Source organism: Aricia agestis, chromosome 1, assembly GCF_905147365.1.
Source record: "Aricia agestis chromosome 1, ilAriAges1.1, whole genome shotgun sequence".
NCBI classification, from domain to species: Eukaryota; Metazoa; Arthropoda; class Insecta; order Lepidoptera; family Lycaenidae; genus Aricia; species Aricia agestis.
Genome location: NC_056406.1, coordinates 3,683,673 through 3,755,761, shown reverse-complemented (window position 1 = coordinate 3,755,761; position 72,089 = coordinate 3,683,673). Strand labels below are relative to the sequence as shown.

Here is a 72,089-nt window from a genome sequence, read left to right as displayed (position 1 = left end):
GCCACTGTGCACCGTGGGGCGTGGACCGTGGTCCGTGCGGTGTGGCGGTCCGGCGCGGGCGGGCCGCGGCCGTCCTAATTTTTCGGATCAGAAATTCGTATAAGTAATGTGTGGCCAGCTTCGGTCGGTTAATAAAACCAAAATAGCATAACAAAGCACAGGCTCTGTTATGCAATTTTATTTTGGTTTTATTAAAAAAATACAATCATTACCACTAATATAAAATAAAATTGTTATCACCGATAAATACAACATTTATGTAACCATATTATACTAACAATAAGCACTCTGATTAGTAATCAATTTTAATATTGTAGGAGCAAAAAATAACCCTTGATTAGTCAAGTAACACAAGCGAGTCTACTTTCGGTTCATCATCTTTCATCTGCAGCCGCAGTTCCGGGTCGATCCTGCCGGGTCGTCGGAGCCGGTACCTTTCCTCGTCAGTCTGATCTGCGAACCGATTCGGCCGGACCTTCTTCGAACCGCTCTCCAAGTTTACCTCGTTTATTCTCTTCAAAGTCGCCAGAAAATTGTAGTAGTGATCGAGATACTCGTTGCGATCTCGGTAGTTCTTTCCGTACATTTTCATGTACGATCTGAAAAGATTCGGGCCGTCTCTTAGATCGTACGACAGTTTGTTGAAATCGTCGGCCGCTGCGAGTATTATCATCGTAGCGAAAAGTAAATACACGATACGAAACTCGATAGCGACGTACATGTAATGTTCGTTTCTTCCGCTGAAATAATTATTGCTCTTGGAATTTTACCTTTGAAGTAATAAAGTTCGATCACGCAAGTAATTGAAAGCGGTTGTGGCGATATTTTTTTCTGCTTCATCGTTTTAAATTTTGGATTTTCAATATCTGCATTTCGAGGACATGTGACCACTAACCATTCATTTCTCTTCTAATCTAATCTTTCGTATGAATTAAGAATATTTTTGAAATATGGTTGTGTTTCGGGCAATGCTAACCAAACCGTATCACGTATCTTGCGAGAGCAATGCGAAAGCAATTATTGCGCGATAATTGCTCCAAAATCGCAATTTCGTATCACGTATCAGCCAAAACAATACGATTGCAATCGATCACCATACTTGACACCATTGTGACATTCATGATACCCAGCAATTACTCGCGTGTCGCGCGATTGTTGCTACAGTTCGACAAGGCTTTAAATGAATATATCAATGATGTCAATGGGCGCTGCTGGTAAAGGAGAATTGTCAAAAATGACGTTTTTGTGTGATAGAAGCGTTAGTTACTTTTCATAAACAGCCTTGTCGAACTATAGTAGATTGTTCATCGCTAATTTTACGTGATAAGGAAGCGGACAGTGTTTCACAGCGGATTCTATAAATACTTATATACATATATGGATATTATAATATTTGTTGTATTATATTACATATTATGTGTCGCCAAATGAAATTTGCTAACGCATTCCTTCATCTCGACTTGTCATCCCACGGCCTAAATTGCATTTATTGTATTAGAATAAACCAAAAGTCATCAAACAGGCAATATTCCGTTAATTAATGGGGCACAAAAACGATCACACTGAAATATATAAAACTAGATAACGCCCGCAACTCCGTTGCGCCAAAATTCGTTTATCGCGCGGAAACCGTACATTTTTTCGGAATAAAAAGTATCATATGTCCTTTCTCGGGACTCAAAATATCTCCATACCGAATTTCAGCTAAATCGGTTCAGCGGTTTGGGCGTGAAGAGGTAACCGACAGACAGACAGACACACTTTCGCATTTATAATATTAGTATGGATGGATGTACGGTACATAATAATAAGCCTCACGTCACAATAGTGTTAAGCTTCGGAGAATGCTCGATGTGCTGATCTAATTTGTTCGAACTTCGAGTACAGTCGTCAACATTACTAAATACTACCCCCCTTACTTATAAACGTTGTATAAGCTTTGAATAGATAAACAGTGTTTTGTTCCTGTCACACAAGTGACATTTTTAATTAGATTGAAGAAGACAAAACACTGTATAACTATTCAAAGCTTATACAGCGTTTATGAGTAAGGGGGTACATACCTACTACGTGAAGTCACTTACTCGCGTGATTTGTCTTACTATGGTTTTGGTAGAAAAAATTAATGAGTAAGTTCTTTACCTTTTTGTCGTAAAAAATATTTTTATTGTCCTAGCAAGCGTAGCATAGCAAACATAAAAAGGTTTTGTTTTAACGAACGAATAGAATAGTGGATCTGAAAAAGATAAAGAAATCTGTAGGATTTACCCATACATCTGTCGGTGTTTCTATTACTTTTTATTTCTGCTGTTGTGGCTATGTGCCCTGTTTGTAAATAAACAAAGTTTTAAACACTGTAAACGTAATTAAAATGTAAAATGTTTTTAAATATGTGGTAAGTGGTAACTGGTACAATTGGCTTGTGTTTAATCCCAGGGCGGATCCAGTTTATCACATAGTCGTTGTCAAGATAATACATAAAAATCTTATATTAGGATATCGCAATTTAAAATAAGGTCAGAAATCGACTGCGGTATGTTCTGACTCTGCTACCACTTCACCATCCACAGCTGATATTTGTTTACAACGACAGAAACTGGAGTATTATCTAGTAACAATGTATAATCGGTTGCTAATTGTTTCACAGTTTCAACTTGATTGATTACTGTATTCGCTTTTTGGCATGAAAACGCTTAGCTGAAACAAATTAAGTATTTCAGGAGACAGACGGTCCTGTAGGTCACTTATTATTGAATCCAGAAGAGGGATGTATATGGCTCTGCGGAAGTACTCTTCAGCAGATTGAGCAGGTTGCTTATTGGCCCTATGTTTGGAAACTATTCTGGGACATTTAATTTCTACATCTAGCTGCTCAGCTAGTTCTTTGGCCTCTTCATAACTTACTTTTAAATTCTAGTAAAACTTAATGTATAAAGTTTACTTTGCCCAATGTTAGGCAAGTCCAAACCAATGTGCTGTTAAATGATGAGAAGATGAATTTGGTAGATAACACTGTATTCCTAGGTACGTGGGTCACACTGAAAGTGTTTAGAACTAGCTAGTTAGAAACATTATTAATGAAAACTTTTTTTAAATTACAATTTTAGAACTCTTTGGTAACATAATCTGGTATATTACATTTATTTGTCATTTGTTTTGGTGAATTGGCAGCAAATCTAAAACTCTTGTTACACGTGAAAATTAACTTAACGCGAGAAAATTATCAGTTAATGATTTTTTATGACTTTCGTTGTGGGCTTACTCAATAACAAAGCTTTGATAGGCTGCTATTACTATTTCATAATGAAGCCCCATCTCGTGTCACTATTTACAATTGGTTTAACGAGTTTAAACGTGGACTATCACTGATGATCCGCGTGAGGGACGTCCTTTAACAGCAACTACTGAAGTTAACATTAGTGTTGTGCGACGCATGATAGAGGGAGATAAAAGAGTGACCTACCAGCAGATACGGACAAGCCTAGGCATTGCTATGAGTCAAGTTCAACAAATATTATATGAACATTTAGGCGTCAGGAAGCTTTGTACCTGATGCATTCCCCATACTTCAATCGACGACCAGAAACGCCTTCGCATGGACTGGTGTCGCCAAATGTTAAATAAGTTTAACGGCGGTGACTCAAATGCTGTATTTGACAACCTCACAGGTGATGAAAGCTGGATATATTGCTACGAACCCGAAACCAAAAGACAATCAGCTCAAGGGGTGTTTCCTTTCGAGGTTTGGCCAACTAAGGTAAAGAAAGGAAGAAGTCAAGGCAAAAAGATGATTGCCTCATTATTTGGTCGGAAATGTAATTTTGCGACAGTTGTGCTAGAAAATGAAAGGACAGTTACTGCAGAATGGTATGTCAATCACTGTGTGCCTGTCGTCTTGGAAATATTTCGACAGCAGCGCCCTCGCAGCAGGACAGTCCTACACCACAACAATGCTTCAGCGCACTCCGTGAGACGGACTGTTGAATATTTGACTATGGCACGTGTTGAGATATTGAGTCATACGCCATATAGTCCTGGCCTGGCGCCCTGCGGCTTTAATTTATTCCCAAGAAATGAAGATAAAATTCGAGGTACTCGCTTTACGAGCCCTGAAGATGCGATGAAAGCGTACGAAAATGCCACAGAAGAGACCCCTAAAGAAGACTGGACCCACTGTTTTTTCGGTGGTTCCATCGAATGTGACGATGTGTAGAGAGGAACGGAGATTACTTCTTAAAACAATAAAAGTATTGGCAACTTTCTACATTAAGCCGTTTTTCATTTTCTAAACATTTTCAGTGTTACCTAGGTATTACACTTGATAGTAAATTACAGTGGGGTGCTCACATTGCTAATTTAGCAGGTAGGCTCAGTTCTGCAGCATATGCAGTCAGAAAAATTAGAGAAATTTCTGACGAAGACACGGCACGATTAGTATATTTTAGTTATTTTCAAAGTAGGATGTCATATGGAATCCTTTTATGGGTAAACGCTGCCGACATTAATACAATATTTGTGCTGCAGAAGCGAGCCATACGTTCTATTTATAAAATGTCTGCTTTAGAATCTCTGAGAGATAAATTTAAAGAAATTGGTATTCTAACTGTTGCTTCGCAATACATTTTGGACAATGTAATATATTGTTACGGTACATGGTATACGGACACGTGGTGCCATCTAGCGACAAACCAGCGAAGCTTACCGAGGGAGCACAGGCAACATAAATCCCCTACTCAATACTAGATGGCATGAGGTGCGTTAGTACATACTCGAACCTTCTAGAAAGGTCCAATGTTTGTTTACGTGTTTACCGTTTATTTGTTTGCGTGTTTACGTGTTACGTGCTATAATTTAGACCTTATGACGGAGTCCATAAGGTCTAAATTAAATTCAACTTACTGCACTTATCGTAAGGACGGCAGTTTTATTGTGGTACATGCTCGAGCCTCCTAGAAAGTTCCCACCGTTGTTTACTTGTTTACGTGAATCGGGAACTTTCTGGAATTCGTCTCGCCATATAAAAAGCCGCAGGTAGGCCCGGCGAGGTCAGTTCGTTTCGAGGTATCATCAAGGTGATTTCGGAGTGACAACAAGTGATCAATAGTGAGTGAACCAGTGAAAGCTGCGACTTGGCTACGACCTAGGACAGTGATAGTGCTTAGTGATTGGACCTAGTGATTAGTGTTTGGACTTAGTGCTAAGTGTTGTGACCTAGTGTTTAGTGCAGTGTTAATAAAGTCTTCAAGAGAGTTACCAGGTCTTTCTCTCCAAATCCTCGAACCCTAGCACGTAACAATATGATATTTAAAGAAAAATAATACAATGGACATGTATATTATATTAAAATCTCTTATGACATAAATAATAACAAAAGTACTTATTTTCTAAATAATCTAATTAAGTATATTATTATTGTATAGTTATTTCAGTTTAAAATTTATTTATAATTATTATTTTTATATAAAGCTTATATATTTCATTAATTGGCAAATTATAGGTATATAATTTTTTTTGTAAGAGAACGTCTAATTAATTAATTAATTTTATATAAGTAAGTTTAATTCAATTACTCGCCATTGTTGTGGCAGAATGTTAAAACTATAAGTATTTAATAAAACATAAATGAATAAAATAAAATATCTTTTTATTCAAAATGGGTATCATGATACACTTTTTGAAAGTCGAACGAAGAAACTACGTTGCCTACCACCGGTTCGGGAACTACCCCGCCGAGAAGAACCGGCGTAAGAAACTCGCACGGGGCCATCTTTTATTAAAAAATGGAAAATTACAAAGTTATGGCTTACAGCTATGTAACAAAAATAAAAGAAAAGTAACCTGCATGGACTATGGAGCCACCCTATTCCCAAGGTGTGCTGTCCTCGATGAAGTCATTGACTTTATAATACGCTTTAGCACACAAACGTTCTTTAACCTTTATATCAACAACATTCTGGCAATAAAGATATTTGAATTTGAAAATAAAAAAATATTTTGTATCACGTAGGTGCTATGGCAACTTTATGCCGATAGGCGCGAGCGGCTATAGCCTGGCCGAATTTTATTTATGATTTGAATAAAAAAAAAACTTCCCAAGTCTATCGTACAACTAAGATTGAATCATTTTACTGTGGGAAAACAACCATTAAAATTTACAAAACAATATTATGGTTATAACTGATTATTTTTGTGCCAACCCCACTTCAAAATTTTTTGCCAGAAAGCAATGAATCATAAAAGTGAGACCAATCGCCAGATGATAAAATGCTAAAAATTCATATCTGGTCATTGGGCCCACTGGGCCTAAAAACCTTGGGACGAAACACCAGAGTATTCATCCGATCGACGTCATCTGACACATAATGTCAGATGCCTGCCGGAACGCACTCTGCTCATATATTTTGTATCTGACGTCCGGTCCGGATGAGTTGTCAGATGCCGTCTATCGGATGGCAGAAATTTTTAATTGCGTTCCGGCGGGCGTCTAACATTATGTGATCGGATGGCAGTTCAATGTTTCTGACGGATCGCGCTCTCTCTTACATTTTGTACTGAGCCGAGTGAGCTCGAACTCGCCGGAAGGAAATTTCGGATATCTAGGTGCGGTGTGGCGGTCCGGCCGATGTTCAAATGTTTCGTTATTCGTATCAGAAATTTCGGACAATGTGCGGCCGGGCTAACGCTAGGTTTTTCTGCCGTATAGGGGAATAGGAGGCGTTCATTGTAGTTTTTAGGGTTCCGTACCCAAAGGGTAAAAACGGGACCCTATTACTAAGACTTCGTTGTCTGTCCGTCTATCTGTCTGTCTCCAGGCTGTAACTCAAGAACGGTAACAGCTAGAGAGTTGAAGTTTTCGCAGATTATGTATGTCTGTTGCCGCTATAACAACAAAAACTAAAAACAAAATAAAATTAATATTTAAGGGGGCTATTTAAGGGGGGGGGATTTATAATCCGATTTTTTTATTTTAACCTTTAAAAGAAAATAAAATAACTTGGTTTAAGCTTTCATTCTGAGTTTCACAATTCATTACCGTCGGCCAGCACTATTTACCTTTACCTGTTAATCCAAAATGGATACAATTCAATTGCTGCTTCCCTTACGGATATCCCTTGACCCTTTGAAACAATGAGTCACCGTCCAAAGCTACGCTCCCTTAGCAAATAAGAGTGTTAAGTTTCTTGGAGCGGAAAGGGTTGGTCTGAGTTAGGTGTCTTTTGAGAAGACTATTTGAGAAGACGCAATCAAGTGTGCTCAACTGCTCATATTGATATGGCCTCACATGCTCGTGTATTAAGTGTTGACAAATAGGTAATGCCACATAAAGTATCTTCAATGGATGGCTGGATATTGTTCACGCAGAAAGCTCTAACGCTGATCAAACAGGTAAAACGTCATACGGTTGCCAGGTGAGTCGCGAACCGGACAGCCCCAAGGGCGGAGGAGGTGGGGGGGAATCAGCTAGGTCGAACAAAATATGGGATGGGTAGTACCTACTTACTTCTTTTTAACATATTTTGCATTTGACGCAACCGCTTTCAATAGTGTTTTATTTGATACAATACGTTCTTTAAAATCAGTGCGGCTCGAGTTTATGTTGAAAATAACACAGTTCACTTTTCACGGTCTCTAGACCAAGGCGGTTTCGTTCATTGGTCCATATTATATTCCCCATCATACTGAAAATGCGCTCGACGGAGGCGTTCGATACGGACAGCGACTGATCAAGAGTTCTGCGCCCTAGGCTAATTATGAGGACGCGCCCCCGCTAGGTGTGTTACGGATGGCCTATAAAGTAGTAACTGATTAGAGTAATAGTGTGAAAATTTTAACATTTTAACACCTATAAAAGTTTTCAGATCAATCTGCAAGCGAAACCGTTGTATCTACAATATAACATTCGACCTTAGGGTGGCAAACCATTTTTAAGCTGACCGTACATAAAAGCCTCACGCATTATAAGACCAAAATCATGACAAGTGTCTGCAGGCTACCAAGTAAAAAACCAAATCCATGCCGTGTTTGGCTAAGTTTCTATAGACAACTTAGTTGCCAATGCCATTGTAGTAATTAAGTAATTATTATGAGATTATACAAAAGCCCTTTTTCGTGCTTTAGCGTTTGCAAATCTATCCATATTTTTTTCAAATTTAATAGTTTGTAAAAAATCACTTTTTATGAACATTAGCGAGAGAGCTGCAAGTTTTTGCTGGCGGAGCTCAGTGTGGAGCGCAAGTACTTTTTTACTCTTTTAAGTGCTGAAAAAGACCTTTCACCGCTGCAGTTGGTAACACTCATTGTAAAAAAAATCTTAATATTATCTTCACATTCGGGAACATGCATGAAATATTAAAACTTTTTATTGACTGCAACAAACCCTTTCTGCCAGAAATAGAATGCTCGGCCTCGGTGGTAGATTTTAAAAACTGCGCCAAATGACGCATTCTTCTGCAAAGGTTTCTTCTAAATCAGTGGCATATTAGTTGTTTTAACTCCTTTGCTTTGCTTCTAATAAATCACTGTCGTCTAGATCAAACTTTGTGTTTACTGTATTATAAATAATTTGCCGGTTTTAAAGTGCACAGACAATCAATAGCTGCAAAATAATTATCAACAATGAAAGATCGTCTCCCTTCTACTCAATGTGCCCCGTTTTAGCTTCATCAAAATGTGGTTTCTTTCTACTTCTTACATTTTTTTTTGTATGTGGTCACTTCGCATCTCTTAATTGCCTGATTAAAAATTTTCAAACTCTTTTTAAATTTCATCTTCGCAAATAGAGTTTAATGTTTCCAAAACTGTGTAGGAAGTGTATATTTAAATATACACTTCCTACAAACAAGTTTGCTTGCATCTGCTCTTCATCGAGTTTTCGATAGATTTTTTAGTACCGTCGATTTTTCATCCAATTTGGATAACAAAATTTGCCATCTGCTTGTAGATACAGAAAAAAATGTATAGTTGTTGTTCCAATGTAATAAAAGCAGCTGACTCGTAACTACTTTCTGCGGCATCCCACGAGTAGAGTAGAGAATGGGCTGCACAAGGAACAAAAGTAGCCAATGGAATTCTTGACTTAAGATCTTTGTATTGACCAAACATATTGCTAGCATTATCATAACACTTTGGCCACGACAGTCTTTAATATCTTTCTAAAAATTTATTAATTGTCGCAAGAACAGCCTTCTCCATGTCTTCCCCTTTATGACCGCAATTGGGTAAAAATGTGACAAAACGTTCGACATGTTTTCCGTCAGGCAAAATATAACGAATAATAAATGTCAACTGATCGGTGTGTGAAATATCTGGAGTAGAATCAATGGTAATCGAAAATATTTTGCTTTTTTTTATTTCTCCTATAATCGAAAGTCGAACTTCGTCAGCGAGAAGTAAAATAAATTCATCGATTATAGAGGATGTGCGGGGACTCTCTGGGAAGCCGCGCTGTTGCCAGCTCACCCACGCGCTCAACCACCGACCGAAAGTCAGTGTTTGTTGTACGCGCGCTTTTTAAAATTTCAAAATGTATTGATAGAATTAGGGACTCTCAAGCGCATTTAATTTTAATGTTTTGTCTCGGTCTAGTAAAATATGTAGGGTGCAATGATGCTAGATAAGTGCATGCGAAGACACTATTTCAGCGCGCCCCCCCCCCCCGATCCTCGCGCCCTAAGCTGCAGCCTAATTAGCCTAAGCGCGCGTTCAGACGTAGGCGTTTTCTACTCGCGCAGATTCATAATTCATAGCAATTTAACATGTGATGAATCCGCGCGAGCAAAAAACGCGCAGAAAACGCGCACATCTGAACGCGCGCTTAGGGTTAATCAGGCCCTGGATACGGAAATGCGGTATATGCCTAGTTTTGTAAGCGCTTGTGACTTTCCTCAAAATACTGGACATTGTTCTGTCCGGTATGAGTGACCATTTATTTTTTACCGGACAGGCCTCGGAAATACCGGACTGTACGCTTAAATACCGAACATCTGGCAACCCTAACCACAACTATTAGTTTCACCATGCTGTCCGTCTATGTTATTATAGGCCGTATACACGATCGGTCCCAACCACCAACAGAGGTCATTTTGGTCGGGTCAACAAAGTTGAATCTCTATCTACACGTAATCAACTTGTAGGGTTGGCTAGGCTGTGGAAAAGTGAACAATGGGACCACTTTCTAAACCCCAAAAGACCGGAATTGCGCTGGCTTGTATAGCTATATGTGATGAAAAAAAACGTAAAAAAGACGGTTGTGGATGAAACGATGGTTAAAAGAAAGAAAAACGTTGAGCCATTTAAATATTTTAAAAATATTGGACTCTGATTATTTTCTCAATTATCTCAGAATGGACGAAAATACTTTCAACGAATTATTAGAAATGGTGCGACACTTACAAAACAAGACACAGTGATGCGAAAAGCTGTGTCTGTGGAAGAACGTTTAATAGTTAAGATTTTTGGCTACTGGGAGGGAATATAAAGATCTCAGATTTAGTACAGTTACCTCGCACCAATTTTTCTCAAAAATTATTCCTGAAACCTGTCGCGCAATATATGAGGTTTTGACGAATAGAATTGTGGTAGTTTTTGCAGCGAAACTTTTTCAAGAACAGTGGCAATTTAATAACTGCGTAGGTTGTATGGACGGAAAGCATATTATAATAGAAAAACCAACCGGAAGTGGATCTTTATTTTACAATTACAAAGGCACATTTAGTGTAGTTTTATATGCTATCGTGAACGCAAACTACGAATTTATTTACATTCATGCGGGTTCAAATGGAAGTATGTCTGATGGAGGAATTCACAAGAGGACGAAGTTCTATAGGAAACTTATTGATAACGAATTGAATTTGACTGAATCTTGTTTTTTGCCAGGTACAAATGAATCTGTACCGTTTGTTTTTCTCGGTGATAGTGCATTCACACTTGATACAAATATAATGAAACCATTTCCCCAGAAAAATATTTCAAGAGAAAAAAGGATATTTAATTATCGATTGAGTCGGGCTAGAAGGGTTGTAGAAAATGCGTTTTGCATTCTTGCTGCTCGTTTCAGAGTATTCAGACATCCTTTAGCTCTTAAACTTGAAAACGTAGATGCAGTTATAATGGCTAGTTGTGTGCTACACATTTTTTTAAGACAGAAATCAAAAACTTATTTGACGCCTACGTGCGTTGATCACGAAGATATACAAAATTACACATTTTGGGATGGAGAATGGCGTAAGTTAAACCCATTGACGCCACTTGAAGATACTCAAGAAAGGCATACGAATGAGGGACAACGAGTTAGAAATACCTTGTTGGAATATTTCAATACTGCTGGTAAAGTTACATTTCAAGACAAAATGGTTGATATAGTTACATTGTGAATTACTAAATTTTGCTGACTTCATTACAGTGTTTTTTATTTAAACTTAAATTACTTTTTTCACACTAATAAAATAAATTCGAAAGTTTGGATGTTTGTTTGTTATTTAATCACGCCAAAATTACTGAACCAGTTGGGATAATATTCTTACTCACTTCATCATTCTCTAGAGTATCTACTCCAGGTCTGCACTCCTCATCCTTATTAAACACTGGTCTAAGGAGATCAAAATACCATAAATTAGGTACATGATGTCATTTGCTCCAGAACCAGTCTTTTTGACTCTTTTATCTGTAATAAATGAAAAAAACAGTTTAGTATGATCAAAAGTTATAAACAGTAATGGTAAAAAATATGTTAATTGCCCCTTATTTGGGAATTTCGGACATTTCGGCCTATCATTTAACAGGGGTTGATTTTAGAGAAAAGTTTATCTGAGCTTTTTTGCTCCCATTGGCACCCCCTATCGATTGGTATAATAAAAAGGGGTGGTCATAGGGGCTGAATTTTTTCATCAAAATTTGTCTAAGTATTTTCGCCATACTAACCAGGGGCACATTTCGGCCTATCTGAGCTTTTTTGCTTCCCGTGGCGCCTGCTATCGATTGGTATATTCAAAAAGGGTGGTTAGAAGAGGTTAAAATTTTGACGAAAAATTTTCTAAGTCTTTTTTCCATAGTGCCCCGTTTCCTTTCCAACCTTAAAAATATTAATACGAATTTTAAGACACCTTTTTTTCTTCTCGTTTATACGCCGTTCTCATGTGTTCAATTTTCTTTTTTGCCGTGGACATATTATCAGCCTCAGGGTCATATTGCTTTAATTTTTCGACAAGCAACTGCCACGCTTGACTCTTTTTGTCCCGATCTTTATAAAGGTCGGAACCAACATCCCACAAGGTAGGCAAATTCCTATATATTTCTAAAAAATCAGTTAAGATTTCACGTTCATTGCGCGCCGGCGCCGCCATTTTCAATGCAAAGAGAATATAATCACTATGGATCAATGTGCGACTGAGCGCCAACATATTTCAACAAGCGTCTACACGGTTGCGTTTCAACTCAATGTTCTCTATTTGACATTGGTTGTGAGGGATGCGCTCACTACCAAGGTTATTGAAGGTTATTTGGTTGGTCAACCAAAAACAAGCGTCTACACGGTTGATTTTTGTTCCAACCCTACCAAGGTGACCTCTGTTGGTGGTTGGAACCGATCGTGTATACGGCCTTTTATATATCTCATTTGGTTGGAAATATTACTTTTCTTTCTATTAATGTAGTGCCATCTGTCTATCAGATGGGGAACCATTTACGACATGTAACACATTTTAGTTCCTCCTTATATTCATAGATGTCACTAGAATAAGCTATTAAATTTTTAATAAAAATAATAATTAAGGACTGCACTCGTAGACCAAATTAAAATCGTAATTGGCACATTTGGACTATGTACGTGGGAGATCCATGCTTCGGCACGAATGGGCCGGCTCGACTGGAGAAATACCACGTTCTCACAGAAAGCCGGCGTGAAACAGCGCTTGCGCTGTGTTTCGCCGAGAGTGAATTTACCGGAGGCCCAATCCCCTACCCTATTCCTTTTCCTACCCTCCCCTATTCCCTTCCCTTCCCTCCCCTATTACCCTATTCCCTCTTAAAAGGCCGGCAACGCAATTGCAGCTCTTCTGATGCTACGAGTGTCCATGGGCGACGGAAGTTGCTTTCCATCAGGTGACCCGTTTGCTCGTTTGCCCCCTTATTTCATAAAAAAAAGCAAAAAGTTAGACAATTTCGTCGTTATTTAGGGTCATATTTAGTTGTTGTATAATACATGTGTTGATGATAAGCAATATGTATATCCATACTATCCATAGTCATACCAATATAAAAAATGCGAAAGGATGTCTGTCTGTCTGTCTGTTAATCTCCATACCGAATTTTGCTGAAAGGTGTGGAGATACTTTGAGTCCCGGGAAAGGACATAGGATACTTTTTATCCCGGTAAAATTTTAGGTTAAACAAATTTTGGCGCAAGCGGTGGTGTTTGCTTCTCATAAAGCTAAAGTGTAAATTTTTTCGCTAAAAATTAAAATTATTTTGGCGTACATTCTTGGTTTATATGTGACGAAATGTTATTCCCAAAAATCAAAGAATCTGCCGGAAAATCTAATGATTTGTAAGAAATTGGGGAGATTACGAAACGGGATAAAAAATTATTCTGATTTGATATTGTTTTTAATCATCAGTAATAAGATTTTTTGTCCTGTTAAAAAATTAAAGCAAAATCCAATACAAACATTTTTTCACTTGAAGACAATATGTATGTTTACCTCGATTTTTATGACGATACGTCTGGTTCGGTTTGCGCTTGCGTAATGTTTCACAGCTGATTAGGGGCAAAGTGAGTCACACTCAGAATAAAATTTTCTGGGCGTTTTCATTAATGTGAGGGTGTGTTATTTTAAAAGTTAAGAAACAGACAAGTCTGAAACATCAAAATTAATGAAGACAGAGCGCTTTTCCTGAGCGTTAGTAACCTTCACCTAGAGCCTGATCGCTGAAGCGAGTATTTTCGCTCGCCCTTGTGGAAATGTGACGTAACTGTCACGTTTACGTGCTCCAGTGTTGCTAGTAAACACGTTATTTGCTGTTTGGTTGGGTAAATTATAGCTTCAATGAGATCATTCTCACCTATTTTTATGGAATACGGTTAATGTTGAAGAAATTTTTATTCAATGCTCTTATTCTATTTCATATTAATGCTTAACAATGAAATAACTTCTACACACATCATTAGAATTATTAAAGAACAAATTAATTAGAAAACGATTTAAAACCCAGAAAATAGGCAAAATCAATGCATTGTAGCTTCTATGAAATGTATCAGAAAATATTGAAGTAGACGAATACAATACAATTTATGAATACATATTATAACACATAGATTTGTCTTGTCAAAAGACTGTTAGTAGACAGTACAAAATAGAAATAGAAGATAAAATTATCAAAACATACGGCAACACCGCAACGTAGCGAGCAGTCGATACCGCGCGCGGGAGGAGTGCGCTGGCCGCCGCCGAATATTATTACGAGTACAGACTGGAGTGTAAGACAAAATGCCAAACATTATAAACGAGGTGAAGCTGGACTTTAAAGATGTGCTGCTCAGGCCCAAGAGGAGCACGCTCAAGAGCAGGAGCGATGTAAGTGGAATTTTAAAGTATTTGTAAATAGACCGATTTGTATCGTCGCTCGCTGTGTTTTCGTCTTACTATTTAGTTTTAATGCAGTGTAATTTAGAGAAGATAGAAGAAATATGCCTTTTGTCTACCTACAGAAGCGACTGCAAGAAAACTTAATTTAAGGTTTTCCCTGAAATTAAAATAATTCAAGTGCTCATCTGCAAACTTGCGATATTCCTTTTTTTATGAAATTAGGGGGCAAACGAGCAAACGGGTCACCTGATGGAAAGCAACTTCCGTCGCCCATGGACACTCGCAGCATCAGAAGAGTTGCAGGTGCGTTGCCGGCCTTTTAGAGGGAATAGCGTAATAGGGGAGGGTAGGGATGGGAAGGAAAGGGAATAGGGGAGGGTAGGAAAGGGAATAGGGTAGGGGATTGGGCCTCCGGTAAACTCACTCACTCGGCGTGAAACAGCGCAAGCGCTGTTCGGTTTTCTGTGAGAACGTGGTATTTCTCCGGTCGAGCCGGCCCATTCGTGCCGAAGCATGGTTCTCCCACGTATATTCACATGAATACTTATGTAACAAAAGTAAATAATACGCTCATTCCAAAATTAGTGACAGTGCATCGTACGTTTAATTAACGTTAATTTTATGTTAATTTACATTAATGATACGCTTGAATTACTCCTTAGTTTAAAAGCCCGGTACTTGCCCTAATAAAATGTAGTAAATTAAGAAATACGTGTTTATTACGTATGACAGCATCTTCTAAGAGTATTCAACTGCCTTAGTCCGCTCGCAGAACAAAGAGATATTCGTCCATGTAAGTACCAATAATATAATGGAGACCATTATTTTCTTGCGAACGAGAAAATAATCTATAAAGAACGAACTCCCTTTCCGGCGACCGGACTAAGGGGCTTTACGTATTCAAAAGTAGGTATTATTATAGAACCTTTAAGAAATTTGTTTAGTTAGGTAAGAAACTATAGGCTATATTAGAAGAATAATATGAAGATCATAGCGATGACCACGAAGAAGACCATAAAATTTAAATTTTTATTAATAATCTCTTAAAATTATCGCGAATAACCAGATACACAGACAGACAGACGCGGTGGGTGAGTTCATTAGAATTATTTTAACAATAAAAATATTAACATTTTAACAGTAGCTATATCAGTAATAAATTAATATCACAATCGTCGCAATCCATTGTTTTAAATGATCATGTTCACTTATTGTTGTTTTTTAAACAAAACCGCAAATAATTTGAAACGCAAATACTTAAATAAAATCTTAAAAAAACAGAGCCTTTGCTGATGATTCCGAAGAAACATCCATCTAAGATAGTTGTAAACCAAATGAAAGAAGTAAAAACCGCTTTAAAGAAGACGTGATTGCTTCTCTCAAACCAGACAAAACCGCTTAATTCATTGATTCCCAAAGTGGTCAAGGTGGACCACCAGGGGTCCACGGGAGCCCGATAGGGGTCTACGCTTGCATGGAAAAAATGGAGTCGTTAACGGGGGTCTATAAAAATTAGGTGACCCGATTTGACTTCTCCTATGAATATACGCAGAAAATATTATATTAATAGCTGATTAAATATTACAGAGCGAGGAGATTTAGAAATAAGTAAAAGTGTGGTAATTTTTGTTAAATAGAGCTACAAAACAAGAAAATATTTGCGTTAACTTTTTACCACTCCGAAGTGGAAGCTTAATGGTTCCTTGTACTGTGACTTGTGAGTCAAACTTAGAATACAAAAAAGTTAAGGTCCAACTATTGGATGAATACGCTTTTTTAGATCGGGCTTGAGCTTAGGGGGGCTCCACCGGATCCAGCAAAATGTTTAAAGTGGTCTATGAGAGAAAAAAGTTTGGGAACCCCTGGCTTAATTGTTCCAAATGTCCAGTATATTGGTTATCAACTTACGACCCACTAGATGTTGCCGCAACCTCATTTGCGCAAAACTTCTTTTATCTCGATTCTTGCGGGAACCATATATTAAATTTTTAATATTTTTTAATATTAAATTTTTCAATGGAAAAAAAGGGAAAAAAGTATCCAATGATTACGAGTTATCCCATCAAATTATCTCTATAATATAGGATCGAAGACGATCAGTTCAGATCGAATCAGTTCATCGGTAATCGGTATCGGTAAGAGTTAAGAGGTAACAGACTTTCGGTAAGAGTGATACCTTGGCTCTTCAAGGGAGCCATAATTATTATTATATTATATCTAATATATAAAAGTAAGTCGGGTTTTCCTTCCTGACGCTATAACTCTAGAACGCACGAACCGATTTCCACGGTTTTGCATTCGTTGGAAAGGTCTCGGGCTCCGTGAGGTCTATAGAAAAAAAATCAGAAAAAACTTCAAGAGAAAAGCAGGAAAACAGGGAAAATCATTTAATAGCAAAACAACGTTTGCCGGGGCAGCTAGTACTAGATAACATCGTAAACCATACATTTTTTCGGGTTAAAAAGTACCATATGTCCTTTCACGGGACTCAAATTATCTTTACACCATTCAGTAAAATCGGTGCAGTGGTTTGGGCGTGAAGAGGTAACAGGTAACAGACAGGCAAACAGACTGACACACTTTTAATTATTTCGCCATTATAACGGCCTTCCTAGGAATACCAACATAATATGAGAATTAAGAACATACTCATAGTCAAGAACTATAAACTGCAAAACGCTCCATCCATTGTCATGGTTAATAATGCAAACGTGTGACGTCACGACTCACGACGTGATAATGTCCTACACACAACCTGCTGACAGTCATAACGTATTTATCGCTTGAGGTTTGAAAACATTTCCTGATTTAGAAAAACTTAAGAACTTGCTGCCTCACTCAGAGACGAATTTTAAATGCAATTAAGGGTGTAAAGCCAAACGAGTGCAATTTGTGAGTTGTGAGTCGTAGAATTTCGGCTGGCGGAAATTCTGCTGTATTCAGTTTCATACAAAAGTCCTGTTTCATTTACACGCGGCAGAAATTCTACGACTCACGACTCACAAAAATACGCTCGTTTGGCTTCACGCTAAAAAAATATTTTGACTGCCCCGTGTATTATTTTGACGAACTGTTCATTAAATTGAAGTTTTTAAATGTATCCGCCCTCTGGGTGCGGAAGTTAGTTAGCAAATATTGCAAGGCTGCATGTCGTTTTTGCTGAATCAGCTATCAAAATATGATAGCAGAAATCTTGTACAGACATACTAATATTTAAATAATTTTGCTCAATTATTTATCTACTTCTAAATACAAACATGTTTTTAATGAACCAAACAATACTTCCTGTTTTTATCTTAAAAAATCACATGAGATAAAAATTGGAGAAATTAACTTTAGTTAAGTACTTACTATAAAATACACCCGAGCCGAGCCAATTCTTTAAGCCTGCGACATAGGAATGCAAAATGATAGTATATTTTCGAGGCAAATTAATTCTGAACGAATATTCACGTGTGCAATTATCAATGGCTACGTATCTCATCTAGATAATATCATGTTAATAGAGCTACATTAAATACAATAAAGAGCAATAAAACTGACGAATGTATGCGTCATGACTTCATGAGGCAAAGGAGTGATATGTTCATTGTTCACCTTTGGATTTCAAACCATTCAACAAGAAGTATTTCAACAAGCTGTAAAATATCTAAAATTAAGGAGTTGGCTTTTGTTGTGGATGATTTACAAAGCACAAGTGAAGAAACAGTACGTATGAACTCTTTTAGACAACATCGTGAGGAAACCCGCACATAGGTAGTCTCCCAAGCGACAGTGCCGTACTCTATCGGATGCTCAGTATAAGTAAATTTAAAAGATGCTCATCTCAATTTGAAGCTCTATTATTCGATAGAGTTCAAACTCTCAAATCTTATCCATTGCTTAGTATAATGCATCGCTCCTTCGCTTTCATTTCGGTGTGAACTGATAGTTATGATTTTATTGCAGGAACAATAATATATAAATAAATAAAATTATAAATATACCCCCTTACTAATAAACGCTGTTTAAGCTTTGAATAGTTATACAGTGTTTTGTCTTCTTCAATCCAATTGAAAATGTCACTTGTGTGACAGGAACAAAACACTGTATAACTATTCAAAGCTTATACAACGTTTATTAGTAAGTTGATAGAGTAAAGAAATAAATGTCTTATAATTACACTTGTAATACTGTTAATCTATCTTCTATCTATATATACATATATAAAACTCAAAGGTGACTGACTGATTGACATAGTGATCTATCAACGCACAGCCCAAACCACTGGACGGATTGGGCTGAAATTTGGCATGCAGGTAGATGTTATAACGTAGGCATCCGCTAAGAAAGGATTTTGATAAATTCCAACCCCAATGGGTTCAAATAGGGGATGAAAGTTTGTATATAATAATGCTTCTTAACGCGAGCGAAGCCGCGGGCAAAAGCTCGTGTAATCACAGACTGTTTATCGACTTCCTGCGCTGTAACCTCTACTCGCTGGCATCGGATCTTTGCCAAAAATTCTAGACTCATTGGCGTTTCCTACTTTGTAGGCCAGTCTGTGCTACGTCAGAACTAGGTCATTACGAAATACCTAATCTGATCGAATATTTCTTATTATTGTTATAGAAAATTGCAACATCAGCTCACTCGTGCATAGCTCTACAATTCTTTGATTTCTAACAATAGTCACGTTTGGACCAAATATGCGACATCCATAGACCGTTTAAGTTTATTATTGTTGTAAAACATTGGCAATAATGTTTTTCATTTAAGTTATCTATATCAGAATATTTACCTACATTATTATTAAAGAGGAGGCTAGCTCCTTGAGAGATTATACCTTTAATTTTTTTACTTTTAGACTTTTTCTACTTTTTAACTTGATTAGATTTTTTTATACATTTAGGGCCTAAGAATGTAATTTTTGCAACACTAAAGTAATTCCTACAATTTTAATGTTCGAGTCGTCTAGTTAATTTCATAAAGAAGAGACAACAAATCGTGCATTGTACCAAAAGAAAAAAATTCAAGTCAATGTAACTATATGTTGTCGGCTGGGCTTGACATAACCCGACCAAATTACGTACGTCCACATCTGTGATGCGGATTTTATTGAGTTCGAACAAACATGCACTGGATCAATCCGCCTTAATACTAAGCAGCTAGAACCACTTCACTAAGAAATCATTAAACACTTATGTTAATGTTAAGAATGTAAAGATTATTAATTTCATTATTAACAATAATGATGAAAAAAAACCTAGAGATTTTTTGTTGGATAAAGTTGAATAAGTGGTTACTGAAAAGAACATAGGAGTCTAGAATTTGGTCCAGAACTTACGAAATGGATTCACAGTCGTTTTAGAAGATTGCCATCCTTATTGTCATTTACAATATTTCGGATATCTTAGTGTAATATTAATAGTGAAATCCTTAACTCCATGAACTTAGGGTAAACCTTTTCAATAGCTCTGTTACTGTATAAAACATAATATAGAGATTATTCTAAGATATAGAGCCAGAGTAGTGACTTGTATCTCTGCTTTTAAATTCAACATTAATAAATAACAAGCTTTGATAAAGTGTCGGGACAGTCTCGGCAGAGTTAACGTCAATATTATCAATCCAACATCAAACGTATTCTGGTAGATCAACACTGCCAGTCTGTCTTCTGCCTGCTTGCCTCTTCACTCTTCAACCGCTGAACTTTATATTTATGGAGATTCTTTGTATCCGGGACAATGATACTGGATACAGGACTTTATCCCGGAAAACGTATGGATCATACGATTTAAAACAAATCGGCGCAACAAATTTTGCGGGCAACACAATATTGTGGTAACTTGTTACTTTTAAGTGCGCTGCCACAGTTTATATTTCCCGCTATCAGATTGCCTCGTTAGCAATTGATTAGCGGTAAACTTTTATCATATCTCAGGTTTCTAAGCAGCAGAACAAACAATGATATTGATCGTGTACTCCGCCCTGCCAGTGCTGGTACCGACAATTGCTCAAATAAAACCATGAATATATTATGACACAATAATATGTCTTCGACATGAACTCTCAGCAAGAAAATGGCAGTTTATTAGTTGTTGTTATGATAGACTTATGGTGAGGTCTCGCCGAACAGAAAATGATATTTTTGCGTTAGTAGCTTCATGAAATTAAATAGCCAGTTTATCTACTAAGTACTTGGTAGGGTCAATTCAGACTGCAACGCGACGAGGCGAGGCGAGGCGCGGCGCGGCATGGATATTGACAGATTTCAATTGCGCGAGACGTTTTGCGAATCTGTCAAATCCATACAAATTTATGCCGCGCCCGCGCCGCGCTTCGCCTCGCCTTGCCTCGTCGTGTTGCGGTCTGAACTGACCGTTCGTATTATGACCGGTATGAAAATTACTAATACCACTACTAATACCTACTAACTTCACTATACCTACGAAGGGCTGACAACTTGTAGCTTTATGAAAAATACTAGATGACGCCCGCGACTCCGCACCGAAATTGCTTTATCGAGCGAGAACAGTAGACCGTACATTTTTCAGGGATAAAAAGTATCCTGTGTTTTTTCCCGGGAATCCCGGGCCTCAAAATATCCCCATACCAAACAGCAAAATCGGTTCAGCGGTTTGGGCGTGAAGACGTAACAGACAGATAGATACACTTTTGCAATTTATATTTTATTTATTTATTTATTCTTTATGTACAATTTTCTAAAACTAGCCCAAAATATACCATACATTAATAGAGTACATAGGTGTGCTTATCTCTAGAAGAAATTATAATATTAGTATGGCGAAGAAGACAATATTTTTCTAACACTGAATTACACCGTGTCATGTTTCAGGTGGACCTGTACAGAGAGATCAAATTCCGGAACTCGGGGCAGACCTACAGGGGTGTCCCCATCATGGCGAGCAACATGGACACCGTCGGCACATTCGAAATGGCCAAGGAGTTGTCCAAGGTAGGCAAGAAAATTATGCTAGATGTTCCTGGCAAGGGGACCATCCATCAAGTAGGTATGTCGTACGAATTTCATTAGTTTCACACAAAATTGTGTGACGTCACAGCAATTTTATAATGAAATATTGAGGTGAATTTAATTCTTACATATTATGTAAGAATTAAATACACCTCAATATTTCATAATGTGATGACTGATGACAGTAAACCTAGAATACCCCCTGCTTGCCCCCTGTGTCATTTCGTTCTGTATCGCATAGGGTATCACGAGATTTATCAAAGTACCTATTGTACACATTGAAAAGGTCTAAAGTAAATTCCGTGACGGTATAATATGTCTGTTATTGGATATCCCACAATAACATTTTTTTGTCATTTTCTTTTTACGACAAATAATGGCAAATTTTCGAAGCAATTTTAACAAATACAGCATTAATCCTTATACAATTCATTGTTGATTTAATGTATATCTATATGGCCCTTTACAGCATAAATTACGATTTAAATGTATATTTTCGAAGATATAACAGATTTAAAAATTGCGGGAAGTAGCTTTTGCGGCGGTACCGACCAATGTAGGCCACGGGTACGGTAGTAATAATGAAAACAAGTCAAAACTGCTGAATCGATTTTAATCATTTTTTCAGTGTCAGGGACTTGAATGACTTACGTAAAAGTAACGCAACGCAATATTAGGTACTAATATTATAGATAAGAATATGTCCCAATATCAACTCGACAAGCTAGCTTCAGTGGAGAAAATGTTGGGTCATTTTAGGACAAGGCCAAATAAGGTCGCGTGTAGAGAAAATACAAAGGGCATGGTAGTGTTGCGTTGTTTTACTTTGTTTAAGTACAGTCTGCCAAGAAAGTGAAGAAATTAAAAAGTGGCAACATCGTAGTGACATCCCTTTCAAATCAATCTAGAAAAAAGGGATGACACTACGATGTTGCCACTTTTTAATTTCTTCACTTTCTTGACAGACTATAAGTACATGACTTTTTATAATACCTTTGCATTGCAAAATATTCAATTTAAGGTACAAAAGTACCAGTAGTAGGAAATTGATTCACCAGATCATAATATTAATATTTAGTTAGGCGACCGAGAGAGGTACGTAGATCGATTTTATGTAGTAAATACATATTATATATAGGAATTCTTAAAACAAACAGTTCCAAATTCCAATGCTGAAAACATTAGACCGGAAGGCGTATGTGAAAAGATAGTAGCGATTTCTTTGAACAATGTAGACTGACTGAAGCAGGAAGTTTATAATAGCACGCGGCTGTTACAATATAAACACTGAGATCATTCTGTCACAAGCTCGAGAATTCGGGCAGCGTGCTAAACAAATGCATTTATATACCTAAGATTTCCGTTTTTGTTACTTCATGTTTATTTGGTGATGAATTTTCCAAAAAAAATACTAGCTGACCCGGGAAACGTTGCTTGCCTTTTAATATGATGTCGATTGTCGTGGGAATAATTAAAAATGTCGAGTTCCGACCGAGCGAGGTGTTGGCAATTTAGACCATGTAAAGGCAACTCGTAGAGACTACTGGTATTAGATCGAGAGGAGAGAAATACCTTGGAAGAGGCCTTTGCTCAGCAGTCTTTAAAAAAAGACAACTTCTTTTAAGTCTCTTCCTTCTTAGCATACAACTATCCGACAAACGCATAGTTGTATGCTTAGAAGGAAGCGATTCAGGATTATGCACTGTTTAGTCTGCGAATCGAGCAATAACCACCGTGTGGACCGCAAAACTGACAGCTCGAAGGCTCGCTTCGAGCTCCAGCGCCTCCAGCTCGATGGAATTAAATATGTCAAATATGTCATTTCCTTCGATATGGAGTAAAACTATCGAGCAAAACCGTATGTCAGTACTTAGCATAAGAATAAACGACGTGAGTGGAAGAATCGAACAAGTACCATTTCGTAACATACGGACAATAACTAATTTTTTACCTAATTATTTTAATAAAACTTGTAACTTATCTACTTCATGACCTAGCTAATATATCTGGCTACACATAATAATCCATTGTTTTTCTATTTCAAATAATTTTTCCGGTCCTTAAGCCTCCATTTAAGCAAAAAAACGGGAAGTATTTTCATGTTACTTATCTTATTCTTCCACTCACGTCTTGTTATAGGCCGATATTTTAGGCCTACCTATAAATCAATCAGTCAATCCTACTGTTTCGGAGGAACAGTTTCGTTTGGCAACACCGCGCCTCTCAAATTTTCGCGATAAACTATTTCCTCTAAGTTCAATTATTACTTTCAGCATGGTGTCTTCACGTGCATTCACAAATACTACAGTTTAGAAGAATGGAAGAAGTTTGCAGAAGAAAATCCGTCGAGTCTCGAACATTTGGGTAAATATTTTTTAACTTTACTTAGTGATCGTTATTTATCAAATTCTAAACAATTCAAAAGAATTAACCAATATGAAATAACTAATTATTGTTCAATGATAGTATCTTATCAAGAGGCATTGTTAATTTTATTCGTTCGGAACTAATTATGAATTTCACAGCATATTATGTAATAATTATTATTATGTAATAGCTGATAATGAGTAGTGACTGATTTTTTATGTAATGATCCAGCTAGACGAATCGCCTAGGTAGGCGATTCGTTCCTGGTCCTTATAAGTTATAATCTTACGTGAGGCCTACAGTTATCTGACTATCGGTCTTAGTAAGGCTGCAGGAACGGTCCAGTCGTGTCGAGTGGCTTTCCCATGTTTAAAGCACAGGTAATAAACGTAATGTACGAAAAGAGAGTGCGAAAGCGCGTGAACAAACCGTTCGAAGTTATTCTACTTATGACCGGACTTTTATAACAACGACATAAAGATCACAATAATAGAGGAACCTAGGTAATGCCTAAACGGATTGCATCCAAGAATTTGACGGAAATAATCGAGATGAGCTCCATTACGTAGAACGAGCGTTTGGCGTCCGGCCAGAACCATTGTTAGGTACACCACTACGCCCTGGAAACCCACTGCCGCAGCCTTGACCCAAATTATACGGGTTTTTATGTATTTTATCCCCGTGGGTTGTGACCGATACAAAAAGTTGATCTACAAATCAAATATCGTTTATGGAAATCGTGGAAATGTTTAGGATGATTGAAACTACTGACAATATTGCTTGTAAGTAGTTTCAATCATTTTGATTTGCTAAGATATATTTTAATCAATGTTTGATTAATAATAGAGCGACTGAACTAATATTTCCACAATAGTCAATATTATCGTAAAGTAGGTATTTCTTGGGCTAGTAAAGATGTTTGTAACGCCATCAAGACTAAAATTCTAATCCCGGAGGATTAAAACAATCCGACCAAAATGAGAGAAGGCAAGATTTATGTCATAGAACCCGAACCAGTGGTAGGTACAAAATTAGGACAGTTCTAAAATCCTTGTATTTAGATACTAGACGACGCCCACAACTCCGTTGCGCCAAATTCATTTCTTGTGTGGGAACCACATGTTTCCGGGATAAAAAGTATCCTATGTCCTTCCCGGGACTTAATGTAGCTTTCCATACCAAATTTTAGCAAAATTGGTTCATCGGTTTGGGCGTGAAGAGCTAACAGACAGACACACTTTCGTATGTGGAACTCCCCGGGGCGGACGGAAGACGCACCCGGGACTACCCACTAGAACCCCAACGGTGTTCCTGCTCCTGAAGGTGGGACTACGGCCTACGGGAAACGCGTAATACACGACCGCAGCTGTCTTTGCGAGGCCCTGGGGGGCAGATCATTGCGAGGTCCTTTGTCTTACGAAAAAACACCTTGCGAGGCTCCGAGTGATTGCATTGTTCGCCACCCCCTATGACCGCCACTGATTAATCTTTTTTTTTAATGTTTCCAGCTGCCAGCTCGGGCACAGGCGAGGCGGACTTCGACCGTCTGTCGGAGATCCTCAACAACGTGAAGGAGGTGAAGTTCGTGTGCCTGGACGTCGCCAACGGCTACTCGCAGCACTTCGTCGAGTACCTGAGAAGAGTACGCGCAGCCTTCCCCACGCATACTATTATAGTGAGTGTTTTCTTTTGGGTTTTTTGTGATAAGTGATTGCCCTTGCCTTTTGTAAACCGGGAATGTTTGATTGTGCTTTGTCAGTCTACAGCTCACTAGCCTTGTGGTATCTTAACTATGTTAATGTATTTAATTTTGACCGAAATTATTTACAAAATTATTAAATTTTCAGGCCGGTAATGTAGTCACGGGAGAAATGGTCGAAGAATTAATCCTTTCCGGAGCAGATATAATTAAGGTAATTGAATTTTGATTATTAATATTGTTTGCGAGTATTAATACAATACAATACTGCGAGTACTCAAAAAAATCCATCGTCTTACCCACACAAAATGCCGATCCGGGCAATTTGTGTGGGTATGAAGTCGGCATTTTTTTTTGAGTTCTCAGCTCAGCATTGTTCTCATAGAAAAAGTTGTTCATTTTAACGGGCTCATTTGAACCTGTATATCCCTATTTTGTTCGCCCCGATGTACTATCGAGAAACAGATTCATTGGCATAAGGCAGACATCTAAGGATGGACCGAGTTTGTTTGGTCGGGTTATGACTTATGTTAAGCTTACTGCGCAGCCAACACTGACATGACATAACCCAACTAATTTATGTAGGTCATCATCTACCTATAAATCAATTTGTTCAATGGTACTAGCTGGTCAACCTTTTTGGTAATTTTCCCTGAACTTTGGTGAATTTTATAGACATTTATAATCTTCCAGGTCGGAATAGGTCCAGGCTCAGTATGCACGACGCGGATCAAGACGGGCGTGGGCTACCCGCAGCTGTCGGCAGTCATCGAGTGCGCCGACGCTGCGCACGGACTCAAGGGTCACATTATATCGGTACGACTAATTCTATTAAGTACTAGACTTTTACGCTTGTGATAAAAAAATACACAGTGAACAACTATACAAAGTCTGTCTATTCAAAAGTTAATGTATATTCTGTCTGGCACATCGGAAACTTCACTTGATAAACCTTGAGTAGTTGACGCTTGAGTTGTACCATGGACTACATTATTATACCTACTTGCATGATTTCTTTATGGTTATACGTTAACTCGTTGCGATCTCTATAAGAGTGATAGAGTGTGGCGGTACCCACAATTTGCCTAACATTCCTGCATTGCGCTATCGAAGTTTCGTAGAACGGCAAGATATATACAACGTCTGAAATGACGTCAGTGGGCTTCGGCCTGACCGAGCATGCTATCTCGCTCGGTCGGAAGATCTTCCTTTTCGGCCGCCACTAACAACGTTAAATTGGTGACCACCGACAAGAACATACATCCTTCTGGACATCAATCATCATCAACACTCCCCGCCCATCCGCACCACGTCAGCAGACATCAAGCATAACCGGGTCGCCTCGACCATAAGCCGCGTTAGGCTTCCGCGCCGGTCGAACCCGTGTCTGGCTTGAACGGGGCAGCCATAGGCTACAACGACCGGTCAGCAAGTAGAGCACGGGGTCCCTCTCCTGGTCATTGCACGCGTAGCTTCGGCCCACACCTGACAACACAAGCGCATCGAAGAATACCACAGGTGTTGGCGACACGACAAACTCGGCGGGGCCGTGGTCGCCGGGTGGCAGAGCAGTGGACTGTATCTTGAAGGGTGAAGGATGCCGGATGGAAGATTTCTGGAGAAGGAGGTGCAGGAGACGAGAAGGAAACACAGGAGTAAACTTGGTACTGCTTGGAGCGGAGTGTGGTGGAGCAGGGCTTACGCATGCATCTGCTTGGCTTGTCGGAAGTGAATGTGTATGCACCGAGAAAGTGCGTGTTTATATAGGAAATTTGTACCGTTAGAGCCCGTGGGGTTCTATCGGTTGTTGTCGAACGAATGCAGTCCGTTTATTGAAATATAACATTTTACACATAATATGACATCAAATGGGATTCTTATAAGCTAATACAATGGTAAACAAACATTCTTATAAGATAAATAAACAATAAAATATGTAAAACAAAGCCATGTAAAAAAGAGACAACAATAGTTCGAGTGCAACTATGCAAGAAAGATACAGCAATAACAATTGTGTGAAACACACTACATTCCCGTGCGAAAGGGACAGCAATATTATAAAAATGAGACACAAGATAAACATTTTCCAATAGGAATTACTAATATGAAATCTTAAATCTAAGTGTAAACAAAGGAGGGAATAAAACTAAGCTATTATTTACAGTCTCCCCCTCGTGCGCAAGCACCGAAACGTTTTATTCCTGGCTGCTTACGAGAATCAGACGAGAGGCTGGGCGACGAATTAGTCCGGCGGCTGTACGGACTTCTGCTACTCTAACCCGCCCGTCTGGACCTGGGAAAGTCTTTATTATTTCACCTCTAGGCCATATTCCACGGGGCATCGTTCTATCACATATTATAACGATGTCTCCGGGGTTGAGGTTGCTGTGCTGCGAGTTGCCGAGCCGAGGCATCAATTGGGGTTTGTACTCTGCTACCCATCTAGCCCAGAACGCTTCGGCCAACTTTTGCGCAGCTTTCCACGAGCGACTGTCTGCTGTGTAGTCTTTATACGAGCCGAAAGGTATCATCCCGCTTGACCTCCCAATTAGGAAGTGATTTGGGGTCAGTGATTCCTCGTTTAGATCAGGATTTACTGGTGTTAACGGTCTCGTATTTATGACATGTTCTGCTTCCAGCAACAGCGTATGCAACACTTCATCTAGGGGCGTCTTTTCTGTTAAGGTGACTCGTAATGCCGCCTTCACAGATCTCACTAATCTCTCCCAGGCGCCGCCCATGTTCGGGGCCCCAGGGGGTATTCTTTTCCAAATTATCTGTTTTCCGGAGGCGAAGACCTTCATCGCGTCGTCATTTTGTTGAAGAGCTTCCGTCACTTCTTTCTCGGCGCCCACGAAGTTGGTTCCGTTGTCGCTATATATGACCGTCGGAGTGCCACGGCGGGACATCATTCGGCGCAAGCTCATAATCATGGAGGATGCAGATAGGGAAGGCACCAGCTCCAGATGCACGGCCCGAGTGGTGAGGCACGTGTAAAGTGCGCCCCACCGCTTCTCGTGTCTTCGCCCGATCGTGACTTGCATTGGGCCAAAATAGTCAACCGCCAAGGCTGTGAACGGCGGCTGATTATGGGCCAGTCTTTCAGGAGGTAAGTCACCCAGGGGAATTTTAGAGGGAGTTCCCCTGTAGGTTCTACACCATTGACACTTGTTGCATATATAGCGAAGGATGCTGCGTAGTCCAATTATGTGGTAGCGCTGTCGGAGCTCGTTCATCACGGTTTGGTGATTGCCGTGGTTAAATACAGCGTGCGTGTGATGCACTAACAGTCGGGTAAATTCTTCCTTCGCATGTAGGACAGGCAGATTATATTCTTCCTTAACTCTGCTATCGAGGTATAATATCCCGCTGCGGTCGAGTTTCACAGCAAGTTTGTGAAAGGGGGACCTCTTCGGAGGTCGTTGCCCAGCCTCTATCGTCTTTATATCGTCCGCGAACGAGATGTTCTGACTCCTCTTGATAAGCAGCAATTCTGCTAGTCTGATGTGATCAGGAGAGATTTCCGTATTTACTTTTCTCTTGAGCAATTTGGCTTTAAATGCCTCAGCCGAGAGCAAGACGGTGGCAGCAGCGCGTACCAGGCGCTTATACTTCGAAAACCTTTCAACTTTAGGCAAGTAATCGTTATTTACATGGTCTACACAGACGTGAACCTGCTTAATTATTCTCTCCTCCCCTGAAGGGGGTAAGGGAGCCGCGGTCCGCTTTTCGCACGGCCATGTCGCGGGGTCGTCTAAAATAAAGCTAGGTCCTGTAAACCATCTGTGTGTCGAACTAAAATTCACCGGAATGCCCTTGGTAGCGTCGTCCGCGACGTTGTCGGCGCTCGGCACCCATCGCCAGTCGGCCGGGGTCGTTGTACTTTCGATCTCGGCTAGCCGGTGCGCGACAAACGACTTGAAAGTACGCGGATCGGACCTAATCCAAGCTAATACCGTTTTTGAATCCGACCAGTAATACGACTTTGTAATTTTGTAGTCAGATTCCCGTTTTACTGACTCTGCTAAGCGGGAACCAAGAACCGCGGCTTGCAACTCTAATCGCGGTATCGAAATTGGTTTCAACGGCGCTACTTTCGCCTTTCCCGTAACTAATCTAGCCGTCTTTGTGTTATTATTCATGCTAACGAAATAAACTGCGGCCGAATAAACTTTTTCGCTAGCATCGCAAAATATGTGTAACTCCCCCTCGCCAGAGGGCGGGGCAGGTACGTATCTTTCTATTTCGAAAGTCCTCAGCAAGTTTAAATTATTAATAAACGACATCCACGTAATGTGGTGTTCCTTAGTTATAAGATTGTCCCAACCTACGCCACTACGCCATATTTCCTGAATGAGGCACTTACCTACCATAGTTACCGGCGAAACTAATCCTAACGGGTCGAAAACCGACATGACGGCGCTAGTGACTTGCCTCTTGGTGGGTAAAATTTCCCCTGAAATTACACTAGATGGCGTGTTTCTGAGGTTCACGTTAAATCCTAGAGTGTCGCGAGCGTGGTTCCAAATGAGACCTAAAGTCCTCTCTGTATCGCTTTTTCCTAAAGTCGTCGCGCCGCTAATTCGCTTATCGGAAACGTCTTTTATCACTTCGGGCACATTCGACGCCCAACCGCGTAACTCGAACGAAGCGCCTAAGTTAATCCTATACATGGCATTGACCGCTTGCCTGGCTTCGTCCGCGTCGTCGAATGAGTCTAAGTAATCGTCCATATAAAAGTTCCGTTCCGCAGCTTTAGCTACCTTCGGGTACTCTGAACTAAAGTTTTGCGCGTTTTTATTTTTAACATGAATGGCCACGCACGGCGATGAGGCCGCCCCAAAAATAAGCGAGGTCATACGGTATTCTCGCGGGGGGATGTTTCTATCGTCGCCTCGCCACAGAAAACGAAGGCTGTCGCGATCCGAATCAATCACTTTTATTTGTAAGAACATCTCTTTGATGTCCGCTACTACTGCTATTTTTCCTTCGCGGAACCTAACTAAAACGCCGAAAAGCGACTGCAATAAGTCGGGCCCGGTTAGTAGCGCATCATTCAAACATTTTCCCCCACATTTAGCCGCAGCGTCAAAAACCAGTCGCACCTTACCTTTTTGGGGATGAACCACTGAAAAATGAGGTAAGTACCAGGTGCGAGGTGATGTGGCTGGGGTGCTCACTAGTTCTGCGTAACCCGAACTTAGCAAGTTATTTACTTGTTTCGAATACTCTATTTTTAAGTTTAAGTTTTTATCTAATTTGTTCTCTAGATTGTACAGACGGCTTAGGGCTTGTTTCTTATTGTCCGGCATTACTTCATTGTCGGTTTTCCACAATAAGCCTGACTCATACCGATCGCAATCGTTCATTTTATTGCAAGTTCTATTTAAAACAGTTAACGCGCGCTCGTCCGGATCCGCTTTAGGTTTACGCGGCTCTATACCTAACGACTCTATGCTAAAATAATTCCTTATCAATTCTAACGCGGGATCCTCGGACTGCGACGTTCTTACGTGACTTATGAACTGAATATTATTTAAATTACGCGAGCTTGCGTCCTGCCCGTGCAGGACCCATCCTAATTTAGTTAACGACGCCACTGGCTGACCCTTATTTCCGATACGTAATTGTCGAGACGTAATTAAGTGCCAGTTATCTTGGCCGATGAGTATCGTAGGTTTAGCCTGCTCGTAACACAGTTCGTCTTCTAATTCCGCTAGGTGGCTGCACTGTCTAACTAGGTCCTTGCTTACGGACTGCGGCGTAAGGTTCAAATTACTAATCGTGCTCGCGTTCATTTTTTCTAGATTTCGACTACACGCGCCGCGGATTGTTAGCGATATGTTGCACGATTCGGGGTCGTCAATTTGGTTACCGCCTACCCCTTCCAACTTAAGTAGCTGGCTGCGACCCCTGGGTGCTACACTGTCCGCTACCGTACGCTCAACTAGGGTCAATGTAGAGCCCTCGTCCAGCAAGGCGTATGTAGCGGTGGTGCCCACTGGGCCACTTATCTCAACCGGCACTACTTTGAGGTAGGTGTTTGACGCACGAACGTGATTTATTGAGCTAACATTGCCGCTTGCGGGCGGCGCTGCACTGCCGCTGCCGTGTAATAGCTTATTATGAGACGCTTCGCAACCGTTTATGCCGCACGGAATATATTTACATCTGAAAGTTCGCCCGCGCGAGTTATTTAGACATCTAAAGCAAAGTTTACTATTTTTAGCTGCGTCCCATCTTTCCGATACGCTAAGTTTAATAAAATCTGCACAATTAATAGTCGTATGGGAGCCTGAACATACGGGACAATTATTTCTATTGGACGAGTTTGACGGCGCTTCCGTCGCGGAGCGTGGCGCCTCTGTCGCGGGGCGCGGCGTGCGATGCTTCGGCCTGAATGGTTCGGCCTTTTTAGCTGAGGGTTTGAACGCGGCTGCTACGGTATTACGCGGCTCGTACGTGACTTCGCAATCTGATCTATCACAGGAACTATCGCTATCATAACGCGTCGATCTATGAGTCCGTGTGCGAGTCGTGTTTACCGCGCGAGGTTTCATCTTGCCTCTCCTTTCCTCCCTAGCTGTTTCGTATGCGAACATCGCGCCGCACTGATCCGCCATAATATTTAAAAATCTAGCCATTAATTCGAGCTCCGGTGCTCCGGGTCGTTCAGATTTGAACTCGTACCACTTATATTTTAAAATAATATTTAACTTGTCGACTATTCGACCCACTAACTCGGGAGAGTACAAATATTGTGGCTGGTTAAGTGACTTTATGGCCGCTACCGTGTTTGATATTTTACTCGCGAAACTACTAACATTGCGCCCGTCTTCCGTCATACGGGGTAAACGTTTTATGTTTTCGATTTCGGAGAGAATAAGTAGGTAGTTCTGGCCTGCCGTATCGCCGTTCTAGCGTATCTATTATTTCGTACGGGTCCGATACTGTGTATAGCAAAGATCTAACTGTTTCGCGGGCCGCGTCTCTTAATGCTTTTCTTAAGAGGATACAACAGGGGCTAGAGAAATGAAAAAAAAGTACGTGTAATATCTATAGCTGTCTCCCTTACCTCAGGCCTATACCGCAGAACGCGATCGAGACAACTGCAGAAAATCCAGAAAATCAACGATTCGTTGTCCCCTGATTCCTTCTCCAAAACTTAACCGATTTAAGTACTTTTTTCATTAAATATTAAAAAAAGGCTTGAGCTGTGTTCCTATGTTTTGCTTTTTTTGTATAATCTAGCCAAATCTGTTTTCTGGACGTTTGAACACAGTGGAAAATTTGGCCATTTTTTTGGGTTTTTGAACGTTCATATCTTATTTAATAATTAAATTATGAAAAAAAAGAAAACATAGGGACATTGTATTAGTGGCCGTAGATATTCAGGAAAAAAATTATAACTCTACTAGCATTATCCAGGGAGGAAACAGGGGACAACGTTTGTATGGAAAAAAGGGCGGTGTGGAATCCTCTTAACCTAGCTACATTTTGAATGTCCGAGAACATATCCGCGGTGTCATTAAAAACGGATTTAAACGCCATCCACTCCGTAATTGTTCCGTCGAAGTGGGGCAACTCATGAATGAATTTAGGCGTCGCTTCCGACCTACTCGAATTGACCGCTTGAACTATCGCGTTGGCTAGCAATGTCATGTCGCTAAGCGACGTGTTACCGGCGCGCGGTTTGATGTTTTCGGTCGGACGCGGGTCTCGTCCCGGGTTTTGAGCGCTTGTTGACGGCCTAACACATTGCTCCGAGATCCAGCCTTCAACTCGGGTTTTATTCGATCTGGGTGGCTGGTCCGCGTCAGTGGATTCTCCTAGCTCTATCCTAGCTATTTCCAGCCGACTCATGGCAGCTGCGGACGCCGCCCTAGCCCGTGCTAGTTCGGAGTTGTGATACTCTAATTCGGCCTGCAACGCGGATAATTTGCTGCTCGCTCTGTCCCCGGGGACGTTAACTATAGTGCCCGGCGCACTTCCTACATTTTCGACTACGTTGTCGATTTGTGCGGGTACTGAATTTAGTTTGGCCCTAGCGTCGGTACGCGTGCTGCTCTCCGTCGTGTCTTCAACGCCGGTGCCTCTGCTCCATGTGCTGGTCTCGTGGGTCGTGGTCTGCCCTGACGATGGCGTCTCTTCCCGCGAGGGCGTGGACTTGCCCGAGCGCAACACACGCGCGTTCTCCATTGCGCACGAGGGGCCCTAACCTTAAAACTAACACTTTTCACTTTCACTTCACTTAATGTCTTTACCTATACGTAACGCGACCTACCAAGCCTACTACTAACAGCCCGGTCAGCTTGCTACCGCGGTGACGCCGAACCGGGAATAGGAATGCAGGGAATAGGAAGGTAGGAACCTCCCGGTAGAGGGCGCGGGCGCTCACGGGTGCATCAGAGTGCGGGAGGAATGTCCGCACCCGTCGTTGCGTGCCAACTTGTGGCCCCAGAGCGTTACCGTACCGTGCCGGCGGGGTGCTGACTGTTCACCTGGGTAGGTGTGTGGAGGCGTCAGGTCGTCCACAATGCTTCCGTGCGCTCTGCAGGGGCCGTTTAACACCGCTAGGTGGCCACGCACGTTAATGAGGATTGCTTCCAAGTAATTGGTGGAGGTAAGCAAAGCCAACCACCAACACTCGCGCGTACTTGTTTCTTTCTTCTTTCTTCAGAAGGTAGACGCTGGCCTTGGCTGCAGGGGCTTCGTCTCTTCTCCTGTGTTTTCTCTCTTCAATCTTCTCTCTTCTCCGGGACTGGGCTGCCGTCTTCAGGGCGAGCTTCTCTCTTCTCCAGGGCTGGCTGCAATCTTCAGGGCGAGCTTCTTTCTTCACGAGCTGACGCAGTGATCCGGCTTCTGAAGGACCAGTTGTTGGCAACACGACAAACTCGGCGGGGCCGTGGTCGCCGGGTGGCAGAGCAGTGGACTGTATCTTGAAGGGTGAAGGATGCCGGATGGAAGATTTCTGGAGAAGGAGGTGCAGGAGACGAGAAGGAAACACAGGAGTAAACTTGGTACTGCTTGGAGCGGAGTGTGGTGGAGCAGGGCTTACGCATGCATCTGCTTGGCTTGTCGGAAGTGAATGTGTATGCACCGAGAAAGTGCGTGTTTATATAGGAAATTTGTACCGTTAGAGCCCGTGGGGTTCTATCGGTTGTTGTCGAACGAATGCAGTCCGTTTATTGAAATATAACATTTTACACATAATATGACATCAAATGGGATTCTTATAAGCTAATACAATGGTAAACAAACATTCTTATAAGATAAATAAACAATAAAATATGTAAAACAAAGCCATGTAAAAAAGAGACAACAATAGTTCGAGTGCAACTATGCAAGAAAGATACAGCAATAACAATTGTGTGAAACACACTACATTCCCGTGCGAAAGGGACAGCAATATTATAAAAATGAGACACAAGATAAACATTTTCCAATAGGAATTACTAATATGAAATCTTAAATCTAAGTGTAAACAAAGGAGGGAATAAAACTAAGCTATTATTTACAACAGGTCTTCGGGGGGAAGTGATGTGGCGGTACCCACAATTCGCCTAACATTCCTGCATTGCGCTATCGAAGTTTCGTAGAACGGCAAGATATATACAACGTCTGAAATGACGTCAGTGGGCTTCGGCCTGACCGAGCATGCTATCTCGCTCGGTCGGAAGATCTTCCTTTTCGGCCGCCACTAACAACGTTAAATTGGTGACCACCGATAAGAACATACATCCTTCTGGACATCAATCATCATCAACACTCCCCGCCCATCCGCACCACGTCAGCAGACATCAAGCATAACCGGGTCGCCTCGACCATAAGCCGCGTTAGGCTTCCGCGCCGGTCGAACCCGTGTCTGGCTTGAACGGGGCAGCCATAGGCTACAACGACCGGTCAGCAAGCAGAGCACGGGGTCCCTCTCCTGGTCATTGCACGCGTAGCTTCGGCCCACACCTGACAATACAAGCGCATCGAAGAATACCACAGGTCTTCGGGGGGGGAGTGATGTGGCGGTACCCACAATTCGCCTAACATTCCTGCATTGCGCTATCGAAGTTTCGTAGAACGGCAAGATATATACAACGTCTGAAATGACGTCAGTGGGCTTCGGCCTGACCGAGCATGCTATCTCGCTCGGTCGGAAGGTCTTCCTTTTCGGCCGCCACTAACAACGTTAAAAGAGCATCTAAATATCGCTTATAGTAAGTCGCAGGTTCTACGCTCATCTGGCATCAGTTCAGTCCATCAATGCGTTGGGTTACACGTTCAGTTTGTGTCAATCTTTACCAGGTTGATGGATCAGATTAATGAGAAACTAAGCGTGTAACCTCCGACTGGCTTCTTACAGACGAATGGCACTAATTGTCGACGGCACGTGTCGACGTTAGTCGACAAGTGCCGTTCGTTTGTAAGCGCTCTAAGTCATCCGTATCCAGGACGGCGGGTGCACGTGTCCGGGCGACGTGGCGAAGGCGTTCGGCGCGGGCGCGGACTTCGTGATGGCGGGCGGCATGTTCGCCGGCCACGACCAGTGCGGCGGCGAGGTGGTCACTAAGCCCGACGGTCGGAAGGTCAAGCTGTTCTACGGCATGTCCTCATCCACCGCCATGCAGAAGCACGCGGGCGGGGTTGCCGACTACCGCTCCTCGGAAGGTGGGTTTACAGACATTCTAATTATTACATCTGATTGGTTTTGGCGCAGATCTCAAGAGTTATTATTAAGCATGTCTTTAAAGCATCCCTGAGATTGTTTCAAAGGGTTTAGCTGAGCCGCTGTCGATCCTGGCTTACAGAAAGCATAGCAGTGTCTTTGATATGTCTCGGAGCTCGATGACTGCCATTAGCTTCAGGGGTGCTGCACGTTCCTGTTGTATGCATGTAGCTGTTTGTAGTATGCCATGCTGTTCTGGGTGGGGGCTCGCGGGGTACGATACAGTAGATACTGCAAATACAGTAATATGTATCTTTTCGGCGCAATAAAGGTGTTAACACCCTTCTCTTTGCAGGCAAGACGGTGGAGGTGGAGTACCGCGGCGACGTGGCGGCGACGGTGCGCGACGTGCTGGGCGGGCTGCGCTCCGCCTGCACCTACGTCGGCGCCGCCCGCCTGCGCGAGCTGCCGCGCCGCGCCACCTTCATACGGTGCTGCAGGTGAGTCCAGTGGCGTAGCTGCTGAGGGGTAAAGTGGGGCACCCCCGGGGCCACGCTTAGGGGTCCCTCAATTTACATTTCCATACAATAATTAAAAAATAACAACAATTAAAAAGCGAAGTGATAGTTTCGATGGGCTGCAGCCGTTCCCGAGTTAAGGTCATTGCACATTATACCAACTCCACTCCAACCTAAATTACATCATGATATAGAAATGTAACCTACATTGTTAGGAGTTAAGACGTAATAGTTTTGTCAACTCACACCGGGTGGCTAGTCCACCCGTTCGCAAGTTTTTTTTTAATGAAATAAGGGGGCAAACGAGCAAACGGGTCACCTGATGGAAAGCAACTTCCGTCGCCCATGCATACTCGCAGCATCAGAAGAGCTGCATGTGCGTTGCCGGCCTTTTAAGAGGGAATAGGGTAATAGGGGAGGGTAGGGATGGGAGGTAAACTTACTCACTCGGCGAAACACAGCGCAACCGCTGTTTCACGCCGGTTTTCTGTGAGAACGTGATATTTCTCCGGTCGAGCCGGCCCATTCGTGCCGAAGCATGGCTCTTCTACGTATAAAGAAAGTTAGTAAATTAACTCCTAAGTCACCGTACATAAAGCTGAGAATACAATAGGCATCATTAAGGCCGGTATAAATAGTCAGTACTCAAGATGCATCTCGCTCTCAAGACACGGTTCAGCCTCTGTGATTGGTTGGCTGTCAAAATTTGGACCAATCATAGAGCCAAACCGCGTCTTGAGACCGAGATGGATCTTGAGTACTGACTATTTATACCGGCCTAAATATTGTGAGTTGGGTTGGCGTCGAGTCGGTGTAGTGTACGATGACACTTGTGAGTGCTGAGTAGGTACTGACTGAGTATGACCACAAAGCAACGATTTCTTATCATACTTTTGTTTGTTTCAGGCAAGCTAACGACGTATTCTCTTAAGACACGACTGGAATTGTATGCCTTAGTACTTTATAAACGTAATAGAAGAATTCTGCGAAACGGACAAATGTTTTAGACAATTAATTTACATATCATTTGTTACATAGAAATTATTTTTGTCGCTTACACAGGATATGAGTTTTGATCTGTATTCTGATGTTTTGATACAAAAGAAGGAGGGATAGTTGCTGGCAACATACTTTTGACCTTCGTCAAATACCAAAGCTAGAAGATTCCTTTCCTTCGATTTAAAAGTTTTCATATTATGTTACTTTATAAATAAGTTTATTTTGTCCATGCTTTGTACTTACAAATGTTAGATGCGTATTCAGTACTCGGCCAAAATAATGCACATACTTACAGCTTTTTAATGCAGTGACCATTAATATTAAGGTAAACGCAGATCTCTACACTGTAAAGGTGTGTCCGATCCTCGCGGCCCGGGACCGCGACTGACAAAAATTCAAATTATATGCCACTTTATGAATGATCGTTAGATTGGTGTTTGTAGAAAATGAAACCAACAGCCTAGTTCATTTTATTTGAATTCTTGTCGATCGCGGTTGCCTCGTGGATCGTAAAGCCACTCAAGCTAAAGATACCTACAGTTCGACAAGGCTTTAAAGTTTAAATGAATATGTCAATGATGTCACTTCTAGGGGGATATTATCATAGCTGGGCACCGTTAATCAAATAGTTAACTTCGTTAATCGTTAATCCGTTAAAAGAAAAGTTAACTTCGTTAAACGTTAAAGCGTTATATTTTGGACGAATTAACGCAAGTTAACGTTAATCGTTAATCCGTTAATATGTAATATGGCCTTGTTATGACTTATATCATTGCGTTAGTGTACATACAAAACCTGTTGGTTTAGGTTCTGGAAGTTACCCCGAGGGGGCGGGGGATGCGTAATGCATTTCCCCTCCTCAAAAAAAAAAAGGTTAGGGACAAAACAAAATACTTTTATAATTATTGTATTCTACCTAACAAAATTACACTGCACTCTTCTTTGTCAACATGCAAATAATTTATAATAACAATAAACAAATCACTCTTCACTCTATAAGCTAATGAAATGATAAAACGAAACAAATCTCTTCTCACTCGCACGCGCCTGAAAATGTATCTAGTATTGCTTTTGTTTCACTCGCTGTTGCCGTGCCGCGGCGCCGCGCTGCCCGCCCGCCCGGCACTTGTCGTTTCATACTAACTCATAACTGTCTGAACCTGTTTTCGCGCTGCGCCGCGGTGCCGTTCGGTAAATAGTAGACATTGGTTCGATTAACGATTAACGGACTTCTGCATATTAACGGAAGTTAACGAGTCCGTTAATATTTTTAAAAGTTAACTTAAAAGTTAATCCATTAATCAAAATGTTAAATTCGTTAATTAACGGTTAACGGATTAACGAGTTAATGCCCAGCTATGGATATTATATACTGATGTATGTAAGATTGCATGCCGACATGTCCACACATGTCGTTATGTGCCTTGCAAATCAGGAGTTCAACCTTTTTTACACTGGTCTTAACCAAAGAAAAATGAGTAATTAAAAAAGAGTATAATATTATAGTCTACAGTTCGACAAGGCTATAAATGAACGTGGGTGACATTGACGGGAGCGCTGCTGGTAAAGGAGAACTGTCAAACACCTGTCAAAAATGACGTTTTTGTATGATAGAAGCGTTTAGTTCCTTTTCTCGCCTTGTCGAACTGTAAACACGATGCTTCCAAGCATTGTTTATGGTCGAGTGGTGAGTGCTGTTTACGATTTTCTTGTATTAATGCATTTTAAGATGGTTTTGAAAGGCGCGAGATGGCACAGGTTGGGCCTTAATATGTCTTTTATTTTAACTACTTTGAAATCTAAATGTTTGTGAATTGTGAGATGGGATGAGCCTTATTCGTTGGACCTGATTACATCTACCGAGTAGAGTGGCGTGGCTGGTTCTCGGCCGAGCACTCTGTATGTATATCATATATTATGTACTCGGCCGAGGGCACTGTCTCGCCATTTTACTCGGTAGGTGTAATCAGGCCCTTAGTTGTATGAGTAGCTTTTACGCGTATTATTAGTTTTTGATCTGTTGTCTTCAAGGAGGCGCTCTGTTCCTATACGCTATAGTTTTAGTTTTATTTTTGTAACAGATGTACTCGAGAGACTATTTTATAAAACTGTCAATTAAAATGGCGTCGCAAAAAAGCGTTTTTAGTTCTGCACAATTTTATGAAAATGCACAAAATTTTTCTACGCTTTATCATTCTGGTCGGCTATTTGCATATATTAATCGTTTAATATTGAATGTTGAATATATTTTGTTGATCGAACAAATAGTTTGATTTTTTACCCTGGCAAACCCTTAAAAATAGACACGAGCGATGTACTATCGGAAAAGTTGATTCCTAGGCAGATGGGAGGAGGGGTTTGGTACTACCTAGTACCTACGTAGTTTGGTCGCGTTACGTCAAACTCAGCGGAAAGATCACAATTACGCTGCGTTTCCACCAGAGTTGAGTGGAGCTGTGTTGCGAGGAATGTGTTATTGAGAACCAATAGCATCGCCGCGCTGAGCGATGTCATGACAAAGTCATGTCAATGAAGCGATTCTATTGGTTTTTATTTTTTAACCACGAGCGGCCTTCTCAAGCGATAGTATGTATTACAATAATGAAGATAAAGTTTAAAATCATATGACACTGAAAGTGCTCGCCTCGCCGCTGCCATTCCGGTGTAGCGCGGCCTTTAACATTGAATTGACATGATCCGACCAAATGACGTTGGTCTTTCAACTGCCTAGGAATCAATTTCCTCGATGGTACCAAGTAGGTACCAACATGAAGGTTTGTAGCTTTTACATAATAATAGAAGTAATGTACCTTTAGAAGCATGTTGGTTCGCGGAACAACGTTAACAACAACGTATTAAAATTTAAAAGTATCTTTTCTTACAATATCTTTGGGGTGGAAATTACACAACATTTAAAATGGTTACGAATTAAGAAAATTATTATTAGTAGGTACCTAAGTAATAGAAGAAAAATAAATACGAAATAATTTACATAATATTAAGTACTTTTATTACCTAGTGTACTCAATTCGCTGCTATCTTACCTCTTGATGAAGTTCCTAAGGCAATATTAATGGCCGTTAGAGTCGCAGGACAACGTCGTACACAGGCTCCTATTATTTTCTCGGCACACGCAAATATTGCAGAACTGGTAGTACATACTTCCAACTGGACAGGTGCCTCCTTCTTTAAGAATAATGGGCATTATTTTTACCGTAGAAGCTTCTGGGGCGTCACATATCTTCGACGAACACTTCAGCGTTTTACCATCAGCCAAGCACTGACAGTCGTTACAATCTCTCTCGTAGGTGCGGAAAGGCTCGCAGCCGTACGACGTTCGCAAGCTCTTCAACGGTTCAGATTTTAAGCCTTGTTTAGCGTCACATATTGGGTTGCGAACGCATAACTCACGCCCCCTGTCCCTGCTATCCGAGTAACAGAGGCAGAGGTCGCAAGCCTTCTCGTAAACTGTGTTCCGAACGCATTCCTCATGAATTGTACGGTGTTCCTCATGGTCACACTTTTTGGCGTGCGTCTTTCCGTTGCACTTTTTCTCACCTAAAACTGATGTCCTTTCTATTTCGCTAATAGTTTCCTTCAGCAGACATTTCTTTGTTGTGCAGTACATATTTTTCACATCATCGCATTGGCAGAAATTACATTCAACGGGAAATATTTCGTAAATTTGTTTGCCATCACAGAGACTACCGGCTCTGTTGGAGTCGCCTAAGCTCTCGGAACAATTGCTGCATAAGAGTCTGTTATTTGCGAGGCATGTACACTTTCTACAGCCGAGAAGATACTCCTCGTTTTTATCGCAAGCTGCATAAATTTCGTCATACATATCTTTGCTACTCTGTAACGCTGGAATTCCACCTTCGGCTTGGACCAGGGGATCGTCGGGCTTACAATTAATATTTGTGCACGAGCTTTTATCTAAGTAACCTTCAGAGCAAACGCAAATGTTGCACCCCACCAGATACAGTTGATTGGGCATGCAGGCTCGGTTACGTGCCACAGCGGCTGGAGAAGTAGGCTCTACGGAATACAGAACTCGGAATACATCTCGACACACAGGACTGGGCCAGTCTCCGTCTTCATTGCAGACACAAAGCAGGCCGTCCCGAGCGTAGTGTGCATTGGGGGTGCACGCTGTGGGCATATCTTTGGTTCTCCACGAGCCTCTACCTTCCATGCCTACGCTTATATCTGCAATTGCATCTGCAACATTACAATATTTTTGCATTTTTATTTTACTTTTTATATACAAAATTTACCCAATAACCGAAATGTCGTGTACCCAACTTAAGTAATTACCGTTGCCTATTGAAACAAACAGCAACAGCATAAGTGCGTCATAAAATTTTCAATCGTCTTTGGGCTTTCGAACTTTGTAAAAGAAAAAAAAATAAGTTAAAAATGTTTAGCAACCTCTGAAGTGCCCAAACTTGTCTACGGCGTGGCAAGAGCGCACCGTGCAGTGGTACTGCCCTTTCGCATCGCACACGCACCAGTTGCAGTCGTTCAGCAGGTGAGATCGTGGTGAGCATCCTGCTCTCAGTGGCTCTAGACCTAGAAAAATTCCGAAAGAATAACTTCCTTCTTTTGAAAGTCGGATTTGTGGTTACGGTTTGGAGTGGACTTTGGCCTGGCCGAGCTGCGAGCATAGCTATCTCGCTCGATCGGAAGATCTTCCTTTGTGGTCGTCCAGGCATATCTTCAACTAAAGTTAAAATGTCTGTGTTACCTGCTGGAAAAGTATTAGAATATGTAATTAATCATTTTTAATCAGCGTCAGTTTTGGGACTTACTTCTTCTGTAGGGTAATACTTGCTCAGGATGAAAAATAGCTAAAACGACTAAAACTAAGATCATTTTTACGGTGCTCCGTGCTTCTTTAACTTTTAAATGGCTAAGCTATTTTACGATAAGAAAAATTATTGTAGGTTGTAAAAATACATTGTTGCCTACGTGATACGTCTAATTTACAGTCTGTGTTTTAATTAAAGTTGATTATTTCTACATCTTTGTCTGAAATTAAACAACTTTTGATATTAACATTAATAAGCTGTCAATGCAATTTAATTCCTGAAGTTAAATTTATTGAAAATCTTCAAAATCTTAGCTTCACCATATAGAGATTTTTTCTTTTTGATTCTGTATCGAGCTCGCCATTTTCATATAAAATTTCCTTTGTGCGATTCGACTGACTGTGATAAAATAATATCGTTATCGAATCGGACTCTACCGATCGTGCCTTCCATTGTAGATCCGAGGTAACTACCTATTTGGGTTTTGTACAGTTCCAAATTTCAATTAGTCGTTTTGGTTAAATACTAGGTTGGATTTGTTTAAATCAAACTATTGAAGCAGCTAAAATAAACACCTTTTTTATACGTCGATCTGATATTATTAATCGACAAAATAAAAGTTTATCAGAATACAGAAGTTGTGAAAAATGTTAATGAAACAACATGTTATGACAAATCTGTCGAATTTAATGTGGAATTGTCCTGCAGTGTCGTGGATGAAACATCTGTCGACTGGGACGTCGTAGAAACATTTGCCAAAGATCCTCTTTCCAATACCAAAAATTCTGAGCTAGTCAATTTTCCTGTCGATTAAATAAAAATAAGTTTCCTAATAATAATTAATACACTTTTAAAACAATATTCTTTACGATATTTTCCATATAGTGTGGACGTTGTTAGTTATTACGTGCGTACAACAAGGAAGCCTAAGGACTAGCCTAAACTTCTTCGGCTTTCGGTTTAAGTAATAAAAAAAATGAATTAGAAGGATTTACCGTTACTAAAGCAGTTGTAAAATTTTGGTATGGACTTTCTTGATCACAAGCCATGTCTTCACAAATGGCGTAGTTCTTAAATCCGTCCTCAGGACACAAGCATAGGTTGCAGCCCTGGATGAACTCCTCTCCCCGGAAACAAACATCTAGATTGCGTTTCAAATTCATTGGACTCATGTGCACGTTCGCTGCTTTTAAGACCTTCCAAGATCTTTTTTCACAGGCGTGATTCGTGCAAGCCGTGTCCTCTTTTTTGCCACTGATTGGGCAGACGCATATGTTACAATCCTCGACAAACAGATGTCCCGGCGTACAGGAGAGGTCCGATCTTAAGAAATTACTTTCGCAAACGTTCTTAGTGCACTTGGCTACATTCTTTAACCCGTCCTTCGGACAAAGGCACACGTTGCAGTCCACCCTGTAGTACGCCAACGGATCACAAACGAATGCATCATCGGACACGGACTGGTGTTGCTCGCAATAATTTTTGGTGCACACCCTGTCCTTGGAGAGTCCATTTTCTGGGCATATGCAAAAATTACATTGCATTCTCGATATTGCTCCAGGTTCGCACGTCGATTTGGATTCGGCCGAAGGTACCTTAACAGGATACGACCAGTGTGATTCTTGAGTCTTTTTTATAGCCTCACAGTCATCTATCGTACACCACTTTGGGTCGATTTTTCCCGTTTTGGAACAGTAGCATACGTTACACCCGAATTCCACTAGTGTAATAGGTTTGCAAGACGCGTTATAGTCTATTTCTACATTGGTATACTGATGCGGCGCCGGCTCCACAGTGTGTCTGTAATACAACGTACAAGCTTTCGAAGAGGAGTTTCCTTTGAGACATAAGCAGTATCTACTATTGTCATCCAAATATAAAAAGTTCGGCTCGCATTTCTCGTTCTCCTTTATTTTCACAATTCGTTTGTCGTCGATTAAGTTAAAGTTTTCCTTCAAAATCGTTTCTAATATCGCTATTTTTTTTCGATCGGAACAATTTCTGGTGCAAAACTCGTTTCTTATGTTTCCATTTCGGAGACAGAAACATTCGACGCAAAGTGGAGTCACCTCGCCCGGGGAGCAGGTGCTGGTGTATTTTCTCCTCGTGGGTATTATTTTGGGACATTCGATTTCGATGCACGAGCGATCGTCGACGACGCCGTCCGGCGAACAGTCGCAGTAGTAGCATATGGGTTCAGTGAATGCGTGCGGAGTGCACGAAGCTTTTGCGGGTAAAGTTCGGACGATAGACCGGGTAGTTTTGCCGTTACATTCGACTTTAACACAAAAAATATCATCGTGGATGCCATTTTCTGGGCATCGACACACGCTGCAATTCACTCTGTACATCGAGCCGGGCATGCAACGACGAGGAGTTCTTCCGATCGACTTGTAACATTTTTCGACACATTTTTCATACACGAACGTGCCCCTCTCGGAGCAGAGGCATTGCAGACACGGAAACAAGTAAATGACGTTAGCCAAACAGACGTTCTGAACGGACGACCGAGATCTATTCAAGGAACCCATCATGGGGCAGGACAGGTCGACGATGCACTGGGCTTCGGAGGTTTTTCCCGAGGCCGGGCAGACGCAAAGGCTGCAGTTGAAGTAGTAGGACCTAAACGGACTGCACGACGGGCCGAAGTACGAGAGATTGGACGAAGCAGTAAGAGTCGCGCTCTCAACGGGGCATAGTGTGTGATCGCATATTAAGTTTCCCCGATGGCAGGTGCAGCGCGAGCAGCCATGTCGGTGCACCTCGGCCGGCGCGCACGGCTCGCGACGACCGATGAGGCTGCAGCTCACTCGGCTCCAGGCGCCTTCGCGGTTGCACACGCACAGTAACCCATTCATTATAAACCGTGAGTTCGATGGACATGTGTCAGCTGAAATTAAGATAATTAAATATGACGGCGAAGAAAAGAAAAATAAATGAAGATATGATACTCACCCATGGAATATACTTTGTTCGGTAATTGTATGATAACGGATAGAAATATTACGTGTACGTTCATATCAGCTTAATATTAACTATGTTAAGGAAATTTTTAATCATCAATTCAATTTCACGCATGAAGTTGTTGCTCTTAAATAAACATTTCAAATTGTGATAAGTTTTTAATTGAATTTTTTGATGATTATGAATTTAGTTTATGTTTAGAAATATAATTATTATTGAAAAAATCATTATTAAAAAGGGCTTTGGCCATAAAAACTACTTTATAAATTGCTGAAATATTTTTAAAAAGTACAAATATACTTACTTACTTATTTTGGAAAAAAATAGAATATTTTCTTTAATAAAATAATAAGGTTTAAGTAATAATAAAATGTGAACGAATTGTAGTAACCCTTATCAGATAAAGAGACTGACAGGCAAGGGTTAGTAATTGAGTAAGGCCTATTTTAGGAGATGAAAAGCCATAAAAGTTAACCAAAAAAGTATTTAAAATCGGTCTTTACTTAAAACCATATTTAATAATTTTATTTTCTAATCTCTTAACTTGAGATTTAGTCAGGCACGCAATGGACGTACAGACGAGACTCCCATCTTCGAGGCAGTGACAACGATTGCAGTGAATACTGAAACAACACAATATAAGAACAATTTAATCATGGATCTGATAAAATATTAAATAACATAATAAAATAACCACTACTAGTTTTAAAACGCATGCATCATAAAATCATTTTTAAATCCTTTCATTTAGCGTTTAATCTTTAAGCTGATTAGACAGAATGAAAATTGGGTTAACGGAGATGTTATCTTGTCTCAACTAACTCACTCAGATTTTTTCCGAGTTTGCCAATTCGTTTTTCCGTCATATTATGCCAGAGTGGCGATGGCGATTACTTCTGAGAACCAAACTCTACATTCTCAGAATGTAAAACTTGGATAAAACAAAAACCAAAAGTCTTATGTTATACCTGTATGTACTGTTCGGGATGCATTTGTTCTTTTCAGTATCCAGTGTGAAATCGTCACCAGCGCTACCATTTATTGAAGGATTACCCTCAACAGGGGATGGACAATTCGGTTTTACATCACATTTGGTAACATTATTGACACAGTCGCAAAACACGCAGCCACGACTCATATTTTTAAGGCAATGCCGCCCTAAAATCAGTTGATAGAGTAAAACACAGGCAAAGTAAGACATAATAATAGTTTCAAAGTTTTTAACAACTTTGATATGTTTCTTTAATTACAGGGAAAAGGTGGTAATGTGGCCCCTGCATATATATTGGCCCCCTTCAATATTTTAATGTTTTAACAACGCTATCCAGTATAATTTTGGTGGAACGGGATGCTCGCGGCATGCTACTAATTTAGCACCATACCAATCCAACAGAGGCTATCAAGTTCGATTGTAATTTGATCGAGTTTAAACTTGCGACCGGTGAAACTTTTAAGTGTGTGTGATTTTATTTCGATAGTTGTAGAGCCATGGGCACGGTATCAAATTTTTGACTAATGGGCTATGTAGACTGTGGAGGCTCCAAAGGTGACTATTACATTTGTGATTTTTGCCGTTAAGTTTCACTTGTACAATAATTATTTAATGTGACATCCCCGGGAGGTTATATTATATTACCATCACTTGATCTCAAAATACCAAATGTGATTGATTAAGAATAATTAAAACTTTCGATTATCCTGCACGAGTTTTATTTATTCCCTAATAAGACATGTTTAAACAAATTAATAAGAAGTCCCATAATGTATTTTTTAGGTTTCTGACTCCTATATTTTTTAAATAATGCTTGATAAACAAAGTGGGGGGCCACATTACCACCTTCTCCTATAAATTTTATAACGATCTATCGCAGAGGCTAGCTCTACTATTTAATCACTTGGATTTGAGTTCGCAAAGCAAAAAAATCGTGATTGTCTGTGCGCTAAAAAATAGGATTTAGGTTAGGTAGGTCTATCATTAGGTCGAATACGATGATCTGTACCTGATAGTCTTTTACTCTCATCTAGAGCTGACACGTAGCAATATTTCCGGGAACAAACCGACAGTTCTCTTTTTGCTGAGCACCAACAAACATTGCAATCGACCTTATACAATTTCCCCGGCTCACATTCTGCACCAATGTGAGGCACTCGCCGACGTGCTGCTTTATACTTTTGTAATTGCTCTATTTCTTCATTTTTTATATGACCTGCGAATTATTATCGAATTATTATTGAATGTAGTGATAGTAACTAAATAAATTATTGATTTTACATGAAAATATTAGTAAATACACTCATATTGAAACCGTTTTTATTAGCACCTTTTACATTCACCCAAAATCCTAGCTTCTACAATCTACATCTGTACATAAGTACTTAGTTGGGGAGAACTTACTTCTGAGAAAATTATTTTTGTCACATTCTCCTTCAATACATATTAATTTATTTTCGGCCGTACAAAAACATTTCTCACATTGATTCTTGTACATACTCCCTGGTGTGCATTTTGTTTTTATTATTCCTGCTGTATCGCCTTTTCTTAAAGATTTGTTATTTTTTGTATTTTTTATCTGTTCATTAGCCTTATGTATTTTTCCTAACAGTTGTTTTATCCCTTTCCGTTTCCATGCGTTCTTGAATTTCGAAAAATCAGCAAGCGAAAGACATGCCATTTTAGTACACACTAAATTACCATCAGCCGCACAACGACAAGTATTACAATCTATTTTATACAATTTACCCGGTACGCAGGGTACACCTTCTTTGATTCGTAGAGTACTATTTTCTGAAATAAATAATATAATTAAAGTATATGAAATGGTATATTTACTTCAGTAGCCCTAGCACGGCCACCAGTAGAAATGCGAAAGTATAGACAAACTGTGAACATAAACTTAAGGTGCCGTTCCGATCTTTACCGCGGCCAATCGCGACCGACGAAAATTCAATTGAAATGCCACTTTATGGCATACTATTATAGTATATGTCATAGAGTAGGATATTATTTGAATTTTTAGGACTATAGTCTGTCAAAAAGTGGCATTTTAATTGAATTTTTGTGAACGAAAAAAGATCGGAGGGCTACCTTAAGTTTATCTCCACAGTTTGTCCATACTTTCGCATTTCTACTGGCCGTGGCCGTGGCCGTGCTAGGGCTACAGAAGTGGTATCAATGTATAAAATTGTAAGATCGAGATGAAGTCTTCACTTCAAACATCTATATTAGTATAAATAACAATGAATTATAAATTTTGTTAGTTTCGCTAATACTCGAGAACGGCTGAACCAATTTAGATAAATGTAGTCTTGAAATATTCGTGAAAGTCCAGAGAAGGTTTATACGGTAGAAAAAGTATGATGTGATACTTAAACACGGATCATCTAGTAGAATAAAAAAATACTTACGATCACTCCTAGACCTTCCCACACAGGTATGCTTAGTACACAATAAACTATTATGCGGCCCACAACGACAAACGTTACAATCTACAGTATAAACTTCGCCTGAAACACAGGGATCACCTTCTTCTATTTCCGTCTTGAAGTTTTCTGAAAAAAGACCTCCTAGATCAATCCATACTAATATTATAAATGCGACAGTGTGTCTGTCTGTCTGTTACCTCTTCACGCTCACACCGCAGAACCGATTTTAAGAGGAGTCCACACCGCCCTTTTTTCCATACAAACGTTTTCCCCTGTTTCCTCCCTCGATAATGCTAGTAGAGTTATAATTTTTTTCCTGAATATCTACGGCCACTAATACAATGTCCCTATGTTTTCTTTTTTTCATAATTTAATTATTAAATAAGATATGAAAGTTCAAAAACCCAAAAAAATGGCCAGATTTTCCGCTGTGTTCAAACATACAGAAAACAGATTTCGCTAGAATAATCTAGCGAAATCTGTTTTGTATAAACAAAAAAAATAAAACATAGGAACACAGCTCAAGCCTTTCTTTAAATTTTAATGAAAAAAGTACTTAAATCGGTTAAGATTTGGAGAAGGAATCAGGGGACAACGAACCGTTGATTTTCTGCAGTTGTCTCTATCGTGTTCTGCGGTATAGGCTTGAGGTAAGGGAGACAGATATAGATATTACACGTACTTTTTTTTCATTTCTCTAGCCCCTGGTGTATCCTCTTAATTTGGCATGTAAATACTTTGAGTCCCGGGAAAGGACATAGGATACTTTTATTCCGGAAAAATATACGGTTCCCCCGCGATCAATAATTTTGAATATGTTTGCTTTGTGACCACGTCTAGTCAATGCTCTGTACGAAAACCCAATATGAATTAGGTCTTGGTCTATTTAACTTCTTCATTCTCTGAGACTATATCTAACGGTAATGACTGACTTATCTAAGACTTCCATTGATCTGGCTCGTGTAAACGGGACGTTAGGTTAATATAATGTTTTCTATGTGCAGGCTTAGGGTCACCGCAGATATACAATTTCAAGTTGGCCGACTTACTTACGTAATATCGCAATTTAATTGGACAACTTTTAAATTGTAGGTAATCGGAAAGGAATCGAATTTAGTTGCAAAAATGTGCGAGCTCTCATAAGTCGCTATAGCTATAATTGGTATACTGTGCGACTTAGTTGACCAATTTAAAATTGTAAGAGTCTGCGGTCGCTCTTAGACTGTAGAAGTCAACTCAGAGTTAAATAATATCGACTTATATCTACTTCCTAAGTGCGAAAAACAGGAGCACATGGTATTTAATTCACAATTAACTATTACGAAGCCTGTAGCAAGTAAGTAAGCTTGCTTACCAATGATATATTATATAAAAAACTCAAAGCAGATATGTTACTACCGCGCGCGTTGTGAAGCTTCAAATACGACCAAATTGGGTCGTCTTTTATTTAGTCTGTCTCTTTTATGTATATGGCATTTCGTATCTTTTGTTTCACTTATCTGTCAAATTTGTCAATGTGGTTCGGAAGAGATTTAAACCGGAAAATAGTATGAACGTAACAGATCTGTATAAGTAGAATATCATTGTTGCTTACCTTGTGTTAGTATTATTCCACCAAACTTTCCCATCTCTTTGGAAACATTTTGTAAAGCCATATGTTTGAATGTTTGTTTGCAGTTTACAGATCTCCATCGACCATGTTCGTCGCAGGTGCAATACAGATTCTGGTGGTTATAGGTCATTTCAGGTTCACATTCCTTTTCTCCTGCCACTGAAAACATATTATGTAGGTTTACCTGGTATATTATAATGAGGAATAAAATCAAACGCCTTTTTAACTTTACCAAATCACCTTTACCAAGATTTTAAAGTGTGGTTTTTTCTACTTCCATGTTTCAAATATTGCTTGCGTTTCTTACCTATAGTCTTATTGGTACATTCAGACGTGTCTTTGCAGCGGAAAATGCTCTGCTCATCACACACACAGGTGTGACAAGAGCCAGCCACTCTAGCTGATTGTACACACAGCTGACGAGGCTCTGCGGCTGTACCTGGATACGTGGATGTGGTATATAAGACTAGATGACGTCCGCAAATTCGTTGCGGCAAAATTAGTTTATCGTGCGGGAACCGTACATTTTTCCGGGATAAATAATATCCTATGTGATATGTCCTTTCCCGGGACTCAAAGTATCTCCATACGAAAATTCAGCAAAATCGGTGAAGCGGTTTGGGTGTGAAGAGGTGACTATTGGCGGCTCTCGACATAGGCGAACGCGTTGGCCAACGCGTCTGCAGACGCGTTGGCCCAATGTGTAGAACGGGCGGCCAACGTCTAAATACCTACGGCCAACGCGCGAACGCCCGTTCTACACATTGGGCCAACGCGTCTGCAGACGCGTTGGCCAACGCGTTCGCCTATGTCGAGAGCCGCCATAACACACAGACAGAGGCACAGACAGACAGACACAGTTTCGAATATTAAGTATGGATGATGCATAGATAGGCGAAAGTAAAATAATAGTTATGATAAAATTAGGAAATCAGGATAATTTAAAAATCGTATCCATATAAAAATACCCGAAAATAGTGAACAAATAATGTATAACAAAAGTGATTGCTAACGGATTGTTAGAAAAATAATAATTTAAGCGACCATCAGCTTGTGAAGAGAGTTCCTCTTTAACCTGATGATTGCATTCCTACTAGGAAGACGAACAGATAAATTCTTATCATTTATAATACTTTATCAATTGCTTACCCATCTCACCCAATGCGGCATCCACGAAGCATGCAACTAGTAATATCAGAATAACATTCATGACTATTTTAATGATAACACTCACATGCTATTTTAATTACTCTCAGAGAAATTAATGTGCTCTAATCAATAATCATAAACCTTACAGCTATAAAGTAATACTTCGAATAATTTCAAATGTAATGGTTAATGAGGTATAGATTTTTGCGATTCACAAAACTGTATTGTTTATCGGAGCGTTAGAAATGTTCCTCTAAAATATTTCGTGTGAGTATAGTAGTTATAGTCTGTCAAAAAAGTGAAGAAATTAAAAAGGGCGACATTATAGTGTCATCCCTTTCAAAACAATCTTAGAAAAAGGGATGACACTACGATGTTGCCACTTTTTAATTTCTTCACTTTTTTGACAGACTATAACTAGTATTGTTTGCTAGCCGATTATCCTTAGATGATCGGAGCTAGCAAACCTTGCGTACTATTGTACACAAAGCAGAGCAGAGGGCGCTGCTAGGACATGTAGTAAATAATCCGACAACTTGCATACACGTCACATCAGAATACTAACACCTCTGTGGGTGCCGGCTGCTGCAGCTAACGTCAAACAAAACTTTTTATTTACAGTCAGTGCTGGTGCTGCCGTCTAGCTCTTATATGCAATTGGGGTAGATTTAAAAACGCAAGTTAATCAAAGATTTTATTTAAAATTCTTACAATGATTTAAAATGGATGGCGTACGGAAATATAAAATAATATATTTCATAAATATCTAATAATAGAAGAAATAAATAAGTCTACACTAAGCACAAGGTAGAAGACATAAATTATTAAAGGATAGTAACATAATATTACGGATTTCGTTAATATTGCAAGTTTCAATGTTATCGCTAATATTCATATTATAATAATGTTTTCAATAATTGGCAAATATTTCAAATTGCAACTCAACATAAAATAGCAGGCGCTACTAGTTTAAAAGAAAATTCTGATTTCACTGACGTTAATAATTTTGTCGATAAGTTGGTATAAAAAGTGGATGGTTTATAAACAAAGAATTCTTGTTAAATTGAACTGTTTCTACGTGTGTGGGCAGGCCCACCCAAATTGTACAAGGAAATAGCTCAGAAAATATTGTCGATAAGCAGATAAATTAAAATTTAATAACTAAAGTTTAAAGGTTAGACACAATAGATTACAATATAAAAAATATGATGTTTACACTAAAATATCTACGGTTATGAGTATAGTAGCACTACATCTAGACGTGAGACGTGTCGGAGGAAGCACCCTCATTTATATTAGTCGTAACGATGTTTTAATATGACGCTATGAAATGATGTAAGTCACAAATAATCACATACAAAACATACAAAATTATTTTATTAATACAAAAAAAACTATTCTACTTAAATATAAAAGTCGCTGCCCTACGTATACTTAAATTACGTTCAAATTAAGCGAACGGTTTAAATACTTCAAAACCCAAGTCCTCTAGTAGTCTAGAGCATTCCAAAGTTGCAACAGGTTGGGTGATTTCTTTATTGATCGTTTAAGCTAGAGGTCTAAATTTTTTGAATTAGGTTGTACTATCAAAGAAGTTGATTCACAGGCAAATGGCGGACCTACGTTATTAGGTCCATCACCATATTGCGGTGCTCATTGAGAAGTAAAATTTCGTCGTATGGTTACTCATCTCCTGCCTCCTTGTGTCGATCTATTCGTTCACAAGTGAGAGACAAATAGCAATAGGTCACAGCATTCATGTTCCGACTATTTGTACAATTACATTTGAAATAATTTAAAGATAAAGATCAGATCAGCAATAAGAATCACACAACCTGCTGAAAACGGGATACAAATTCACTGAGTCTTACAATTCACAAACCTCCATAAAATACGTCTTGCGTATCATGTCCAAACCTCGTCCACATTTATTAACTATTGGTAATATTTAAGCAGAATGTAACAAATAATCTGCCTGTATGCTCTTTTAATTCTTGGCCGTTAATGGTTTTGGGCGTATGTGTACATGCGCTGGCGCATAAATCTGAGATACTTCATACGAATTTACTCTTAGTTTAATAATGAAGTTAATGCTGTTTTCGTTCTTAAGTTTTTATTGCGTGTAAAATAGGTAAATTATTTATGTGACGCGTACGGCACATAACGTTGAGTATCTATATACGGCATAGCCCGTCATTCTTATAGACACCACACAGACAAAGATATATAATGTTGTACATCCAGATCCAGCGACGGACGCCCTCGACGGCACAGGCACACACTACACTAGGTCCGGTACAGTTTATATGTTCGTGATGTCCTGCTCGCAGAGGCGCAGCGTGCAGAACACGTCCTTGCCATCGGCGGAGCAGGTGCAGTCGTTGCAGCCGCGCTTGAACTGCTCACCGGGGTTGCAACGGAAACTGCCCTTGGAATCTGGAAAGCACCGTACATAGATGTGAATGATAATATAAATGCTGATGACAAACTACAACATACAAAACTCACGCTTGTTGGGCTAAGACGATACTCTAAAGTCAAAGGGGTCAACCCTCAAAGGTCGCAGCTGGCGGATTCACGATTCCCGTTCGACACGGATTCTGAAACTTTACCGTGCGTGCCTAGCGCGACGAGCGTGCATTGGATGTCGCGCGGTGAAGTTTCCGAAGCCGAGTCGAATTACGCATTGTGAATCAGGGCCCTGGGCTAAAATGGCCTGCCTTCAAAGGGAAAAGAGCTTGCGATTGAATTATCTTGCAAGCGTACGGAGAAAATATGGGTAAATTATTGCGTTGCAAAAAAGGGAAAAAAGTAAGACCAGTAAATCCATACTAATATTATAAATGCGAAAGTGTGTCTGTCTGTCTGTCTGTTACCTCTTCACGCCTCAACCGCTGAACCGATTTTGCTGAAATTTGGTATGGGGATACTTTGAGTCCCGGGAAAGGACATAGGATACAAAGGACATAGGATACTTTTTGTCCCGGAAAAATGTACGGTTCCCACGCGATAAACTAATTTTGGCGCAACGGAGTTGCGGGCATCATCTACTACTGGATAAAATGTGCTACAATTTGCAATCGCGCGAAGATGCGTAACGCGGCATCTAATATCGCATTCAAAGTGGAAAAGAAGTTAAAGCTCTACTATGATCTCCTTGTTGTCTTAAATGTTGGTTTCATTGTCGAAGCTCTTGTTAGTGTGATGAGGAATATCGGGCTTTGGGCCACCATATATTTGAAACACTGTATCTCCTGTGTCGCCAGAATTGACACCTATTATTAACTACGAAAACCTTCCAAGCCTGTGATATGATCTCAGGTCGCAGGATCTCAGTGATAAGTTATTTTTTATTTTTCTGTGGTTCAGCTTACAAAAAGACCAGCAGCTTACCAGGCTCGATGACCTCCACGTCGTCCTTGCACTGATAGACCGTGCAGGTGGCGTGCGCGCCGTCGGCGGTGCAGTGGCAGGTGTTGCAGCGCTGCCGGAACTGGCTGCCCGGCACGCACTCTGCCTTCATCGGGCGCGATATCTCTGAAACAGATGGAATATCTTGAAGCGTCTGAAACTAAAGCTTTCGATGTTCCCGTAAGTTATCTTTTAAAAAGTAACTCCACTTGGATCTCTAATCTTGGGTCTTGGAATCACTGATGCCATTTCAGAGTACCAACATTTTATCAAACAAAGATTTTGAAGACTTTGGAAGTAACTTACGACCAGGCCTAGTCAAATTGTTTCGTATCAATTTTTAAGGCTAAATAGTATGTACCAACGATAAAGTTTCAAAAACCCAAAAGAATAATATGTGTTTACTCTTTTAAAGTTGTGGTAACATTAAAAAATATTTTATTACTTACCTCTCTTAGTCTTGGTGCCTCCGTTGTTGTTGTTGGGGGTGGTGCAGTCATTGCGGGTGCACGAGTAGTTCTGCCCCTCGTCGTCGCAGAGACACTTGTTGCAGTCCATACGAAATTCCTGACCGGGCTGGCAGTTCTTCGTGGTTTCCTACTGGTGACACCATGCGCGTTATATCATGATTTGCCGATGTCATGTCTCTTTTGATTTAGAATTTACTGTGTGTCTTTTAAACAAAACTTGTTAGTGCTTTAAAACAATGCTCGGTACATTCAATTGATCTGCTAAACAAATTCCTTAATAAGGAATATTTCAACACCACTCATCCCTATATACACTTTAACAATGGCTTAAGTTATCATTGAAAAGTAAAGCTTTGTTTCAAAAGTAAGTACAGTTATAGTCAAATAAATTAACTTAAAAGTATCATAAGTTTACCTGCTGGGCGGCACGGACTTTTCTTGAACGGTGGGTTTTGTGAGTGTCTTTCTCGAGGACCGGGATGAGCGGGCAGGCTCGCCGGGTGCAGGAGTAAGCGGTGCCGTCTGAGTTGCAGCGGCAGGAGTTGCAGTCTAGCTGGAACACCTCATCTGGCTTGCATTTCAGTTTCGCTGGTTGTTGTTTCTGGAAAATAAATAATAATTACCATAATATGGAATCATACGTATACGGTATACGTCCGTATCTTAATTCCGTAACGGATCTTTAATCACGGATTCCATCTCTGAATACTGCGACAAAGAGTGGGTTTTATTGTAATATCGCTGAGTGTTTTTTTTAATCTTTATAGTTTATAGAGAGTTGGGTACAATTAGTCCATGTCACTCTCGTAGACAGCCCGCTGAGTGACTTAGAAATCTCTCTGCAGGTTATTTAGCAATGCTTACCTAGATATATCCATTATTTTTATTTTAGAACTTCTTTGTTGTAAATTGTAATTATAGATGGCAACTTTACGAAATCCCCTCCTAGCTTTAAGCCTAAATCACTCACCTCACCCTGGACAACATCATCAATGTTGTCGACACAGACTTTCCTCGTGCACACATAGCTGGTTCCCTCCTCGTTGCACCAGCACGTGTTGCAGTCCTTCACGAACATACGCTTGGCCGGGCACACGATTACTTTCGTCTCGTTCTCTGAACCACCTACTCTTGAAGGCTGTAAGAACAACAATGATTTTCATTTCTTTGTCGGTGAACTTATTTATTTAATTTAATTACTTTTATTGCTAATAGTATGTAATCAATTAAATTTCTTCTCTCTTTTTATTGCTAATAGTATGTAATCAATTAAAATAAAAAAGAATTCTTGTTAGTTTATTTTTGAAAATATTGAAAGAGGTACTCAAATAACAAAGTAACTTACCACCCAAAAAATGTAAACACAAATAATATAACAATGAAAACTCGAGTAATAATTTTATTTATTAAATACTACAATAATTTGGAACTGTAAACGAATTTTTGTACTGTACTGCAAATATACAGCGCACACTGTAACATTTCTTGTAACTGGAGCCAATAGTCAACCTTCAAAAGTACGCCAAACAGTCCATATCCTATGTTAAATGCATAATTGGATTCATTTCCTGAAAAAAAAGATTGGTTAAAACCATCGTTTCTTTGCCAATACCTCAAAGAAAAATAATAAATACTTATTGCATACTTAAGTAGATATTATAAATAGTTAATATTCTATCACAATCTGCGACTTCAAAACTTTACGGGCCTGTTTCACCACTTCCTGATAAGTGACGAATAGGCTATCCACCAATTAACTTGACAAATCAAGTAAGTATGGAGAATCTGTCAAAAAAGTTGTGAATAGCCTATTCGGAACTTTATCAGAAAGTGGTGAAACAGGCCCTTAATAACTAAGTAGTTCTGTTCGCTCAGAAAACTTCTATAGCGCGATGCAGAAATGTTAGGCGAATTGTGGGTACCGCCACATTTTTTAAACAATTTTTAAAGTTGAAGCCAGCAAAATATTGTTCTTACCCGTAGCTCATGGAACAACTCAACATCCTTCGGCAAGGGGCACGGTTTGTTGGTGCAGGTGTAGTCCGTACCGTCTCTATTACAACGACAGCTGTTACAGGTGATGTAGAAGGTGCTGGAGGCTTTGCAGACGGAATGCCGTTCCACGTGGTCTACATCTCCCTAAAATCCATACTTATATATTATAAATGCGAAACTGTGTCTGTTTGTCTGTCTATTACCTTTTCACGCCCCAATCGCTGAACCGATATTGCTGTAGTATGAAAATCCTTTAGTCTACTTTCTATCCTGGAAAAATGTATGGTTCCCACGCGATAAACAAATGGCACAATGGAGTTGCGGACATCATCTTGTAATGTGTAACTTTTAAAGGAACATTTTAGTTTCGGTGATAACTTACAATGCAAGGTCCAGAGACCTGCTATTTTAATACACTTGAATTTTTAGCGCTTAGCTGAAATAACTTTTGTTGTAACTCCGGCTGAAAAACTGCACTTCTCAGCCAGAGTTACAAGAAAAGTTATAATTTTTTTGTTACTAATTTTATCTTGTTTATATTTTTTTTTGTACTTTGTATCTGTTTAATATGTGTATTTAAGTGTAGTGTGGTGTGAATGTTTGTTGAATAAATATTTATTATTATTAAAAGTGTTAACTAAATAGTAAAGACTTAAGAGGATACACCAGGGGCTAGAGAAATGAAAAAAAAGTACGTGTAATATCTATAGCTGTCTCCCTTACCTCAAGCCTATACCGCAGAACGCGATAGAGACAACTGCAGAAAATCCAGAAAATCAACGATTCGTTGTCCCCTGATTCCTTCTCCAAAAATTAACCGATTTAAGTAGTTTTTTCATTAAAGATTAAAAAAAGGATTGAGCTGTGTTCCTATGTTTTGCTTTTTTTGTATAATCTAGCCAAATCTGTTTTCTGGACGTTTGAACACAGCGGAAAATCTGGCCATTTTTGTGGGTTTTTGAACGTTCATATCTTATTTAATAATTAAATTATGAAAAAAAAGAAAACATAGGGACATTGTACTAGTGGCCGTAGATATTCAGGAAAAAAATTATAACTCTACTAGCATTATCCAGGGAGGAAACAGGGGACAACGTTTGTATGGAAAAAAGGGCGGTGTGGACTCCTCTTAACTAGAACCTTATTGGTGTAATAAATATAAGCTTTATTGCACCGAAAACAATTAATACAGCGTCAACTTGACGTACCTCTGGTTCCATGAAAACCTCAACATCTTTATTTATACTGTCTTCCTCCACACATTCGTTGTCCGTGCAAGTGTAGCTCAGTCCTTCATCATCGCAATTACAGAAGTTACAATCAATTTTAAACGATGATTTTGGTTTACAAATCGACTCGTAGTTATCTCGTTTCACTAAATTATGTCTTGTCTCTTCTTTTTTAATTACAGCATCTAAATTGTTATCGCTATCGTGCTGGAAAATATTACAAAGTATATTGACATTAGCCACAAAAAACGCGCAGAATACACTTTGTAAAGTAAGAATTATTATTTCAAACAATAATGTACTCACCCATGATCTCTAGTGAGAAACCACGTCACCAATATTTTAATCACAAATGAATTTTAGTGCTCCCCAAACCGATGTCTTGGTATGGATTATTAAATTTTATTACTGGATTAGGTATTAATTAATAATAGTAAGTACTAAGTGTTTAAAAAATGATTAATTATTGCAAAAGTGCTTTAGTGCGATGTTTCAGTCAAAAGTATCGCTATTAATTTCTTAATAATTATTTAAATGTTTTTAATCGTTGTGAATGGTGCTTTTGGTTGTTTTATATACTTACTGCATTGGATTAGATGGATTAGATATTGAAAATAAAAATAATTAGTTACCTACTTAAAAATCCGAAATTCAGTCGTCGTTAATGTCGAACCATTTAATACTTATATCATATCATATTAATATTTACTTACATAAAATTACGATTAAAGAAAAATACTTACGAAAAATATTTTCTGGTCAGTTTTGTTGTCCTTGTTTGAGTCCGTTTTGTTTTTTCCTTCATCGTTCCGGTCTGGGTTGAAATCAGTTACTAAAATAAACGAAAGAGTTTGTAAAATAGATCGATTACTTTTCGATCAAACGAAAATAAGAGAATGTAAGGCGCCGGGCGTATCATCCAGATAAAAGGAAAGATTGCTTTGATCATTGATGTAAAACAATCCTCTAATATACTCTTGAAGGAATAAATAAAATTAAAATACAAGAAATACAAAAACAATTTTATCAACTTACTAATCATACTAGTGCACCCTATTCTAGTGCACTGCGCATGGCCGTCGACGCACCAACAGGTGTTGCAGTCGTCCCTCCAAACCGAGCCAGGAGCGCACCTCGAGTCCAGCTCTGAAAATACAAACAAAAAGATATTAAGTAAGTACCGAGTTTACGTCCAAGATGACAAGTTTTTTCGTCATTAAAAGTTATAAAAGTGCATTTAAGGATGCTAAATTCTGAGAAAATAGAGTTTTTTTTTCTCAGAATTTGATAAGTTATTTTATTAATCTATTAAAAATAATAAAAGCCATTAGGTACTTATTACATTAAATCGAATCACTACTTTTGAAAAGTAAAAAAAAAATAAAAAAACAATTCGTATGATTCTTGTCTAGCTACAATTTGTTACGTATAACGTTCTACTAGCTGTTTGACCGAGCTTTGCTCGGTATTCGATAAAACACGAATAAAATTACATTTTCTAAAAATGATTCCTAGCTAGATCGATTTATCGTCCTCGAAACCCCCTGTATACTAAATTTCATGAAAATCGTTGGAGCCGATTCCGAGATTCCAATTATATATTTATATATATACAAGAATTGCTCGTTTAAAGATGTAAGATATTATAGCTTGCTTATTTACTTACCATTCTCCTGACCAGGGCAGGCTTTGTCTGTGCACGCTGGGTTGCCGTCATTGCACGAGCAATCGTTGCACTGGTTCTTCCAATGCGTGCCAGTAGCGCAGTTCTTACCATCTGGTAAATTCTCCTCCTCCGTATCTTTTGAAACAAACACAACTAATAATTATAACCCGGCTACACTAATCACACTGTATAATGCCCAGACTAAATTAGGTGCTTATTGAAATTCTCTATACAATTCTATCATACTCGGATCATTATTTAACACCTCCGTCATGGGTATAGCAGACACAATAGATTTTCAATGGTTATGCGGCAGCCAGCTGCCGCTTGGGGATTGATGGGTTAAAGCACTATTAGTGGAACAAACATACTATCATACATATTAAGTATAGCCTTCTAAAATAATGTCGTAGTCAAATTAATACTAACTACAAGAAAATATGCAATGGGTTTGAGAGATGCTAAAATTAATAATAAATTGTCTTTAAATTACAACACTGGCAATGAAACTTTTAATAGTTCCAATACTAAACCATGAAAATCCTAACCTTTTAAAGTTGAATTCTTACTAGTTCCTATCCGTTGTTCTGTGACTTCTGGACAAGGAGCTCCTTTTGTGCCGGGTACGCATTTTAAGGCTGAAACAGAGAAAATTTAAAATTATTATAGTAATTGACTAGAGAAACTTTAATTGATTTCTGGATAAAGTAACCAAAAATCCACACTTGAAAAAAATCTTTGAAATGCGATAAACTTCTTTAAACACCACTAATTTTTAAGAAAAAGTAACAAAACAATTACGAAATGCTGCATTTTACGGGAAATTGTCAGCAATGAGTAAATTGGTCCGCGTATCCAGCGTTTAGGGAATTTCGATTGTCGCCGAAGTCGCCGTCGGTGATCATTGGACCAATTGTTTGCCGCTAATAATAGAACTGCAATAATTGCGAAGGTTAAGGGGCAATTCGAGGATCGGCGCAGTCACGTGGACTCCCAATCTACTATCGCGGTCAAACTGTCGAACCCTATCGCTCCATGGCGCTTCATCGATTCAAATAAAAAATCGAATTGTTTTACGAGAGAATTTGTTTTTTTTTTTCAAAATGTTACATGGTTGTTTATCGTTAGAAACATAGCCCAGTTTGGCTAACTAGAAATTAAAAATTAAATTGCTATCTTAATTTTAATATGTTTATTACATTATAATATATCTCCGAAATGTTATCTCCTTAGAACCAAAACCAAAGTTCATTTGCTGAGATCCAAAAAATATTATCAGATATTTCTAATAAGACGATCGGCTGATAGTGATGTCTGCCAACTATTTTGGTCGTCTAACGAACTGGCTAGACTAAACTTGTTAATGAAGAAAAAAATTAATTCCTAGCTCTAATTGTTTGGCGGCTGTCTGTCTAGCTACCAATTAGTAATATTAGTGAAGCCTTGCTCATTCCACAAAACGATAACAGTCATGGAAGTTTTGTGAATTGATAAATCTTCCAATCGATCATCGGGTATTCTAACAACGTCTTTATTATTATAATTAAAAGTTATGACGTAAACAATTATTATCATCAACATTTGGTTCGAAATTAAGGCTCAACATTATTTTAAGAGTTTATATTATTATGTTAAAATATTATATATTATGTCTCTCTATCATCTATTAAGGCTTTAACCGCTAAACCGATCTGATGAAATTTTGTATGGAGATTCTTAAGTCCCAGATAATTGGCGAAGGTTGAAGGATGATACAATCGTGAAGGAAAAAATTAAATTCCCCCGCGATAAACTAATTTGCCGCAAAGAAGTTGCGACAACAGTAGATACCACCATCCAGTGTGGCAAAAGTCCCCTAAAATGAACAACAACAAAACAAACAAACATTTCCACGAAAGCAATTACTCAACGATAAGCCGATGTGTTCGTATGAATTGAATTATCTGAACCTTGTCTGAACCGGACAAAGGGAAATATTATTTTGCTAGGGATGTAACATTGGACTTATTACTCATTGATAATAATAATTATAAAACAGCTTCTAAATCGCGGTCAAATTTATATAGATTTTACAGAATAGGGCGATTCATATTTCTTGCAAACTACGCACTCGTAGCGTGGCTACAACAGAAATACAAAAGTAAAGACAAACAGCGGAGATAAACTGAAGGTGCCGTTCCGGTCTTTACTGCGGATAGCCGTGAATCGCGATCGACAAAAATCTAATATAATGCCACTTTATGACATAGAATATATTTCTAAAAATTCAAATAAAATCCTACTTTATGATGTAGACTATAGTCTATGTCATAAAGAGGCATTTTAATTGAATTCTAGTCGATCGCAGCTAGCCGCGGTAAAGATCGGAACGGCACCTTCAGTTTATCTCCGCTGTTTGTCTGTACTTTCGTATTTCTATTGTAGCCATGCTACGGGTGCTGGTGAAAATTCCGCTTAGCACGGCAGGTTGGTACAGATTAGCAGCTGATGTTATTGCTATTATCTTAGTCCTTATAACGAATATTTTTTTCTTCATCTAATCCGGTGTGTAATATACTAACTAAATAGGGACTCTTATGCGATTATCTGCCATGCTACCGTCAACCACGCAAAGTTCATCAAGATTTTCCCCAATTCATTTCCTTTTTTGTCGTAATCAATGTTGTACTCGTATCGGTGAAAAAGTATTAAAAGTGAAATGTACAACATTTTCAAAATTTTGTTATGGAATTATCATAATGAGCGGCAACTTAGAAAGCTGAAGTGGTCAACTGCCACCCCTGGCAGATGAGTGGCAAGTGGTAACTTGGAAAGCTGCAGTGGTCAACTGCCAACCCTTGCAGATGAGTGGCAAGTGGCAACTTGGAAAGCTGAAGTTGTCAACCGTCACCCCTGGTAGATGAGTGGCAACTTGGAAAGCTTTGTGGTCCGCAGCCACCCCTAGCAGATGACATCACCGAGACGTAATCAGGGTTACAGAGCAAGCGATAACATGTGCGGAACGAGATCAGCTATCGGATGTATCGTAGGATAATTAGCATCGTGTGTACAAGGTTTACATTTGCGTCGCTCTAGTTCCCAGTAGACAGTGTGGTATCGCCCGTACAAAGATATGTTTCATCATACTTAATATGTAATTACTTGTTGTTTCCAGTCCATCGGATGAGGTTGAAGTCTTTCTCAGATGAAGAAAAAATTTCGTTTCGTTGATTATTAGCTGTAATATTTATCCTATTTTTTTAGCATTTACAATTTTATTAGTAATAATGAAGAGGAAACTTTATTGTTTATACAGGGTGTAACAAAAACAAGTGATAATACTTTAGGGTGTGTACGTGTTCCTTGTAGAGAGTTCACTGTGAAAGTAGCAGCGCTGAAAGACCAAAATTTTTTTTCACTTTTGTATGGGGAAACTCGTGACGCTCGGGCCCTTGCCCATACAAAAGTGAAAAAAAATGTTCGTCTTTCAGAGCTGCTACTTTCACAGTGAACTCTCTACAAGGAACATGTACACACCCTAAAGTATTATCACTAGTTTTTGTTACACACTGTATATAATGTAATCTATTTCCTTTTTCATTAAGACGGGATAGCTAATCGACTTAAGATGAGTGTTTAAACTAGCTAACTTCTCTTTCAATTAACTTCTCCCCTTTTATGGGTCATTACACCTATGGTATGAGTATTTTCCATCCTCCCACATTCCTTTTTACTGAAGACGCCCTGCGTTTATATTATACGAAAAATATATTTTCCTTCTGGGCACTGTTATTGGTCATCATCGATGATGATGATGAAAACAGTACCGTAAGGAAGTTTCTCCTTTTTGACCCAGACTGAACAGTTATATGCGAAGGCTATTGCCCCCACAGAACAGGACTACGCTTGGCGACAAAATATATGATCAAATATAACTAGTTCGACGAAATTCGCAAAATCAAGTATTTGGGGACAAACAAGCACATATTTTAATTGTGGTGAAAGACTCAGGAATCAGGATTATGAAGGAGAATAACTTATTAGCAATTTTATTATTGTAAAGGTCTGTTTCACCACTTCCTGATAAGTGACGAATAGGCTATCCAACAATTAACTTGACTGATCAAGCATGGAGAATCTGTCAAAAAAGTTGTCAATAGCCTATTCGGCACTTTATCAGAAAGTAGTGAAACAGGCCCTAAGTCTACGAATATTGAAAACTACAAAATTTTTAATCGACAGATACTAGAAAATTTTAGGCTAGGTAGGTATGTCTGGCCAATAATTAGGTATAAGTTACTCTTAAGTTCTCTAGTGAAGATTTTTTGTCATTTGCGTTCGCAACATTGCTAAATGAGGACCAATATGGTATCACCACAGAATATATATTAGTAGGTATCACCTAAGTTAGTATTATAATATTATTGTTATTAAATAAAATTTTATTAGTACTTACAAATAAATTAATTTTAATTTTTTTCTTTTAATAATTCGCCTTTTGATGTAAAAGCTCTATTGTTATTAGTATTCAGTCCACTTTAAAAGGAATCAAGTTGAGGAAAATAATAGTTTGATACGTGACCTTTTAAATGTTTATTATTATTTTCATTTTATTAAAGGTTAAGTGCAACTGGTCAAACCATACTTATTTTTCCTGCATTAATCTATGCGCGATTTACTTACGTAGTGTAAATAATCTTCTCGGTGGAGAAGGAAGATTAAACTGACTCATGGCACCTTGGTGTAAAAGTATTGGAGTTAAGCAGTCTTTCAGATGATCCGTAATGTTCATTAATATCTCGTAAAAATATGGATCTTCTCCTTCAGCCACAAACCGGCTTAAAATCTAATAGCTTTGGTAGTACGTAAATTTAAATAAAGAAATTTCGGTTAACAGTACAAAGCCAATCTAAATTAATAGTAGTTAAAGTATATTTAAACGATGTACACGAATAAGATTTTATTATAAACATGGGCACAGGGAATTTGCGTAAACACAGCCTATCGTAAAGAATGGCATGCACCGCGTTGTTTATAATGAAAATAGCTCATTTTATGCCGACGCGATGTGGGCTGATCATGCGTCAAAGTTAGGCCATCAAGGCTTCTGATTTTATTTTCATTCAGCTCTAGCTTTTAGTTTTCATTCATATTCAATCTTATTTTCATTCAACGATCCTTAAAATTTAAATTATATCATTCTGTTTTATTTTAATTACTTATCATTTGAGTAACTAGATATCAAACTTCGTTGACAAGTTTTAGGCAAATACCGGTAACCGGTTATTATATTTTATCTTTAAAAATGCGTATTACTTAATTTATTTTAATTAGATACTTTCACTAAGGCATGTATACTTAAATTTCATTTTTAGGGTTCCGAAGCCAAAGGGTGAAAACGGGACCCTATTCATGAGACTTCGATGTCTGTCTGTCCGTCTGTCTCCAGGCTGTATCTCAAGAACCGCTATGGCTAGAGTTCTGAATTTTTCACAGATTGTGTTACATATCTGTTGCCGCTATAACAACAAATACTAAAAACAAAATAAAATTAATATTTAAAGAGGGCTCCCATGCACCAAACGTGATTTTTTTGCTTTTTTTGCTCGATATCAATAAAGGCAACAGGTAGGCACTTGATATTTTCACAAAGGCTTTTAAATGTTTACTTCAATATTTAAGAATAATATTAAAATAAAATGAAAAAAATAATGGGGGCTCCAATACAAAAACACAATTTTTTGTCTATGTTTGCTCTATAACAGTACGGAACCCTTCGTGCGCGAGTCCGACTCGCACTTGGCCGATTTTTTAGCTTAGTGAACTACCAACGAATTCCTCTAAATAAAAGTTTGTCACTCCATCTTTGGATATTTTTTATAGTTGCATTATTTTAAAAGCGATAGAGCATGCTCCGTGCCTACTATGACATCACTCGATAAGAATAAAACATTATGAATGAGCGTACAAGCTTGACCCTAGATAGCTGACGTTTACTCATTTAACTTATTTTATCCTCGTAAATTAATTATTCAGCAACATCTATCGACGATTATTATGATAATGATTTTGTTGTTTTTTTTTTATATAATAAGGAGGCAAACGAGCAAACGGGTCACCTGATGGAAAGCAACTACCTTCGCCCATGGACACTCGCAACTCAGAAGAGCTGCAGATGCGTTGCCGACATTTTAAGATGGAATACGCTCTCTTCTTGAAGGTTTGCAGGTCGTATAGGTCCGGAAATACTGCTGGTGACAGTTCGTTCCAGAGTTTTTCAGTGCACGGCAGAAAGTTACGTGAAAAACGCACGGTGGAAGACTGCCACTCATCAAGGATGAGATGAAAAATTTCAAGTTGTAGATGCATCACCAAAACTTTTAATTAGACTACTTAATAAAATGCAAAGTGCATGGAGAAGTTTTAAAAACCCAATTTATTTTTGTGGATTTTAATATTGCATAACCAGCAGGGCAGGTTAGGCAACCTTTATTGACATTAACAAATGGGCCTTAAATATTCGATTATCAAGAGTAGGAGATTTTTAAATCCCAAGGTAGACGAATTTATCGACATTATAAAATATGTTAAAAAAATATTAAATTTTGAAAGTTTGTGTTAATTTCAACTAATTGCAATACTTAGTTTAATTTTAAAAATTATAACTATGGTGTTCGTAGTAAATAGGTAGTCTCAAAAAGAAGATTACTTTGACAAACTATAGGTCTACCAGGATCTGATGGCAAATTTGGATGGCAGATTTTCAAAAAATATCCTTGATCATTGTATAAGTTATTATATTAGCATGTTTTACACACAGAATCAGCCGCTATAAGGAAAATAATCGGCCAAGTGCGAGTCGGACTCGCGCACGAAGGATTCCGTACCATCATGAAGCAAAATTAGGCCAAAAGTGTTTTTTGTATGGTAATCCCTTAAATTATTATTTTATTTAAATATTATTATTAAATATTAAAGTACACATAAAACTAAGGATTGTGTGAAAAATTCCAGTACCTACCTGTGGCTGTTATTGATTTTGAGCAAAAAAGGACAAAAAAATCACGTTTGTTGTATGGGAGCCCCTCTTAAATATTAATTTTATTTTGTTTTTAGTATTTTTTGTTACAGCGGCAACAGATATAAACAATCTGTGAAAATGTTAACTCTCTACCTATTACCGTTCTTAAGTTACAGCCGGGAGACATACAGACAGACAGGACAGGCGGACAGACAACGAAGTCTTAGTAATAGGGTCCCATTCTTACCCTTTGGGTACGAAACCCTAAAAAAGGATCAAAATGTTTTATTCCAATTACCCCGGTATCGCTAGAGTCAATTTCTTTGCCATCAGATCCTGGTAGACCTATACTACTAATTGCAAGTATTAATTTGACGCAGATTCGTAAGCTATTAAGTATTAGTAGAGTATTTTCAAATTAGTTAAAGAGCGCAATAGATTTACAGATGTAAACTACCTCAAAGTTTCTCCGGGTGTTTCTAAACATTATTTTCCTTCATGGGCGTATATAAGGGGGGGTGTCCTGGGGGTCTGAACCATTACTATCCACCTTATTTGTCCAATTTCGACAATAATATGTGTACCTCGCCGATTAAAATTGGTGCGGTACATGTATAAAAAAATATTTTTGATCTCCTAAACACGTTGCCTATTGCTGCTGCGGAACCCTTCATGGACGATTCCAACTCGCACTTGGCCGCTTTTTTACGTTAGCCCCCCCTTATCAATGCTATATATACGCCCGTGTTTTCCTCCATATTTTTCAGCATTGCGCAGTCAATGGAAACCTTTGAATCCGCTGTCTGTCATTTTCAAGGCGAAATTCACGTTTATATTGCAATATTCTGTACTATATTTACCTAGACGACGGATAATTGCATTATTTCCATCGAGAATATCAAATGTCCTATAATCTTGTTCCGCACGATCAGTTCTCATGGCATCCATTGCATTCGTCGTGACTAATTATCTAGGTTCTATTGTTCAGCATCCTTGTTCTAAGTGGATTACCTAACCATGTGGACATCGTAATGACTACCGAGTACTGACAAATCAGTAGCTTTGCCCACACTGTGCCTTTTTCTGTTCGTCAAGGGCTTGCGTTATAGCGCAACAGCGAATGCGAGCATGCCCTCTGACAGTATCCAAAAAACAAAAATGGCAATGTTGGCGTTGCGTTCGTTGACGCATTTAATTATTGAATGCGCCAAAGCGAAAGTTGAATGAAAGAAGATGACGAAAATTGAAGACGAAAGCGCATAGTGTGGACATAGCTATTAGATACTTATCATGCCTTACATTTTTTGCAAGCAACTTGTGTCCCTTATTATGACATGGCTGGTAAATTTTAAAACGCTCATTCTTTTTAGGGAAAATAACATTTCTTTCGAAATTAGATTTCAAATTTTTACTTACGGGGTACGATTCCATATAATGTTAGGTTTTTAACGTTATTTTTCCTTACATTTTTATGTATGGAAATAATACCCAATTCATATCACACACACATAATTCAACTTTATCACGAGACTTGCCCTAATGACTCGCAACTCGCAAGTCGCAAGTCGCGACATCAAAATATTTGAAAGACGTGAAACGGGAAGTTTTAATGCATTTTCCTTTTTTTCCTTTTTTAAAACATTTTTAGTACGCATTTAAGAACTGTACGTATATTATACTGTACTTATACCTCCTCTATTATTGCTGCTAGATGCTATTTAAGTATTTCGCACTTTTGAATTGCAGCAATAGTTAATTCGAACTTTTCTTGAAATTTGAATTAGGTTAAGTTAGAGCTTGGCTCCATGGGACTATGACCAGCTTTAGTTTGAAATCAATCAACTAATTACTTCATAGTTTCATACCTATACCTAATTGTTCGGGTTTTCTGGGTTATTTACTTAAAACTGCACTTTGGGGCTTCAAAAAATATTGAATTAGTAATTAAGTGGAACAGGGACTCACAAATTATAAAGGTAGAGGTTGAGAGGTTGTTCACAGATTTTATTGAAACATATTTCATTCATAAAAATAATTCGTCATCAAACCCTGATAAAATATTATATTATCAAAATATGTACACAGCGATAACGACCATAGGAAGCTTAAATATTGTCACAAATTATAAATAAAAAAGAGTATTTTAGTAAGATTTAGTTAAGTATGTACTCAACCCTGAAATTGTACCTAATACAATTTCAGATACGCTTACAGTTTCCAAGACTCATGAGTTTATTCTAAATTAGAAAAAATAATTAAATGCTTGATGATACAACTTAAACAAAAATAACAAAAGATGCCTTTAAAATCATAAAATCATTGCGAAATATAATACATGAATGATTAATATTTGAAACGGGTTCCACATAGTATTATCTATACTAATATTATAATTGGGAAGAGTTTGTTTGTTTGTTTGTTTGAACGCGCTAATCTCAGGAACTACTGGTCCGATTTGAAAAATTCTTTTACTGTTGGATAGCCCATTTATCGACGAAGGCTATAGGCTATATTTTATCACGCTAAATATAATAGGGGCGAAGAAATAGAGGAAAATGTGGAAAAAACGGGGGGAAATTATCTCAAAGGGCTTATTTGAACGCGCTAATCTCAGGAACTACTGGTCCGATTTGAAAAATTCTTTCAGTGTTAGATATCTCATTGATCGAAGCAGGTTATAAGCTATATTTTATCACGCTAAGACTATTAAGAGCGAAGAAATAGAGGAAAATGTGGAAAAAACGGGGGAAATTATATGAAAGGGCCTATTTGAACGCGCTTATCTCAGGAACTGCTTATCCGATTTGAAAAATTCTTTCAATGTTAGATAGCCCATTCATCGAGGTAGGCTATAAGCTATATTTTATCACGCTAAGACTTATAGGAGCGAAGAAATAGATGAAAATGTGGAAAAAATGGGGGAAATTAAATGGAATTGCTTATTATATTATGAACTACTGGAGCAATTTTTATGTTATTTGGCAAATATGAAGAATAGACCACGTGAAGGGACATAGGCTATTTTTTGCTGCAAAATGTACGGTTGCGTGAAATTCCTAAATTACGCAAGCGAAGCCGCGCGGAACATCTATATATAATAAAATCGTAGGAAAGTCAATTCTGTATATAATTGAATATTTTTGTACAATCAATAATACTTTGGATGTTAACTACTATGGTAATGCGGACGAAGTCGCGGGCAACAGCTAGTGCGATGATAAAATTCTTATTGGAATTGAATAATTATAAGATGTGGCGTATTTAATGCTCAATCAATTTAAAACAACAAAATAAAAATACACTTTAATATTACGTTTTTAGATGATTATAAGGCAGTTCTTTAGTCAATCACCATTACCAGGTTAACTTTAATGATTTTGCTGAAGACAGTATTGAAGAAGTTAAGTACGATGTAGTTGGTAAACTTCCACTACATCGACTTAACTTGTGAATTATACACAAAATATATTCTTTTAATTTATTATAATATGCCTCCACTGATGATAACTTTAGTCATTATAAAAAAAATTAAAAAAAAAAACAGAAAAAGGCAAATGCTCACCGCTCTGGTCACTCAGAGACGCCAAGCACAAAACAACGCCGATCAACAAGCACTTCATGTCACACAATCCTCTACACAGTACAGACGTCCACCTCCCACTACGGCCTAGCCACTACTGATCGCCGACTTATCTTAATGTGTAATTAGAGCCACACTTAAGAATAGTTTTTAAGTTGCGATAAACAAGTTATCTGTTCGATTTGAACGCGAGATGTTGTGGACTAAGCGGGCGTGGCGTACTAATGATCTCATGGACAGATTACAAACCATAATTATCAACTGTTCTGCCCGTATCGCATATGAAATGAACTCGAGTGGAAATATAGCTACAAAAGACACAGCTCAAATCTAGCATTGTTAATAAAATATATGATAAATACAAAACAAAGTGCGAAAGATTCGGACATTCCCTGGCCTGGATACGTTTTAGAACTTAAACTTATACTACTTGCGTTAATGCTTAATACTTCTCAATTTCCTCTAAACCTATTAGTATAAGATGTTGTAGGACCTACAGTAAAGATAAATTAGAAATTGAGCAAAGAAAGTTACCGATCTGGAAAATTTCGGGGATCAACGGTTTCTGCTCCTCTATCAAGTTTTTTTAAGATTCTTCATCTGAATAAAGACTAGGAAGTCAATCTCAACAGCTTGCCCATGTTCTAATTCAACAGCCCATATACACTTATGATAATTGAAATCTGCTAAGTATAGATTCTAAACGATTTACCATGATTTACTGATTATTAAATCAGGGTAAATTGTTGGGAGTTAGGAGTAAAAATATTTGTTCAGCAAATTTTGCAGTAACTGAAAATAGAAATACCTAGTCTGCTTTTTACATTAAAGTTTTAAAACAATTAGGTGTAATTTAGATTTCAAAATGAAACAGAAATAAAATTTTAAATATTATACTCGAAAGTTTTTTCTTCCGGACAGATTTTTATGGTTGGTACGATCTTAGTTTAGGCTCCAGATTGTGTTAATCTTTTGCTT

At 39.0% G+C, this 72,089-nt stretch overlaps 4 protein-coding genes across 5 annotated transcripts; 1 reads left to right on the top strand and 3 right to left on the bottom strand.

The window, feature by feature from the left end:
• The first annotated feature begins 14,389 nt into the window (after window positions 1-14,389).
• Window positions 14,390-38,009, top strand: LOC121731474 (GMP reductase 2-like). Its single transcript, XM_042120905.1, has 9 exons — window positions 14,390-14,570; window positions 21,421-21,540; window positions 23,832-23,922; window positions 25,434-25,600; window positions 25,773-25,838; window positions 26,318-26,440; window positions 36,070-36,286; window positions 36,640-36,784; window positions 37,709-38,009. The coding sequence occupies exons 1-9, from the start codon at window positions 14,484-14,486 to the stop codon at window positions 37,731-37,733; spliced, it is 1,041 nt and encodes a 346-aa protein (XP_041976839.1). The 5' UTR covers window positions 14,390-14,483; the 3' UTR covers window positions 37,734-38,009.
• A 2,776-nt stretch (window positions 38,010-40,785) lies between these two features.
• Window positions 40,786-42,747, bottom strand: LOC121731467. Its single transcript, XM_042120893.1, has 3 exons — window positions 42,613-42,747; window positions 42,233-42,373; window positions 40,786-42,022 (listed from the first exon to the last, which is right to left on the bottom strand). Exons 1-3 carry the CDS (start codon window positions 42,674-42,676, stop codon window positions 40,872-40,874), a joined length of 1,356 nt encoding a protein of 451 aa, XP_041976827.1. The 5' UTR covers window positions 42,677-42,747; the 3' UTR covers window positions 40,786-40,871.
• A 497-nt stretch (window positions 42,748-43,244) lies between these two features.
• LOC121731453 lies at window positions 43,245-45,642 on the bottom strand. Of its 2 annotated transcripts, XM_042120879.1 has the most exons (3): window positions 45,568-45,642; window positions 43,608-45,502; window positions 43,245-43,415 (listed from the first exon to the last, which is right to left on the bottom strand). In XM_042120879.1, exons 1-3 carry the CDS (start codon window positions 45,629-45,631, stop codon window positions 43,407-43,409), a joined length of 1,968 nt encoding a protein of 655 aa, XP_041976813.1. In that variant the 5' UTR covers window positions 45,632-45,642; the 3' UTR covers window positions 43,245-43,406. The 2 variants fall into 2 exon arrangements, with proteins under 2 accessions (XP_041976813.1, XP_041976805.1); XM_042120871.1 differs by lacking the exon at window positions 43,245-43,415 and having other exon boundaries at window positions 43,486-45,502.
• A 423-nt stretch (window positions 45,643-46,065) lies between these two features.
• On the bottom strand, window positions 46,066-71,341 carry LOC121730831 (kielin/chordin-like protein). The gene is made up of 20 exons (XM_042120012.1): window positions 71,094-71,341; window positions 61,101-61,169; window positions 60,532-60,666; window positions 59,901-60,011; window positions 59,609-59,697; window positions 58,845-59,072; window positions 57,619-57,780; window positions 56,612-56,779; window positions 56,057-56,242; window positions 55,621-55,768; window positions 55,154-55,297; window positions 54,065-54,196; window positions 51,761-51,823; window positions 50,919-51,050; window positions 50,594-50,770; window positions 48,982-49,125; window positions 47,972-48,361; window positions 47,577-47,783; window positions 46,545-46,734; window positions 46,066-46,199 (listed from the first exon to the last, which is right to left on the bottom strand). Exons 1-20 carry the CDS (start codon window positions 71,149-71,151, stop codon window positions 46,076-46,078), a joined length of 3,057 nt encoding a protein of 1,018 aa, XP_041975946.1. The 5' UTR covers window positions 71,152-71,341; the 3' UTR covers window positions 46,066-46,075.
• Window positions 71,342-72,089: the final 748 nt, after the last annotated feature.

Coding starts and splice junctions, on each gene's coding strand:
- LOC121731474 (XM_042120905.1), top strand. CDS start 14,484: ATGCCAAACATTATAAACGAGGTGAAGCTGGACTTTAAAGATGTGCTG. Junction 25,601..25,772: donor TCCCCACGCATACTATTATA/GTGAGTGTTTTC, acceptor TTAAATTTTCAG/GCCGGTAATGTAGTCACGGG. Junction 25,839..26,317: donor CCGGAGCAGATATAATTAAG/GTAATTGAATTT, acceptor ATAATCTTCCAG/GTCGGAATAGGTCCAGGCTC.
- LOC121731467 (XM_042120893.1), bottom strand. CDS start 42,676: ATGATCTTAGTTTTAGTCGTTTTAGCTATTTTTCATCCTGAGCAAGTA. Junction 42,374..42,612: donor AGTATTACCCTACAGAAGAA/GTAAGTCCCAAA, acceptor GAATTTTTCTAG/GTCTAGAGCCACTGAGAGCA. Junction 42,023..42,232: donor CAAGTTTGGGCACTTCAGAG/GTTGCTAAACAT, acceptor GTAATGTTGCAG/ATGCAATTGCAGATATAAGC.
- LOC121731453 (XM_042120871.1), bottom strand. CDS start 45,631: ATGAACGTACACGTAATATTTCTATCCGTTATCATACAATTACCGAAC. Junction 45,503..45,567: donor GAACAAAGTATATTCCATGG/GTGAGTATCATA, acceptor TCTTAATTTCAG/CTGACACATGTCCATCGAAC.
- LOC121730831 (XM_042120012.1), bottom strand. CDS start 71,151: ATGAAGTGCTTGTTGATCGGCGTTGTTTTGTGCTTGGCGTCTCTGAGT. Junction 51,824..54,064: donor GCAGGACATCACGAACATAT/AAACTGTACCGG, acceptor TCATTAAAATAG/TCATGAATGTTATTCTGATA. Junction 46,200..46,544: donor ATCCCGAACAGTACATACAG/GTATAACATAAG, acceptor GTGTTGTTTCAG/TATTCACTGCAATCGTTGTC.